Source organism: Centroberyx affinis, unplaced genomic scaffold (genome assembly GCF_046629955.1).
Source record: "Centroberyx affinis isolate AG114_WGS23_722 - 3 ecotype Tasmania unplaced genomic scaffold, CSIRO-AGI_Caff_v1 ptg000299l_1, whole genome shotgun sequence".
Lineage (NCBI taxonomy): Eukaryota > Metazoa > Chordata > Actinopteri > Beryciformes > Berycidae > Centroberyx > Centroberyx affinis.
This window is the reverse complement of record NW_027278977.1, coordinates 72,715-144,803: the sequence shown is the minus strand read 5'-3', so window position 1 is coordinate 144,803 and position 72,089 is coordinate 72,715.

Sequence of the window (72,089 nt, the reverse complement as noted above, 5' to 3'; positions counted from 1 at the left end):
TTTGCTGCCATTCCTTTTTATACAATATGAAAAACAACTCCCACAGACTTGAAAATTGCCTGAGTTGGATAATCCATCACAGCAAGTATGATGCCTTAATTTGGTGTTGTCCAAGTATCGTTATTTCACTGTGCACAAGTTAAGTGTTTTGCATCGTGTTACGCTCTGCTTACTGTCAATCGCCTGACAGCCACAGGAGGAAATGGAAGTCTCCATGAAATAATCCTTCAAAAACATGTCACCTTACAAATCAATCCTTTCAATGCCTTTTTTTTTATTAGCCTTAGTCTTTATTAGCCGGGACAACAGTAAATTTCAAGATAGGTTTGAGTTTATATGTTATAGTTTATATTTTATAAACAACAAAAAATGAGTAAATGTTAAAAAAACATACATACAACATGCATTACAAAATGATTAGAGGGAATGTAAAAAAGTAGACAGGAGTAAATGGGCTATAACTCTGCCCCCTAAATGCCTTCACAGTCCTATTGTTACATAATGTGTTGCCTCAATGCATAAACATGTTGTTTACAGTTGTTGTTGACTGTCCTTGTCATGTTCTATGCAAAATCAAATGAGCGACCAAGATCAGAATGTCATTACCCCTGTCATTATATTCTCGGCCTAATTCCGATTTGTTAATTTTCGACCGAGAGGCTTTTTCCTCGCTGGCGGGAAGCTGTTGAGCGGGTTCGCCGCTGACACACAATGCCCTGACCCAGCAGGCTTCGCTCTCTGTGACATCTCTGACACCGTGAGGGCCTGTTCATTCAACCAGGTAATAAGCACTCGACAAGAGGCGCCACTAGAAACCGGTACGCCCCACTTCACTGCCAGATTGAAAAATACCTCTGCAAATAAACAGATGCCAAAGCCCATGTTGCCATAGTGACAGAAGGCACTCTGCCCCCTCATTTTAATAATGCTATCTCAAGTGGCTGATATTTCTGGCAGTTTTGTAGCCTTTTTATATTTTTATGGGTAAGGTGCGGTGCTAAATGCAAAATCAATTTATGATCTATCTATTGTTACGGAACACAGGTGGGACCCAAACGCACGGACACGGACAGAGTGGTGTTGATAAGAAAAAAGGTTTCATTGTAAAGGAGGATCTGGATGAGGGGCTGATGGCAGGGAACGGGAATCCGGTGGCAGCAGGGGAAAGTGATGGTAAGAAGGAGCGGGGCTTGAGCGTGAGCGTGGGACGAGGGGAAGCGTGGCAGGCAGGGGGAGCTTGGAGGCTAGGAGGTGGCTTGCAGGCAGGCAGGGAGACAAGCAGGGAGACAGGCAGGCGGGTGAGGATCCTGGGACACAGGAGAGGCTGGTTAGTCACAGGAAACACAAACAAAACAAAGTCACTGGGAGTTTAAACTAGATTTGGCCTTGAAGCGTAACCACGACTGAGGTTGAAACAACAATCTGGCGAAGAAGGGGTCTCTCAAAGGGGTAGATATACTGCAGGCAGATGAGCTGATGAGAGGCAGGTGAGCAGACTGGGAGAGGTGATGAGCCGATTGCAGACAGGTGTGCAGGATGAGCAGAGCCGGGAGCCAGGAGAACGAGGAAGGGAGACCACACCCACGCCAATACACACACAAACAAAACATAGACAGAGAGAGAGACAAGGGAGCACTGGGAACACAGGGAAGGGGAAAGACTAGGGAATCTTCTGGGGGTACGGCCACGGCCGTAACATCTATCTATCTATCTGTCTATCTATCTATCTTCCTACCTTTGCATCAATTTGACTTTATTTCGATGATAGCACAAAGCTGATAATCCGTGGTGTTCTTTCCCACATAGGAGGTGGTAAACAACGGCCGAGTGTTTAGTATTCATCAGACACACATGCCACACATCGCTTCATGGCACTGACAGGCTGCATTCCCCGGTGCCTCCAAATGAAGCCAACTAGGGCGGTGGGAAAGTGGTCAAAGGTATCGATGTTTCAGCGGCACTGTTAATTAAAATCCTCATTTCTGCTACGACAATCTTTGAAATGTTCAGTGTTCGAGAATATTCATGTTGATGACATTCCCAGAAAAGATGGCATGTAGCCTACAGTGTGTCTCGGTTATGTAGATGCTAGATAATAACTGCCTGAGGATTTTTCATATTTCGAACGATATCATAGTAAGTTAAGAGGTCAGCAATATAGCAAAGATTCAAATGCATCTATGTTATTGCCAGCACAATTTTAATATAATTATCCCTAGATGCTAAAAGCAGGGTGATGTGATTTTTTTTTTCATTTTTCAACCGTTACAGTAAAAGCTCTGCTATGTTGCACTTTGCAACTAAAATTCAAAAGATAAGAGGAAAAGCTTGGCATGAATGCACGCTGAGAGGGCTTTAATCTACTTGATACCTAGAGCTGCTGGAAATTCCATAATAGCATTAGCTACCTGCTTTTGTTTCCCTCTACTAATTTGATCCTGTGACCCAATCATTTCAGCGCTAATTCACTTTTCATGTTGTTCGCACAATACGCCAATACAATATGATGGGAGGTAATTGCTGGACTTAATTGAAAGTAGGCATCGAGCGTCCGGGGGAAGTAATCAGCTTTGGGCAGGGTCAATAACGTGATCAGATGAGCCCATTGTTAATTCTTGACGGGGATTGCTCAGCACTTACTCCCCTCCCCTCTGGAGTTGGTGGGGAGATAAATTATGAATAAGGCATCCATAAAACATGTACTTATTTATGGAGATTAGGGGATATTAAATACATTTCTAATTAAATTCAGCTGATCCAAGGTATTTTGCCAGAAATCCCTGTAGCTAACCCTTCTTTTCTGTTATTGTAATGAAAAGAGAGGGAGACAGAAAGGTAACGAGAGATATCAGCTTTCATGTACAAAATAATGTTGGCCTCTGGACTTTAAAAAAAACAACCTTTTATGACGCCAGCATCTTATTAGCTTGAGTTTCTTGATCTTCAACAAAACATGAGCATCACTGATTTTTTTTTTACTCTCTCTATCCTAGATTGCTGTCAATTCCTGTGATGTGTCATTCAATGTGTAATTCCAAGTGGAATCACTTCAGTTCAAGGCTGAAATAAATGTGTCAGTTCCATGAAACTTCAAATTCTAAACCCCCTGCACACATTCAAAACTCGAGCACAAAAATACCGTTGCCATTTCTTGGAGAGTTTTTGGAGATGCAGGGGATTTCATCTGATACTTGGCCTTTTCCCAGCGATTATCCAATAAATTGAAATATTGATTTTTGGTCTCCCATGCATGTTTTATGGCACCGCGTATGTTTCTTCGGTAGTGTATGCTGTGCTCATGCATAAATTTGTAAAGCAAAATGAGGTCACAGTGAGGGTTTGCTTCTCTGTCCAAGAAGCGGAATGTAGTTACAAGACACAGCGAGTGGTGCAATGTTACCCCCGGGGCAGGAGCTGGCTGTGGTTATCGATGGTGATGTGGTGCAGGCGCAGAAAGAGCCAGAACAGTCTCCAGGTCAGTGGCTGGTCAATGGGATGTCGTGGTCCTCTGGCCTTCTATATGTCCAGACAGCTGTGGAGCTTGGGGGGGTGGGGTGGGTTTATGGGTAATGCGATTGCCGGTTTGACTTCAATGCCCTGATTGTTGGTAGATAATCTGTGAATTCGGCAATATGTTTTTTTCTTCCTCTAAAAGGAACCTCTTCAGTGTTGACCGGAACGCTGCACCAAAACTAGCTTCCCTACTCTCTCTCTCTCTCTCTCTCTTTCTCTCTCTCTTGTGTAATTACAACCCAAAGCATGTTTCACAGTTGATTTTTAAGTAAGTCTCTAACTTGGGGAATGAGAGTGTAATTGGAAGAATGCAGTTCCACTCCTCTCACACGGCCAAACCCACATCGATAGAGCCAGCCGTTTGATTTCCCCACTGCCTTCGAGCGGTGATTACTTCTCCCCCTTTCTCTGCCGCTCTGACGCCGGGGTCTCCGGATACGAATGTCGATGACGATCGTCTCGGCAGTCGAGTCCGGTCTCGGGAGCAGACGCTTGTTTCTTGCGTCGCGAACATTTTGGGATACCTCCGGACAATAACAAAGTTAGGAACACTTGGAAAAGTCGCACCGATACAAAGGATTCGTTTGATTCGTTCCAAGCGTTGGAATGCATATTTTCTCGGCCCTCTCCGGGTGCATCGTGCCCGAATTTGTGAAGCGTCGTCGCGGCGCCTATGACTGCTATCAGCTGCCGTGAAGTGATGAGTATACAGTGGCTCCATTTAGACAGCTTTCAGAGTGCGGGAGAAAATGAAATCAACTACACTCTCTGTAATGAAAAAGCTCCCAGCCAGCTGCTTTTGAGGGGGCTCGTCAAACACGCGCGCAAACACCAATCCCTGAGGGTGCGGCGCCCGCTGCGTGTGGCGCTTTGTTCGGCTTCTCAGGTATTTGTAAAATCAACCTATCAATCACGCCACTTCAATCATACTCTGTGCCGCCAGACAGCCCCAGAGTGGATGAACCGGCAACACACCCACTCACGTCCCCTCTTACTTAGATGCGCCGAGTGAACACCCCCCCACCCCCCACCCCACTCACACCTCATAAGCAGAGGCGCATTTCATCATTATTTTTGCCACATTGTTGCCTTAGGTCGGCGTAGCGCTAGGAGTAGTGGCGGTGACAGCTACAAAGGCACAGACAGAAAAAACACACACGCGAATACGACATACGCACACACACACACGCTCACCCACAGCAGAGATTTCATCAGATGCCTTGATTCAGTTCCGTGTCTTTTCGACGCCTCACGCGGATCAACACTGGAGCGTCGAGCCGCGCCGTGCTCTCGCTCTCGCGGGCCGCTGCCGACTCTGTGAAACTTTTCCAACAGCGTTGCGGTTCTTGCATTAGCACTGAGCAAAGGCCTTAAGAAGTGTGGGTTTCCACCTCTACAAGCAGGGACTGACCAAAAGAGTCAAACCAACCCCCTGAGAACCTAAAAGGCAGGGAGGTAAGATATCTTTTTCTTTCTGACTCAGTTTCTCTCTCTCTCTCTCTCTCTCTCTCTTTCTTTCTAGACTCACTCACACATAGGCTATATACATATAAACAAGTCTTGGTATGCATAAAATTGTACTTGCCTTACCTAATGTATTGCTTACCTAATACATGTGTGACGATTGTTACTGATTAAATAATTCTTCCTCTCTGGTATAATGCAGTTAACACATTTTCCCCTCATCCATTTACTTTACTACAGGTAGGTAGATGCCATCAATCAAATGCTGCTGTCTAGTAGCTTTGGAACACTGTCACAAAATTTCCTTCCCTGTCACAAAATGTGACTTAAATGTTATGACCGATTCAATCATTTCATGTCACAAACACATTCAGACACAACGCTGAGTGTATAAAACATTAGGAACATCTACTCTTTCCTTCACATAGACTGACCAGGTGAATCCAGGTGAAACCTATGATCCCTAATTGATTTCACCTGTTAAATCCACTTCAATCTGTGTAGATCAGGGTCTGAGAGTCTGCAGGTTTTCATTACAACTAATCACTGCTCCAGCTATTTTCACTGATTAGCACACCTTCAGAGAAGGAACTAATCAGTGAAATCACCTGATGTAGTATTTGGTTGGAATGAAAACCTGCTTTGGCCAGTCTTTGGTTTCTCCCCCACACCCTGGCTGATTATCAAAACCAAGAACGCCAAGTCGATACTCATGTCCTTGTGGAGAACGTTCTTCCCAAGTCTTCTTGGGGAGAACGATCTTCTCATGAAAGTAAGCACAGAGAAGCCTCCTTGCAAGTTGAGATGGACTGTGTGCTTCACGTCGCGCGTGTGATTTAATTAAGGCACACAGCTGTTAATTTTCCCACCAGTTAACTGGCTCTGTACTGTATGCAATGCCGCTGCAATTTGTTCTGGTCGGTCAAGTCATCATCGGATGCATCCGATTGTTTTGGAATCGTGCTTCGGCGGTTAGATATTATGACAAAAACGCATCATGGAGGATACAAGAACGCGTATTGATAATCAGCCCCTGTCAGGCTAGGCTATAGCATGTTGCTATCGCTAGCAAGCCAGCACAATGTCAGGGACAGGGATCCCTCAACAGCCTGGTCTGGTAAACCAGATGGAGCACTAACCTGAACATTATACATCACAATCCTCCTCCAACCTATTCAACAGCAGTGGTGGAGTAAATCCATTGAACTGTAAGAGCTAGCATTAGCTGTTAGCCAGGGGTTTACTTTAGCTTACCACCAACGATTTACTAGCGAGCTTGCAAGCTCCTATTTGCATAATGAGTGAGGTCCACTTTCGCAAACCCTTCTTAATAATATCAATTGTAAGTCAGCAGGGTAATTAAGATGATCTTATTGATGGTTCTTCTGAGAAACCTGTCTTTGCTCAGTGTGCTAGTAGCTAGCTAGCTCGCTAGCTAGTTGCTGATGGTAAGCTAAAGTTAACCTTAGTTACGCTAGCTCTTGCTATCCACCAGAATTATGCAATGGAATTGTATGGTTTAGAAGTTAAGTTAATTCATATATTTGAGTTAATTTACTAAAAATATATTTACAATGTTTACACAGTTAACGATTTACATATTTATGTTTACACAGTTATTATTTACATATTTACATGTTTAAATCTTTACATCAGCATCTTTAAAACAGTTACAATAATCTGCTGAATCTACCTTTGTGGTTTCCTCACATTTACCTCAGTCTAAGTCCTTCTGATTGCTTAGTTCAGTCACATGGGAGTCAGAAGAAGGAAGTGTTGTTGTTGTGAAGCTGATCAAGTGTGGAGAAAAGTAAAGCGCTGCTTAAGTAAGTTATCCGTCTCCATCCGGCTGTTTCTTCTCATTAAGAGTGATCCAACCACCACCTATCGAACCCTCACGTTACACAATTATTGATTAATTTAATTAATTGGCTGATTTATTGAATTGTTTTATGAACAGCTTTCAATTAAATCAAATTAATTAATTAATCACTTTGTATTTTTAATTGATCTAATTAATCAATAACAATTAATCACTTAACTTTATTATAGCCTAATTATTAAGGTGGCACAAAAAAGCTCCACAGTATTTGGAACTGCTCTCATTGCAGCTTTTGACTTTAAAAGAAAGTTACATTTTTGGGAACATTGTCTTACTGTCATAGTAAATTATAGGGTTGGGAAATGTGTTGAGTGGATCACTACTTAAAGCAGACAAAAAGTGGTTTATAAAGTTTTAAGATACACTAAGAGCAAGCATCTCGCTTTACTTAGCACAAACAAAAAAACACAAATAGCTGGTCATAAAGCTCTACAATATAGTTGTAATAATACAGCATAATGCTAGAAGTCAAAGGTGTTTTATAACACAGGTTTTCTAACGGGGTATTATAAAACATTATTAACATTCTGTAGGAGACTGTAAACTAATACTTGTACAACATTATATGGTGGTGGAGGTGAGATGTTTGTCTTTGACAACTCTGCACATCTCCTCTCCTCTTTCCTTTTCCTGTATTTGTATCTGACGTCCATTGTCAGGTCCTCTTGTGTCTCTTTCCTCACTCCAATCTCACCCTATTTTTTTTCGACCCTGTCCCCCGAAGCCAGTGAGCATCTGTCATTTATTTTCTCCCTTCCATTCCACCTTCCATTTTCTCCTTTTCTCTTCCCAGCTCAACCTCTCATCTCAGTTTTCCTATCATTCCTGCCTATGTGTGGCACCATCTTATCATCTTTGTCCTCGAGATTAGATTTCTTACCTATGGGGATGCCATGGATGCCAGAGGGGGAGCATTTAGATGAGTCTTGGATAGCTAGCACACACATAGCTAAAGAACATGTTGCACACACACACAAACACACACATTCACACCACCCTGTCAGTTTTGATATAGACATGCCTCCTGTCTTGCTCGGGATAAATGTGTCAAAATCACTATATTGCCTTAGGCCAAACTGTTAAAGTGCCTTGACATGGCCCATCATCTAGGAACCTGAAAATGCTCGCACTCACTCCCACACGCTCTTTCTTCTTCCTCCATCTCTCTTTCAAATAGTGTGAGAGCATTTCAAACAGATTAGCATCGAACATAATGATGAAACCCAGTTGTAACACCACACCATCAGTGTGTGGCCCTTGTCGTTCAATAACGCAGACATGAGTAAGGTCCTTGTACATCCTTTTATCTGTCTCTGCCCTGACTAGATGTCTCGGCTTTACTTTATCTGCAGTCATGGCACGATGGACAAAGGGCCGGCCCAGCAATTTGACACATGGCCCCAGCAAGTTCTGAAGGGTGAAACTAAAAGTGCAGCAAGGGGAAAAAGCTGAACTTAAAGAGACAGAATATGTAGCCCAAAACGAACCCAGTTAGGTGGGCCCAAGGTTGGTTTACAGTACGAAATGATATTCTGAAGACGTAGCCTGTTGTCAAGTTGGTCGAAGATGAGCTAGCCAGGCTCCATGTGAACAAAATGTTTCATTTCACAGTAAGGATTCATTTTGCAAGAGTAGATCCGCTGTGCATGAGTCCATCCCAGCAGCTCTGCAGAGAGTGTCAGAGGAAAGAAGACACATCGCTCTCTCAGGTGATAGATTGGAAATCAAAGTTTTAATCATACACTCTGGGCCGTTGCCTGGCAACAGGCCTCCCCTTGCTGAACTTGTCTGTTGGCTGAGGAGAAGCAAAGATGTGAAGAAAGGAAGATGATGAGCCAAACTGAGGAGAGAACACGAGGAGATTCAACTGAACTATATGAAATGTCTAACCAAATGTGTTGCAATCAAAAATTATAATAGAGGCAACAGGAACATATTGTACTCAGTTAATTAACAGATGTCCAACCAAGTACACAATATTCTATTCTAGCTATTCGGCTCCTCCTTGTAGCCTATATTGTTGGAGAACCCTCAGTCTGTGTGTCCTCCATGAACCTTTGTTCACAGCGCTGGATTCTCTTTCTCCTTATTTACAGCGGTTGTATTGTTGAGTGCTGAGAGATTCACATGGTTTTAGCTTTCAGAGCTGAGCAGCTAAAAAGTATTTCATCTATTAACAAAAGAGTGCTGTGCTTCAAACAGGTTTTCAATAATTCCGTAGCAGCAGCGCAAGCCATTAACAGCACTTCCCACATGAATTTGCAGTGCTGCCAGGCAAAACACATTTCTCTGCGTATTTTCATCCATCTACATGATAATGTGAACAGCTAACTATGCACATGTCCTTTTGCACACATTGCATATATGCTGTAAAATCACCGATCTGTCACCTGAAAACGCGTTAACCTCTGAATCTGTCAGTAATCAACATAGCAAGAATTCTTTCAAGCCAGCAATATGTTTTACTTGTTGAATTATATCCCATATTGTAATTATCTGCGGTATTATTTGCAGTGCATTATATTTGTTCTATTTTTATCTATGCCCTGTTATTTGCTGCTGCAGTGACCCAATTTCCCCACAGGAATCATTAAACTTTCAACGAGTGAAGAAGAGGTACCCACAGGACACTGTTGCTAATGTGTGCAGCGTAGACTTCTTACCCTGTGCTTTTCTGTATAACTGATAGTTCAACCTGTATGGTTCTTCTCAGCCCTGAATTTGATCTCAGAATCTTATGGTAAATGCTATGATGCGTTTACTAACTGAACTCTCTACAAATAGCGGGGCAGACATTAATTAAAGACACGGAAAGAAAGAAGGCCATAAAGAAAGAGCAAACAGCTGGGGTTGTTGCAGCACCCCATGGTGGTCGCTGGCAAAACAGTCTGAGACCCCTTCCAATCTGTTCAATATCACCTCAATTCTTTTGTTTCAGAGGAAAACATGGAAACATTTGAAGCTGATTCAAACTATTAATCCCGAATTGATTGGAAGAGTGTTGCAGAGTGATGCAGAAACACCATCTCAGGTATGATTTTGAAGGATTAACTGCCATTCATGCATGATCGATGAATGAGGATGTTTCCTGCAGCAGAATAATCCTCTACGGTGAGATAAAGTAGCTTTGGAATCCACTCTTTTGCAGCCTGTTGCATTGGTGAAATGTTGCACTCACTGGTTTATCTTACATTAGTCTCCTGTGGCTTGTGTGCCTTGTATATTTTGTGCTTGAAATTATTCTCTGCCTGCTGCTTAAGTCTGTACCTTGTTTTTGCCACTTTACATTGAGATCCAGCCGGTAGGCAGGTACTTGCTGCAGGATCCTTCACATGCACATTTGCTCTCCAATATCAACTTTGCCATTTAATATGACCCCTGACGTTATTGCTCATTATTCAAACGTAATGATTGTGCAATGTGATTGATCATCATAACAGTGTTTTCCGGTGTTGTTGTTAACAGACATAATCCATTTAAGCTGATCACCAGCCCAGTGTTTGTTTCTATTGAGGTGTATCATTATCTGTGTCTGTGTGTCTATTTTTGTCTTTTGTTTGGATTGAAGATATTCTGGGTCATTTTTAGTGAGAGTTGTACATGAAATTATGTCTAAGCACATCCTAACAAGGCATCAGACAAGATTTAGATTCCTGTATTGGGACGAGCAACGCCCCAATTATCTTCCCAACTCAGCAGCTGAAAACATGGCCCATGGCTATGATGTCTTGTATTTGATAACACAACATTAGTGATGGATTTAGCACCTCTGTGGCTGACTTACTGCAGGTTTGAACTGATAAAACATTTCCCTGCTATAGATTTTTTTGATTAGCTGAGATTATGATGTGACGCACCAGGATAATTCTCTCAGAGCCCGATCCATGATGTAGCCCTGCCACAAAAGGTCAAAACTGCGGTTTGACAACATTGTTTGCATTCTAAAATTGAATGACAGAGCTCTTCATATAATAATTGCCAATACATAACATCCCAATATTTATTTGTCTTTGTTCTGGTATCTCAGTTATGCTTTTAGCCTTGGTCAAATGAGCAGATAATTGCATTTTAAGGAAAAAAATAGTTTCATTTTGAACCTTTACTCTTGAGAAACCTCTCAAGGTTCCTTAGTTAAAAATATGTTCTAATCATAGCACCTAACTCGGAGCCCATTTAGAAAATTATTTCCCGGTCTGCACTCTTCATTCAATCTACCAACGTTTTAATATGTCAGTTTGTTCATACACAGCCATGAGGATGAACATTGAATCCTGTATTAATGGATTTAATAATACTTCTACTCTGGATGTTCCTGTGCCAACTGTACTCCATTTAAATTCCTGAGTCTAATTTTGTTATATTTCGGTTTGGTAATATTTTACTCTCCCCTCGCAGTAAAAGTCAAGCTCGCTGCGATTCGGTATGAGTTGAGGGCCGAGCAGCTCATTGTGTAAGCCCGTAATGTACTCGGTAAATGGGTTTGTACGGCCACAGATGGGTATCAGAATGGCCCGAATGGAGAGTCGGCCCCCGCAGTGCACAGTTAAGCAGTTTTGACTTGCACTGAATCATACGCTATCTCTTTGCATTCCAAAATGCCCAAGTAAATGCCCCCAAAATTGTATTTCAGAATTCATATGGAGTCACCGAGCCTTTCACAAAATGTTTTTGCTGTGTGTCATCTAGGGGATTTCTACAATTGCCACAACAGGCTAAACTTACAATACATCTCTCTCTCTCTTTCCTAGGCTCTTCCTTGTTTTCTTTTGGCCCCCTATATTTTCTAAAAGCACCTTACAGGAATCCAGATGCAACTCTTACCCCTTTATCCACCAACCAAACAACCACAACCAAACATTTCCCTCTCTTTGTCACATTCTCAAGCCGCTCATGCTCCAAATATATCTAAATAAATGGAATATTACTGTGGAATATTATGGAATATTACTGTGACCATAGATTTGACTCTTAACCCTTCGCTACACTTCCTAGAACGAAGGCAGTGAAATAAAGTGGCAAAATATTTCCTGTCAAATGACTCAGGCGTGACCATTTACAACCATAGAACACCCCTTCACACACAGACACACACACACGCTCACGCCTCTCCTCGGGGAAAATGACAGGGCGGCAAGAGGGCAGCAGATGAAAGTGCAGATGCAGCAGCCGGAGTTGACGTCCTCATTTCATCTCCCCCCGGTCTGTTTGATTACAGTTGTATCAGGGCCGCGGCTCCTTAATGGTATTCAAGCGTGCCCTGTCTCCCTTTGATGATGCGTGCGATGGGAAACAGAGGGGGATTCAATCACGGGGCGCCCCTGCTCTCGCTCTGCCATGCAAAGGCAAACGCGCACGTGCAGAAACACGCAAGCACACACACACACACACACACACGCGCGTACCATTCTCTTTCTCATCTCCAGTATTCTGTATATCGTGTTCTGTCTTTTCTCACACTCGTATACGTAACCGCAGACGCACACACACGCATCCCGACTTTTCCCCGTCTCAGCCCCTACATGATGTGAGCAAAAAGCTTGAATTTGTCCCACGTGAAAACGCCCCGCTTTCGATCCCTTCCCCAATTTCCTAACATGCACACAAAGACACGCACATACACAATAAAAAAAAAGCAGAGCCTATTCTTCTCTCCAATAAACATGCATGGTGCGGGCCTTTAGTCAGGCTGAGCCGCTGTGGAAATGAAGCTTCCTTGCATGTCGAGAAATGTGTTTATCTTCTATGTGCGTGTGTGTGTGTGTGTGTGTGTGAGTCATGTGTCAGATGTGAAGTGTTCTGTTACAAAAGCTGTAATGAAGGTGGCCCTGCCAGCAGTAAAGAGGATTCAGTGCAGAGTTGTGCTACAGATTCAATTAGCCTTGTAGGCGCCATGAAATGGTGATAATACAGGCGGGTAATGTCGACAAGCATCAAATCTTTTTTATATTACAGGCAAAGAAAGGGGGAGAACGGTGCTGAAAACATTGCTTCTCTCTCTCTCTCTGTCTCTCTCTCTCTCTCTCTCTGCATGTTTTGTCCTTCACGTGTGGTGGCGGCGGTTCGGGTCAGCGGGGCCATAAATCGCTGGCAGCGGGACGCCCAGCCGACGTCATTCATCAATGTAATTAGCGCTCGCCGTGCGACCCCGCCGCCACGGCTGCTGCAGCGACATGGGTGCCCGCTTTCTGACAGGCCGTCGAGGGGTCTCTCACTCTCCCTCTGCCTTTCCTTTCTTTCTCTTTTCTCAGTTTGTCTCCACAAAAGGGGGCGTGTGCACCTGTCACAGCCGTCACCTGGTCTGTTAGATTGCTTTTCTGCGGTAAAACCTTCATTTATGTGTGTGTGTGTGTGTGTGTGTGTGTGTGTGTGGACAAGAGAGAGAGAGGATTTCTGCATCCGTGAGGGGCTGCGTGCACTTGGGCACATCTACTGTAAAGGGGTTAAGGCTGTTGGAGCGGGAGGGAGAGAGCAGGCTGGGATATTGTGACATTTGTTCATTTGTCATTGTGGTTGAGTGGTGCAGTAATTACTGCCATTGGGGCTCGCTCCTGTGTTTGGGGCTCGGCCAGAGAGTAGCGAGAGCTGTCAGCGGGAAAACACAGCGGAATAGTTTGGGGAAATGGAGGGTCCCTGGTTACTTTACAGGAGAGGGAGTGTGTTTCTCTGTCCCTGCACTGATAACACCCCCATGGTGGGAACGTCTTGGGCTGGAGCCAGAATAACATCAGTTTTGTTGGAAATAAGTTCAGATGAAATAGAATCCGCATGCAAGTATTCCACAAATTGAAAAGCGTTTCGCAGGCATGTTCTCAAATGCACGCACACTCCCACTCCCACTCCCACACACACACACACACACACACAGGCACTGTAAACACACAAATTCGCACAGCTTTATGCAAAGATGGAAGTAAAGACAGACAAAAAAGCAAGGAGAAAGCTACGCAGGATTAGAGCACAGACGCAAGGGAACAAAGTGTGAAATCTTCTCGCGCTCGCTTTCCACGAAGCCTCTCTTACAAGGTTGCATAATGAGACAATGTTCATTTTCTCATTCATCCTTTTCCTCCCACGTTCTCATCCATTACGTATCCCTTCTTCTAAGTATGCGCTTGGTTAATTGCTGTGTCTCGGCTGAAGAGGTTATGGGTGTTACGCAGCTCTGCAGTGAATGAATGTGGCTTGTTGACTCTGAGTCACACTGGAGCGTGCATTCACAATAGCAGAATGCCAAGTCCATTAAAGTGAGAAGGGTTCATTTGTCACAGTTTCCATTGGTGTTGCTGTAACGACCAGGTATTCGGGTGATGAATGACCTGACCTTTTCCACCTCCTTATGCTAAAGTGTGCTGGAAGACTCCCATGCCCAATTTGCGGCTGTCCTGAGTGCCTCCACAGTCCGGTCTTCAGCACCGATGTTTTTGGAAACTGATTTGGATTGAAGTTGCTCCTTTTAAGATATTAATATCATTAATCTATATCAGACTATATCAGTCATATGTCTTCAACGTGTCATTGTGAAATGTGTGTGGTGGAGTTCATTACATTGGTACATTTCACCTTAAATTTGGCAAAAAGACACTCGCAGGATATAGAACCCAGTGCTAAATTTTCTTTGTTTGCTTGTCCCATAATTCCCATAATTTCTTTCATAATTACATATTTAGAGAAAATTCCACATGGTTTACCTTTTCACACTGTACTGATGTTTACTGCAGGACAAAGTGCAAACATTTTTTTTTTTTAAAGAATGTCATGTTGCGCCTGTGAGATGATGAAAAAGAACTGTGTTTAAACAAGTTGTGTGCCTTTCACAATGGCTTCTGCAGTTCAAATGGTCTGTGCAGTTGGGATAGTTATTCTTTTTTTTTTTTTTTTTTTTTTTTTTTTTGCTGGTTTTCCTAGGCCTAACAAATAAAGTCTGGCACACAGAATGCCCCTTTTCTGAAACATAACTCCAGTCTTTCATGATCATCTATCTAAAAGGAACAGAAATATAAGACATTTTACAAAAAGCACACTTCTCATTTCATCATATAAGGGACAGTAGAACATTAAATGGATTTCACTTTCAATTTCTCCCAAATCACACAACAGATAAAGTCTGTCCTCCTCTCAGGTATTCATTGAATCTACCTGTTTCTATGGCTAAAGGTGAAGTACCAGACCTTCATTGAGCACAAAGAGATCTTTGGCTTTTGGGTAGGTTTTACGTAACATTCTACAGCATAATTCGTGTTCTGATATATAACTATTCTTAATAAGACAATTATGTCCTTAGTTTAGGATTATACCATATCTTCTCTGTGCATTTGGAATAACATTTCTAATATACAGTATATGTATATATTGCACCGTTACCTAATTAGGAAAAAATAAATGAATAATCAGTCATATAAAGTAAAGGCATTTTTTCACTAGCCCATGGATACGAGTTAGAAGTTTCCAAATAAATAATATTTCCAGTGAGTCTATGCTCAGGCGTGTTTACAAGTCTATTCCCTAATGGAAGCATCTCACATTTGTGTCTGATATCAGCTGGTTCTCACCCCATATCACCACAGATAGCTAGATTTGGAGTGAGCTTGTGAAACGAGCAAATAGCTCTATATTGAATTGTGTTACAATTTGTACGTTCTGGAAATTCCCATACACCAGCAGCATAGTCTAAAATATGATTTGTTAAGTCATTTTATTTGTAATAGGAATGTATTCTTGGGATCCTGTTTTTACATCAATGGTTTCTGACAGCAAGATTGGGAAATCTTGATGTGAGGCTGTTTGACTTTGTCATGTCTATCTGCTGTGACCCCCCCCCCCCTCCTCACACAAATCACACTTCATCTCCTCATCACTCCAAAGCTCCACAGCTATTGATCTATTGACTATCCATCATCCGCCCATGTCATGTATGCATTTGCGATGCACACGTCTGCTGCGGATGACTTACGGCGGCGGTTCAGGCAATCAGCGCACATTATGGCATGAGGTTTCGCCGCCGTTACGGGGCGGCCGCACGGAAGAGGGTCAACTTCATGATAATAACCGGGAGGTGATGGAAACGTCGTCTCGGAGGACGAGAGGTTAGCGCTCGCATGCAAATACTGTACAAGTACAATGGTTCTGAAATCCCCCTGCAGGCTCCGCGCGACGTCGTGCTCCTCTGTAATTCTGTCATTCCGCATGATTGAGCCGGCAGCGGCGCTCCGAGGATTATGCCCCGCGTTCGATCGTGAACAGGCAGAAAACCAGGGAATCAGCATATGTAGAGGCTGGCTGGCGAATTCACCGTCAGCCCGGGAAAAGAAGTACCTGGCAACGGCACGTAATTGAATGACATTAAGTAAGCGATATTAGAGCGGAGCGGGGGCTGCGAGGATCAGGCGAGTGCCTATCCGTGTGATAAAGCTACGGTGGAGACAGTGGAAATCAATAGGAAAGAGATGTTCCTCCACTATGCATTTATTTATGTAGGTGACGCCGAGGTTCATGTCTGCACAACCCATATTTGTGTATTGTATTGGTCTGGCGTCTGTTTCATTTTAAACATGCACACACACTCACACATTCATGCATATACAAAGACATAAACAGTGGGAGGGTGGGGTATGGAAAGTGGCATCAAAACATGCTGATAGACAAGGAGAGAGTGATAGGGAGAGAGGGGAGGGAGAGAGAATTGGAGAGACAAAAATAGGACAATGGGAGATGTACACAAAGCTTAGATTCTCTTCCCATCACAGAGACAAAAGCTGACTGAAAACCTATTTTCCAGGCCTTCCATACACAGAGAGAAAAAATCATTTGCATTTCATTTCAATAATATCTTGGAAGCTTTTGCCATACTAACTTATGCCTAGGCACTCATAAATAATTAAATCATTACACTAATGACTTCAAATACTTCAAAATAGCATTCATCTTTTTTTTTCTTTTTTTGTATTCGCTTTACGAATAATTGGGATGGAGAGCAAATGGTCCATATTTGTTTTTGTTTTTTTTCTCTTCCAATATTTGGGGCAACTGAAAGGAGCTTTGAGAGGAGTGTTAGTAAATCTCCACCAACGTCAAAATGGACCTGTTTAAACTACAAAAAGACGCTCATTATCATGGGCAGAGAGCCAAGAAACAATATGGCTTTGCAGCGTGCTTTTCAAATGTCATTTATTCCAGCTCTGCAAAGTGCTGTGATGTGAATGGCTAACTAGGATCCATCCAATTTCAGACATCACACCACTCCTTCCCACATCAACTCTCTCCCATCCCCTGTCAAACACAGACACACACACACACACACACACCCGCAGATATTATACAGCATACCAAGCGACCTGCTGATTTGCTCCCCAGTGCCTGCAGAGAGAAGGAAATGGGGGTAGGAAGGGGGTTAGGGGGGGTGGAGAGACATGCATACTAATATTCAGGCGAGTGTTTCTTTCCTGTGAACCGCTGGCCAGCCGCTGTGGCCCTGAGGGATTTCACCACAACACTATTTCTCCAGCAGTAATGGTACATCCAAGACTCTGCCAGGTCAGGCACCGATCATGGGGGGGAGAGAGAGAGAGAGAGAGAGAGAGAGAGAGAGAGAGAGAGAGAGAGAGAGAGAGAGAGAGAGAGAGAGAGAGAGAGAGAGAGAGAGAGAGAGAGAGAGAGAGAGAGAGAGAGAGAGAGAGAGAAGAGAGAGAGAGAGAGAGAGAGATGACCTCCGATGTATTCATGAAATATATTGATTACTTATATAATACAAATCACAGCTAATGTCATCCCAGCTGGCCACTTTTGCCACTTCTGCAGTAGGTGCAGATTGTAGATGTTTTGTTAAACATTTCTACAGCTCACCTGTTTTTCCTCTTATTTTTGATTGGGAAGAAATCCATCCTCTCCCTCTCTCTCTCTAGTAGTCTCCTCCACCCCCGTCCCATCCCCCTCCTCCTCCTGTTCCTTTTCTCACACTCCTATTTCTTCGGCCAAAGCAGGCAGAGGTTCGGAGATAGTGTTGATTTGCTGTAGGGCAGTAACCGCACGCACTGACCTCTACTTGCAATGCTCCACAGATTCCAGTGCCAAGCCCTCGCCGCCCCACACAGAGACACCCCTCAAGGGGGAGAGGGGGGCTGGATCTCTGGCACTCTTGGCCTGCAAGGCAACAGTGGCACAGAAGGAGAGGAAGGGTTGGAGGCCTGGACAGACCCTGGTCCACCATTTTGCCCATCTGCTGTTTCAAAGCCCATAATAACAGACCAGCATACAAATGTGTGTTCCCCGTAGTTCGCAATCACCTGCTCGTGGTTTACAAATTATGATGCCAAAATGAGTTGCGATGTGTACCAAACTCCCTGAGCGTCACAGCTCAAATGTTTGCAGGCAGCTTCAGATAATGGAATGAGGAATTATGCTGTAGACACTCAGAAGACACACACAAACTGGTGTTGGACCGAATATGTTGGTTCGATATATATGAGGCCAATAGTGGCCATTTATTACATTTTGGATATTGGCTAGTAAATGTCCATGCAAGAAAGCATCATTTTCTTTCCACATATTCATTTAGTTGTTCAATAATGGGTTTTTTTGTAAATTAATTCTTCATTTAAAGGTTTAACGTATCACATTTTCCACATTTTCCACATTTTCCCTTACCACTGAATAGGGGTCAGTCAGTTTCAGACCAGATTGGAACCCAGGATGTTGCTGTTCCACGTTATGTGCTGTAGCCAACTGAGACACCATCCCACAGAACTGGAAAAGATAGAACAGTCCTTCCACTTCCATTCCATAATAGCATGTTAGCAATCCAAAAGCAGCAAGGTGACAGAGAATCTCCTTTGGTCCTTATTACAAAACCTCTCTCCTCTCGCCGTCTTGCTGTAAGTTGGTTTATACGGAAGTTAGCCCAATGTACACATTGAAATGACATCCAGGAACGTTGATTTGAATCAGGACAACCATTCTATCCATTCAAGTTCTGTGCACTATCCCAATGGAGTTGAGCATTGCTGCTGTTTAAATTATAACAAATTACCACAAACATGTAGATACAGTTTCAGATAATCATTTTTAAACTGTTAATTATAATGTTTTAATTTTTGCTTATATGATTCCACGTGTCATTTTCATGGTATCACATATCAAAACATGTACATGCAATCATGATACCCACACGTTACCATATATCAGATATCACATTATTAGGAAACACGTTATCACAGGTGGACTTCATGTACAATTTACAATTTACAATTTCACATTTGGCAGACGCTTTTATCCAAAGCGACTTACACATGAGATTTGCATACAACACAAGCAAGTTTCTAGATAGGAGAGAACAACGAGAGTAAGTGCTATAGAGCTAAGTTCTTCATGTATTTTCTTTCTCTGTCTCCCTCTCTCTCCATGGCATCCGATCTTTAAACCAAAGCACGTTGTTTCTACCTGTCTCCACCAGCTTCCTAACACTATCTCTGGGCACGACAAGGGTACACCCGGTGCCATGGTGTTGGAGCTAGTTGACACGGGGATCCAGAGGGAGCTGTAACACTCGGATTGGCAGCAAGCTAGCAGAACCTGTAGAGTCAATATGAGAGCCAAACAGTAGTGAAGGAAAAATCCAGCCTGAAAAACGCTTTCACATGCTGATAGAACAGCTATTGGTCAATTTTGTTGTTTGGTGGTATATATCTCTTATTCCTCTGGATAACTGGCCAAACATAGACAACGTCACGTCAAGAGTTTTCAAGCGCAGCTACAATGGAGTTTGATAGCTGAAAACTATCTAAACTATCTAAAACATCAGCTGTAAATGTCAGGTAGACATTTACAGTTGATGTCAGAAATCCACCATAGAAGAGGCAGAGAAACCACTCACTCACAGTAGCCTCAATAGACCAGAATACAATGCAGCCACAAGATGTGTTGTGTTTTGAGGTTAAGGGTGACTCTTGCTCTTCTCGACTTGAAAAACTCTCGCTCTCTTGCTTTTACTGTGCCATCACCTATTGCTCTCTCCTCCTACACATATAACCCACAGTTGAATGCAACAAGTTCATGCCTGGAAATGTAGGAAATCATTAACTGAGATAGAAGTAACCAGCAAGGCAGGTTGACGGAAAGTGGGCGCAACAAAACTGTAAATTACAACACTACATCACAAAATAACTCCTGGAATACATTGAACATCATACTGTACTGTACTTGATAGCATGTCAGTATAGATAGATAGTCAGTAAATCCATCAGTTATTAATCAATTAATCAGTAAATCTGCCAATAACACAGCTTTACTTTCTGTGAAATAGAGACAATGTGAAACTTCCATCCCTGACCAGACCTACCACAGATGGTAAACATTCCTAGGCACTATGGTGGCTAGTATGATAAGAAGAGTCTTTATCTCATTTCCCACATCCCAAAATGGATTTACATGATAATAAACACTAGTGGTCTGCCGGGGCTATGCTGCATTTGCAGTATTTAACATTTTCCAATACAAACAATGTTAACTCATGCATAAAAACTGTATCTGAGCTCCCCTGTATATTCTGCACTGGGACATGTAAAGGCCTCCGTGGTAATGGCAGTGTGTGTAAACCTTTGCACACTCACCAGCGAGTCACAGTTCCCGCCGACAACCGTCGCACCGCCTGGCAAAATAATGGACTGAGCAGAGGGAAAAATAAAACAAAATAGAATTTGCATTACATGAGTGGTACATTAAATATTCATTTGGAGCAGTTTTATGGAGCCGGGCCATGACTGCTGGAAAGGGATTTGCTGAAGGGTAAGGCGAGGGGAGGGGAAGGAGGTTTAGATGCACTAGCTTCCCTCCCATGTAATGCACTTTCATAAAAATCTATTATGGTGCCCTATTATCTTCCAAAGGTACATTTGATGCTTAAATGAAACATGAAGCGCTAGGGTTCAATTGCCCTTGTCCCATTCATGATGGTGGGGAATTACTCTGCAATACTGTATAAGCCCCCTGTAGTCACTATTACATGCATACACACACAGACACACACACACACTGACATGCTGGTCACTGAGGAAAAGGCTGACACAGGGATAAAACACTTGCTTCATGTTTAAGAACATTCAAGTGTAACAGTGACTCAATGGGCTTTCAAATAGCTGTTAACCTGCTGGCATACTGTAAAACGCCTTTCCAGAGATGGCTAGAGAGGCTTTTAAATGCAGCCGGTGGGAACAGCACAGGACACCATAAACGCATGTGATCTTTGCTGAATCATTAACCATCTATTAGTTTAATTAATGTATTGTAAAATTAGCATTGTTAGAGTTGGTGTCTACAGTTCATTGTGCTATCTAAGTATGGTCAAGAACAAGGATAATAATCAATAGACGGCTCACTGAGGGAAAATTATATTCCATTTATTTATTTAATTCACATTTCTTATGTTACCGCTGAGGACAGGCCTTTTTTAATATATTGCTATTGTCATGTGAAAACCTAGTAACTCCAATGTTGCTGATTTTCATGTTTTACCCTCATTTGAGGGATGGCATGCTCCTCTACAGGGCTGAGAAAACTACCACCCTTGCACGTATAAAACACTTTCAAATCCCATTGGGTAAACTCAAAATTGCAATTCACAGCACCTGAAAAGTTGACATTTTGAAGAAACAAGGTTTTCACCCAACAATGGCAAACCGTAAATATAAATAACCGTCTCCAAAACCTACAAACCAAAGATTCAATAGTCTAATTTGTCATGCTGTCCTCGAGTTGCTGCACTGACAATGGCGAGCGATTTTATGGATGTAAACAGCGACTCAACTTTTACATTAACGGGAGCTTTATATCATATTGCAAAACAGGAAATGTGCCTTGATCCGTCGAAACTCAGCCTTCACACTGTCAGAGTAACTCGTTTTATCTCTTCCCATTAATTCTCAATGGAGCTATACGGGTGTGACAGCACATATTGAGGGAGCGGGGCAAACTTCTCTCTTGTTTATAGCCATCGGTGACAGTAACAAAAGCAATACAGGCTGAACTTTCATAGGGCATATGTGCAACGGATTTAAAAGCTGAAGCTCACAGTTGTTTAAAATGAGCACCAATAATTTCTCTGCGCAGTACTGAAGGAAGGACTTTCTGGTATCAGCAGTGTCCACTGTACATTGTTACCCATTTTCCTCTCATAATCCTCACCCAATGGCATTAGAAAGCTTGGTATGGCATTTTTTGACTACATGAAGTCTTTAATGCCACTAATATTTCCTCCCATAACAATTATCTGTCCTCCACAGGCACCAATAAGGTTTTTTGTGCCTATGTGAGGTTGTGTACTGTGTGTGTATGTGTGTGTGTGTGTGTGTGTGTGTGAGTGTGTGTGTGAGTGTGTGTGTGTGTGCGCATGTGATACCTCGCCCTTCAGCAGCAGGTGTGTTTTAACAAGCTAATCAAACTGTGTCCACCTGTTTTTAATTCGGGTGAGACGTTTTTGAAAGACCCGTGGGCAGCTGGTAAAGGCCGAGGATTTCACTCAGCGACTGTAGAACACATGGCTCCGCCACACAGGACACACTCTGCCTCACACGCGCAGAGGCGCACGAGTACACACACACACACACACTGGATTTGTTTCACGTTCCGTTGCACTGCGGGAAGGACGGCTACTAGAAGTTCATGGGGACTGTAATGAGTAGAGCTGCTGCTTTGGTATGCTTATTAAGGCTCTGTCAATAGCTGGGATCCCATCCAAGTATTTTGATGCAAAATATGATTAATCGAATTAGAATGGCTGAATGGAAATGGCAATTTTGATGAAGTTTCCTCGTTATCACAAAGAAAGTTTTTATGCGTGCTGGAAGTGGATAATGATGGGAACACATTTGTTGAACAATTAATGCTGTATCAATGTTTGAAAAACATCTGCCCACCATGACCTTCCACAAATGTCATATGTGCGGTCCCTGCCATGTGTAAGGCCGCCGTCATCATGCTGTATGACCATGAGTCGGTGCATTAGAATATTGCCAAGTGCTTTTGTTTGTTGTCGTCTGCAGACAGCATAGCAATTTGCCCAATAACCACCAATTTTTGAAAACACTTTCCATTTCCTTCTGGAAGTGTTTTGCATTTTATTCTTTGCTTCATTTCAAAAGTTCACTCAAAATTTGCTTAATATTTGGATGAAAACGTAGCTCACACCACAGTATGAAACTGCTTCAATCAATTTAATGCTACAAATATATTACTATATGTTGCATTTGTCATGTTCAGTCGTGTGTGTGTGTGTGTGTGTGTGTTTGTGTGCACTTGATTGCGTTTGCTTTTGATTGTGTTTTTGCCTGCGTGGAATAAACCACAGGACCTGCCCAGCACATAATTCTGTCCCTTAGCTGTGCCAGGCCATCTCTTCCCCTTGTCTTGCAGTATTGATTCATTCATTTCTTTCGCATTTGTTCCTCCATTCTTCCTGCCCTCCTTCTCGCCCAACCCATTCTTATTATTTTAATGATGACAGACTTATGCATTGGCCGGGCGCATGTAGAGTAATTATGGGGAAATGAACCTGCGGGATGCACGGGCCATTGACCAGCATATTGACTTTGACTGCCACCACAAGCAATTAAACTTAAGCTGCTCAGCGTCTATAGCAGCCCCCACCTTTCTTTATTACACCCCCCCATACACACACATACACACACACACACACACACACATGTACTTACACACACTGGATGTAAGGTCTACCAGTCACCTGGGTCCAGTTAGTCAGCATCTCGTTCTGGGCCTCCAAACAAACTAACAACACCACCTTGCTTTCTAAGGATCAAAATGAAACTTTCTATGCTTGTGTGTGTATGTGTGTGACTTTTCCTCGAACACCTCCAAGTCTTCACGGTGTATGAGGCAGCAAAGAGACTGACTCTTGGCCCTCCCCCAAAGTGGACTTCTTAGTCCAAGTACTGTACAAGTGTTTTGACATGCCTTTATCAAACACTTCCGCCCCACGGCCGGCAGCAAGGCACCGACAACAGGGATGTAATCCATCTGTCGGGGCGCCTCTGAGTCACTGAGCGCCCGGTTAACACTCATCCGCTGGGACAGGTGGAGAGAGCTGTGAGCGTGCAGCCATGGTTGTTCTCTCGAATCAGTTTTAGGAGCGGTGTTAGTGAGAAGTTAGTCGACCCAAAGCCAGGGGGATAGAGGGAGAGCGAGGAAGAGGAGGGTTACAGGAGGGACGTGACACTTTTTCACATCAGTGTAGAAGATAAAAATCATCGCATCAGAATCATATTCATGCACCGCATACAGTTTAATTTCATTTTTCTGAAAATGGTTCTTCGGAGTGATGCCGTAGAATAACTATTTCTGGTTCCCTAAAGAACCTTTCAATGTATCCCAAAGAACCTTATATGGTTCCATATATGGTTCTTTGGGATATTAAAAGGTTCTTAATTCTTAGTTATTGAATGTTTGGTGATGGCATAAATGTGGAAAATAACCAAAGCTTTCCATAGTATATATTATGCAATTGCAAATGAGGCTATACAAGGGCAGATAAACAAAAACACAATGCAGGCGTCCACTCCAAAGAACCTTTTTCGGCACCTTTATTTTTCTGTGCAGATCAGTAAATTACAGTGCTGCTCGGTGTTTACTGACAATATTGGCACACAGATTACACCATTTCTCATGTATTGTACAGTGAAAATAGCGCAAAACACTGTGTGACATGTTGAGAAAGAATACTAAACATAAAAGCTTGGCATGCATTTTGATGGCAGTATGATGGTAGCTGCCAAGAGGATTATTGCAAGTTATATACAATATGTGTAAGATTAGTAAATACATGTTTGGATGGCTGTTTCAGAAGGACCCTCTTAACAGCATTAGCATATCAATATGACAGGATAAATAAAGCTATATTCCCTATACTTGCATCTGTTTTCCCATTTCTCAGCTTCCCAATGGACACCCAGGGAAATGCCTATGTGCCATTGAGATCCCCCGCGCTGTCATTGCATGGCAGTGAAATTGTAGACTTAGCCATTCATGTCCTCTGTGACAAAGTGGTGCTTAAGTACTGCGGTGCCTCCATATAAGATGTACAATATGGAAGATCTGTCCCATACAGCATTCGTGGTTGCTCTTGTTTATATTCATCACATGTGACAGATGACAGGATAGCTGAAAGCTCAAAGTGAAAGTGCTTGTTTTCATCTTTTTTCATCTATCCCAACATGGTGTTTTTCTTGTCCCTACAAATGTTATGTTACCATGTTCCTTTGTGCATGAGTTTGCGTGTTTGCCACATATGTGTTTCTGTGCACTCTCACATTACATATGCGTTTCGATGTGACAATATTTATGTGGGTGCAAAATGGCATATTTTCTGGAGCACACCCTCCACCCGTTTCTATCCCACTCCCCTTTTGGGAGTGATTTAGAGCAGTGGATTAGTGTTCGGTTGACTGTCAAACAAACAGACCTGGTACTGCACTGGCATGTGGCTCTGACAGTCCTCCTGAATGTCCTGGGGACTGTGAGCACATATTGACTGAACACCTGTAGGACAAGGCTTTAGCTGGCTGCTGACACAGTATCTGAGGGGGAGGATTTTAAATCTGCCACAGTGCCCAAAGGTCATTTTGCACAAGTCAAGTCACTCAAGCAGTATTTAAAACTGCTGAGTTTTTTTGTTACATTTTTATATTTCTACATTTTTATACCATTTCTGTCCCATTACTGCACAAAGGAAAGATGACAAAGAGGACTTGGACATGACATGGCGTGTGCTCCAAACTATCAAGTCCAGAACACCATTACAGTCTTCACAGAGAATGTATAAGAATGTGAAATGTCAGTCTACAAATTTAGATAAAAACATCTTGACAGTGCATTTGTGTAATAAACAATGATCACATACTGCAAGGCAAAGAATGAATAACTTTAAGTAATAATACTAAAGTAATAATCCATGACATTTTCATATGAATAAATGTCAGTCCTGCTACTCGCTTTTGTGGATTGATTTAACACATTAGCGATTCAACCTATTCCCAGTTCATGAAAGCTTTTCCATTTGCTGTTCTAAACACCCACTGTCAGGTCTTTCTCTGGAAAAATCCTGTTGCACACAGGAAGTGATGCATTTTACATTTCCTTTAGCAGCAAGAACGGTTTGCTTGGAATAAAAAGAAGAAGAACCGGGCTCTGTTCCTCGTACGTGGATAACTGAGTTAGCTGGACAAGTTTGTTGGAAATTTTACATAAGCCCAGGATTTTCTGCTTCTTGAAGCAAGCTTAAAATTTAGTCTAACTTGTTACCAGAGCAACAGCTCCTTAAGATCAAACCTGCAATAACACAGGTTTAGTCAGTCTGCTGGATTATGACCAGGCCTTTTTAAACTTATCTTATCCATGAACTAATTCCCAGACATGGCTGTGCCTTTCCTTAGAGAGGTGCCAATAGATCAAGGTGCTATTATAATTAGTAGGGCTGGACCCGAATATTCGACTATTCGGATATTCATTCGTTGGGTAGGTATTCGGTTTTCAATTTTGGGATTCAGATATTAGTTTTTTTAAATGTAATTTTATATGTAATCCGTAAACCGGTTGCCATTGACGCTGCGAAGCAGTTTCTTTTTTTTTTTTACCTGCATTCAAATGTCAGTCACATTTGCTGATCGCCATGGTGGCACAGAGAAAAAAGTACGACCTGAAATTCAAGCAGTCAGTTGTCAAATTTGCTGAACAAAACTCAGGAGAAGCAGCAGCAAGACATTTCTCCGTTGATCTTTTTTTTTTTAAATCTTTTTTCTAAGGTAGGCTACTGGTATTTTGATACGGGGCTCTCCCTCTCTCTCTCTCTCTCTCTCTCTCTCTCTGCTCTCTGCGCTTTAGAACGCAACCGCTGTGAAACAATCAGAAAATAACGTTTTATTTCTCTGATTCACCGGCATTCTCGCTACTACCGCTCCCTCTCTACATTCACTTTCTAGGTCGCTCGACCATCTCTCTCTCTCTCTAGCTCGCTGGACCATCTCTCTCGCTCTCTCTCTCTCTCGGGCTATTAATTGAAGTTATATGTATGTTAAGTATGTTTTCAGTGCTGTGTTTTTGTGAGGAGGAACTGTGACAATGTGTGAACTTTGTCGGGTGAACTGTTGCCCGCGTATGGAAAGCCAAGCAGTTTGAAGGTGCGAGATTTTTTTCTAATTGTTGAAAAAGTTTTAACATCACAGTCGCTGACAGACACTATAGCCAAAGTGAAATGTCTCTAGACCTACTTTGATAAATGTTAGCTTGCTGCGGCTACTGGCAGTATTCAAGACCAAAATATTTTGAGTTTCGGTATAGCTACATGCAATGTGAGCTATACATGCAATTGTAAATAGCCTACTAACACATTTAATTTATCTGCATTTTTCTGATTCGATTGCTTTCTCATTTTCGAGACATGTTCCTCATAGCCTTCAGTTAATAACTCTTACTCAGCTGCAGTATAAAGGTGCTGCCTTTTCAACTCGCGGTGCCATACAGCCTGCATACTGGACACACTGTTTGATTAACAGGTGATATCTGGGAAGTGCAGTGCAGAAACACGACAGCAATGACCGCTTGGCAACAAAGATCTCACCAAAATTAAGAAAAAAAAACCCCAAAAAACAAGGACCTTGTGGATTACCACTTTAAGAATGCATGCAGCTGCACTGCACTAATGGCACATGAATACTCAAGTTGTATGAAGTCCTATGCAATATGAACTGCAGATACATGCATAAATACATCCATAAACCCAAGGTCTAATAAGTATTCCCAGCATTCTTTGTTAGCCATTTATCTGGGCCTAGCTCTATGAGTCCACATTTTAATGTAACTAATATTATATCTATTTCCAGTACTAAGGTAGCGAGTCAGAGAATAATCGCATTTGGAGAGTAATTGAAGTTGAGGCCTGGGCTAAAAGCCCTTTTTAATTGATTACCCTGGATTCTCTGTGAAATAGGTTAAATACTTGCCTAAAATTAGCTCCATTAGTCTCTCGCTCACTATTTATATTCTCTCGCTCCTCTCTTATTACCCAGCTGAGATGGTTGTGATTAAATTGCCCTATACCTCCCTCGCTCCTCCATCTCTCTCTTTTCCTCATCCCCTCTCTCTATCTCTTGCTTGATATCCCCCATTGATCAGAAACCCCAGTGTAGTCTGCAACACCACCCCTCTCTCTCTCTCTCTCTCTCTCTCTCTCTCTCTCGCTCTCATGCACGCACTCTCTCTTTTATCTACCTCTCTAATGATAATAAGGTAGCTGTAATGTATTAGATGACTGGACCCATGTCTGCTGTGCAAGGCCTAGCAACCTGTACTGATGGCTAAGTGACCATGGTCCCTCACTAATCTGCCCTCACCATGGTAACGGCTGGTCTGTTTATTGACTCTCTTCTCCCAACAGGCCTTTGAGGTATTGGATTCCTTTTCTAACTTTTTTTGGAAACGGATCAAATTTTGTCAAAGCACCTCCCCAACACCCTGGCCCAACTTCAAGCACGTCCAACAATCCAATAGCAGCCAATACTGTGAATGTCAACTGACCCTGTAGGCATCAGTTTGCAATTTGCCATTGGCAGCACTTTTGGGAGGAATTTCTTTCTTTCTTTTTTTTCCACTCGTACCTGGCACTGTTTCCAATGTGAAATTCCCATTCATCATAATAACCAGTGTTGAGTGTCCATTTATCAAGCCCTGAAGGCCAGTGCTTTACTGTGGCAAGTTGAGCCAAGGGGATTTACCTTCTAATGGCTGTTATAAAACCCTGTAGTTATGAGACAAATTAGACAACAACAGAGGGGAAAACAAGATGGCCAACAGCCCCCACCTCCTTAAGGAGTACTTCCCCTGTGAGACTTTCATAAGCCTTGTAAACAGCACGCCTGACAAGTAAGGTGCTGTGTGTGTTTTTCTGCAATTGATTACAATTCACTTTTGCCAGCCAATCTCCTTAGCAAAGAGGATGTAGCTGCAAGAGAAAAAAAAAGTTCACAAATCAGCAGGTTTCATATCTCTGACTCCATTTATTGTATCTCAAATTGGTTTTGCTTCTCAAAAAGGCGCTCGTAGATCTTTGGGTTGATTCTCTGCGTTCATCATCTGCATTCAATGTATAACTCATCGTCTCCACCAACAGACACATAGTCAGTCTCTCGCTCTCTTAGCTCAGACTTTGTGACTGGGGTAATATATTAGTGTGATGAGCCTCTGGTGAGGCACGGACTTAGCCTCCACCAGAAGACTAATCTGTAATGCATGTCTGTTTGAGCTTTATGCGAGCCAACACGAATTTGCCCGAAATGTGATTAATACAACCTCTGTATCCCAGAATGTACCGCTTTGATGAATTAACAAATCAGGTGTGAGCGTCTCCCATTTAATCACACTGAGAGATGAAATGCTGGACTGGCAGGGCAGGCTGTGTGAGTGTATCTGCAGTAATCTTTTCCCATCCATATCCCCACCAAGATGGAAAACAAGCGATGTCTCAATAACCACTCTGGCTTGATAGGAACCCAGATGGTGAGGGTCAGGGAGAGATCTGAAGCGGTGTTCAGAACTGGAAATGATTGAAGTGTTTGCTTCAACAGTTGTAAAGTGTGTTTCCTGCCGAATTGAGCGTCTGTGTGCTGTGTGTGCCAACTGATTGTATGATTGGTGCTCAATCTGCACCTTTACAAGCGCATTTGGGAAAGCAGCAGTGTATCCCATTCTCTCAGGAAAGCAGAAGTTCACAGCAGTGTGTGATTTGGAAAGATGCACTGAAAACCATGTTTAATGTTAATTTTGTACTAGGATTCTTGTTATGTGCACATGTACTTTTGAAAAGGGAATATGGGGGGGGAAGCGCAAATTCATAAAAAAAAAAAGATCATGGTTAATTCTATATCCCTGTACTGAAAGTGACCAAAGTGAGTTCATGTGTCCTTACCAGGCTTTTACATCATGCGATCTAGCAATTAGATAGAAATGTTCCTTCTTTTTGCTGAGACCATGAAACCCTTTTTTTTTTTATTTGAATGAATATTATTTAGCTCGGTCAGCACCCGGTTTTTTGATGCCATTGAATAATTGATCGCTACGGATCATTCTGAGGGTCACACCACTTTCAAGAACCTTGATGTGTTTTTAATGTACGGTTTTAATATGCCTTATATATGTTTAATATACACAAGGGCTAGGGAGGTGAGAAACTTGAGGCCAAGTCCCTTGATTAACTTGGTACAAAGACTCCTCATCATTTTGAATTCTCCTCATAGTCCGCAAAGTAAAGGCAACTTGTTCTTTTTCTGTAGCTGCCTCCCTTATTCCCTTGTCTTATTCCATCTGTCTGCCTGAGCATGTAAAAAAAAAAAGAAAGGTAATCTCTGCAGAAAGCAGACTGAGCGCTAGTGTGAGGGGAGATAGATGGGTAGATAGACAGACACTTGCTCAAAGCCATAACATTCCTGATCCTACCCCCCCACCCCTCCCACCCAGACTTTCTCTCTAACAAGCTACGTATAACTTGAGGTGATGCGTGTAACGATAGCTGCTGCCCCAAGAGTTAGCGTGATAACATACATCCCAATTAGTCTGGATGTGTCTGCTCACAGCTGTATTCCTGGTACTCCGTGTGCACGGATAAAAACAGCAGTACAAACACACTCACCAAGGCGTGCCCCAGCCTTGTGCGGATGGAAGGGCACCGACCCCCCTCGGAGCATCAACTTCTGTTTAACAACGGGATCTAAGATGCGTTGAAGCTTGTTGACAACAGTTCTCCTCCTTTGGCAGTAAGATATGATCCTACACCGAGCCATACCAGACGCCAGCACTGCACTAGATAATATGTAACACTACCTGGATAGACTTACAGAAGCGCTGGCTGTACGCGTAATGAGAGGTGATGCTCAGTTTGACGGCTAAAGTAGTTAAGGATCAATCTTCAACAAGGATCAATCTACAGCAAGGATAAAGCCTAGATCTCTGTGGTGAGAACGCCAAGATCAAAGATCAAACCTCCACTACTGGAAATTCCCTGGCGTTCCTTGGAGACAGATGTGCTTATATATCCACTTTCCTGTACAGGTTGGATATTTTATACACTCTTTCTGGGTGTGTGCTGTTACCTGATACTTGGTGGGGGCAGCAGTCTCTGGAAATATTCTTTGTTGCTGCCGGTCTTTTAGAACAGATTAATCATAATGTCTCCACACAAAGCCGTTACGACTGTGAATATTTCCAATCCATTTCTGTTTAAAATTTTATCTGTGGCTAGGTCGGCGGGAACCCGGCTTCTTTCTCTTAGATCTCTGTGGTCGGAATTAAAGAAGACTGCAGTTTGCTGGCTGCTCGCTGTAGATACCTCTCCTAATGCTTGGCTATCTCTCCACACACGATGGTTATTTTTAGTGGCCCTTATCTCTTTATGAAACATGAGGCACGCTGCAGAGGCTTACGGTATACACCTCGGATGCTTTGGCTTAGGATAATGCAGGCATGTGGATGGGGGGGTGGGGTGGGGGGCTAGAATTATTGACTCCCTCGGCCGGATAGCTTTTGGCTGAGTCTATCAGGCATTTTCCCACAAACGCTTTCCACTGGTTGTTAAAAATGGGTGGATGGGGAATGCGGAAGGGGTGGGGTAGAGTAGGGTGGGGGTTGAGCAGAAGAAAGGGAGGGAAAGATGGATGGATAGATCAGTGCTAAAGGAAGGATGGAAGGAGGACTCAACTGTTACCTGCAGTCTGCCAAGTTGGAGATCCTAGTTACTGTTCATTAATTCAAAGTTTGCAGCTTTAATGGAAAGTGTATCTTCAAAGCAAACTTTGATTCACAGTGCACACTGTTGATATATACTGTATATACATATGGATAAATGATAACACTGTCTTCACTGAGACAATGTAAGAGACAAGAGACAATATAGAAAAGCTGAACTTTAATTGAGTGCAGATAAACAGCAAGAGTCCTACAGTATTATGATCAATAAAAGAAAATTATTCAAATTATAATCAGATAAGTCAGGAACACTGTAATCATTAAGATAAAACCATAAATAGGAAACCTGAGCAGGAGAAGGCTGTGGTGGTGGAGGGAGAAAGCAGCACAACCAGTCAACAGCAGTGTTTGTCAGGTAGTAACCGCAGGGAAGAATGAGGAGCTGGCAGCTTAAATAGACTGTTTTGTTTGAAGTGTCAAACATGATTGGTGTTTGTTTGAATCAGCTGACGGTCAGCTGATGTGGCACGCATGACTTGTGTGTCCTGCCTGAACTAACACAAGCTTCATAGGATTTAATGCTGAAATATTATAAGTGCAGCTTATTTTTCTAAAAACCACCAACTATAGGGTGCTTTTCAGTATCACTGATTCAGTTGTTAACCCCTCTCCTAATCACTGCACTGAAGCCTCATCTGAAAAGTGTGAAGAATTTTGTGTCTTTTTTTTACCAAAAAAGTAGAGGATATAAGACTCCAGATCTTACCATCTGACAGAGACCTACCTGTCTCTAGTAACTCTACTGTGATATGGGCTGTTTTGAAGTCATTTCTCCTGGTCCAGGAGGAAACAGTGTCTAACATCAAGTCCTTGTCCTCTACCTGTCCCCTATATGTTGTCCTTAGCAAGTCAGTGACAACATTTTATCTATAGCTCTCTGGCCAGTGGCATTTTCCCTTCTAGTCTTGAACATGCAGTGGTTAAATCCCTTCTCAAGAAATATTGACCCCTTGTCTCCTGCAAAATAACAGTCCATCTCAAATTGCCCTTTTTATCCAAGGTTTTAGAAAAAATTGTCTCAGCCCAATTAATATATTTTATTAGTCAAAATAGAAAAGAGAAATTATATTCCAGTCTTGTTTTAGAGTACTTCATCGCAAAGAGACTGTTCTCTTCAGAGTGACTAACAACCCTCTTAGATGCTGGGAATGTTTCATTTTAATTATTTTATCTCAGTGCAGGCTTTGTTTCTGTAGACCATACCATTTTATTAAATCTCTGGAGAAACTGGCTTGGTCTCAGGGATAAAGCTCTGGGTCAACTCCTACAGTATATCTCCAATAGAACATTTTCTGTCAAGATACTCAACTCATCTTCATCCTGACGTCATTACATATGGGGTCCCACAGGGTTCAATTTTGGGCCCCATCTTGTTCTCCATTGACATGCTTCCACTCAGACATACAGTATTATCTGCAGACATAACATAACTTTTCTATGCTAACCATGCACAGTTGCATCTGCCCGTAAAACATAATGACTGTAACAGTATAGCTACTCTCAAAAACTGCTGAATGTCACAGAATTAATTTACAACTTAATGATTCCAAGTCAGACATAGTCCTTTTTTGCCCACCTAACTCCATTAAATTGATTCACTATAAGATAGTACTCTCTCTGCTAATGCAAAGCAAGTAGCAAGAAACTGGGTGTAGTTTTTGATGCTAATTTGAGCTTTGTGTTCAAGCTTGTTTCCTTCAGCTGAAGAATATTTCCAAAATCAAGTGGTTTTTTTTATCCCTTAGTGATCCTGAGAAAGTTGACTACTAAGTCAAAAGTCTCTTTCTCCTCTCCAGCTTGTACAAAACCCAGCATCTTGGATTCTTACTGGAACAAAAAGACAAGATCACATCACCCAATCATCTATACATTGGCTACCTACCTTTCAGAAATGATTTTAAGATTTTACTGATCGCATTTAAGGCACAGATGGGTCTGGCACCAAGCTATATCACAGACCTTTTAACAATGGTATTAAATTGGGATTTGGAAGGTGGGGGAACTCTACGCTTGCAGCTCAAACACCTACAGCAGTAGTTTCAGCATTGAGTCTATTTTCTCCATGTGCAGATTTCACAGAAATATATTGTAGAAATACATAGTAGATGGTCATATTCGCATCATATCACCACAGAACCACATATTTATTTGATGATCAACCTGCTAATGTCTTTAATGTTGTTGATTAACACATGTGGTGATGTCAATTTTAAAAGCAGCAGAGTCACTGTTGGATGACGAACATCTTATCTGCCTCTGAAATATCACATGCCAGATTGACTTCAGGTCTGCCACTGAATTATGACTAAAATAAATAAGATTAGATACATTTAGTAAATAATATAGATCACTACAGCGATCACAAGTCCAAAATAATCCTAAAAATATCCATGTGACTGCTTTGATGTGTGCAGAAAGTGAAGATGTTCGATAGAAAGTTCATCACAGAAGTCGGAAAAATACACAGAGCTATATGACTGTCAGCATTGTTTATGAGACAACATTAAAAAAGATAAGCCTTGGGATGTTGTTACTTCAACTACAATGTAAGTACAGTCTATTTTAACGGGACATTTCCCCTCTGTGTAATACACTTCTGGTCTGAACAGCACTGCTTGCGAGTAATCCCGCTACGCATCCACGTTCCACTTCTGGTCAAATGATATTTGTGGCAATATTGCTGTCGCTGCGTCCCAGAAAAACTTTATTGATATGAGTCAAACTTTTGTTTTTCAACCAAGGGTGCTGGGGTGCTGTTCCGGATCATTCTGGCTCAAACCCTGCTTTTAACCCCATTTGAGCCAAATTGCAGCCTGTGGTCCTCAGTCAGGTCCTTACTGGTATTCATTATACCAATATTTAGATTGAAAACAAGATGCGATCAGGCCTTTACCATCAGGGTTCCTCTACACTGGAATGACTTGCCTGTGGAGCTCAAGCTGGCTAAATCTGTATCATTTTTTAAATCACTTCTTAGAACTCATTTTTATAGACTTGCTTTTATGTAATAGCCTTTTATTTGTTTTGAACTCCCTTTTTATGACTGCCTTGTTTCCATTTCTTGTTGTATTGATTTTTCTGTTGGTATTGCGCTTATCCTTTTTACAGCACTTTGTAACTGTGTTTTGATAACTGCTATATAAATTAAAATTATTCTTATTCTTATTAAGATTATTAGTATTATGCTGAATGAAATAATCTTTATACACATCGTGGACCCAGGAAACTACAGTATGCATTTTATGGCCTTCTTTGAGAACCTGATTTTGGTTTTGGACTAGTGATGTGAGCTCATACCCACAAAGTCTGCCAGAAACTTGGGTGTCATGATTGATGACCAGCTAACCTTCAAGGAGCATGTGACTTCTGTTACTCGGTCATGCCGATTTGCTCTATACAATATCAGGAAGATCAGACCCTACCTGTCTGAGCATGCAGCACAACTCCTGGTACAGGCTCTTGTAATATCACGCCTTGACTACTGCAACTCCTTACTGGCAGGGCTCCCGGCCTGTACTTTCAAACCTCTGCAGATGATCCAGAACGCGGCGGCGCGTCTGGTCTTCAACCAGCCCAAAAGAGCACATGTCACTCCGCTATTCATATCCCTCCACTGGCTCCCAGTTGCTGCCCGCATCAAGTTCAAGTCCTTGATGCTCGCCTACAAAACAATAACCAAAACGGCTCCGACCTACCTGAACTCCCTCATTCAGGTCTACGCTCCCTCCCGCTCACTACGCTCTGCCATGGAGCGGCGCCTGGTGCTGCCACCTCAGCAAGGCCCTAAGTCTCTAGCCAGACTCTTCTCTTCTGTGGTTCCCCGGTGGTGGAACGAGTTGCCAAACTCCATTCGATCCGCAGAATCCCTCTCTATCCTTAAGAAAAGGCTAAAGACCCAGCTCTTTAGCGAATACCTCCTTTCATAAAAAAAAAAAAAAAAAAAAAAAAATTTTGATGCACTCTACGCATTACCTCATAGCACTACCTTGTAGCACTCCCTCGTAGCACCTATGTCCTGTTGGACCAGAACTTAGCTTGTTGCACTGTCTCGTAGCACCTTTGTCCTGTTGGACCAGAACTTAGTTCTATAGCACTTACTCTCGTTGTTCTCTCCTATCTAGAAACTTGCTTGTGTTGTATGCAAATCTCATGTGTAAGTCGCTTTGGATAAAAGCGTCTGCCAAATGTGAAATTGTAAATTGTAAATTGATGTGCAGCTCATGAACGGTTGGTTAATTTGCAATTAATCTTTGAACTGAAGTAACAACGGTGAGTAACACTCTACTCCAATGACCGACGTGAGCTGAGGCCAAAATGTTTGGAAAAAGTACACTGAGTCACCGTCAGTGAAATACAACTTTGTTAAAAGAATTGTTCTTTAAATTCTGGTTCAGCAGACGTCAGCCCTGTCCCAGATGCACATTAGAACACTTCAAAGATTGAGATGAATCAAAAGCTTTGTTTTCTTCTACTGCACAAATTCAAAAGAGTTGTGCAGCCAAACACAGTTGAACTTGTGATTAGTGGGGTCTGTTTTCTGTTCCAATAAACAAATTCAAACAATAAATTACACAAGCACATGTACAACTCCCTAGACAATGTTTCTAAATTAATACAATCAAATTTATCATATCACACTTGTCAAAGAAACAAATGAAAATTTGATTTATCTTTAAGAGATATTTTGCCACGATATACCGTATTGACCCGAATACAAGACAGGGTTTTTTTCCTGGAAATACGTCTGAAAAAGTGGGGTCGTCTTATATTCGGGGTCTAGACTTTTAAATGTCATTATACATTCACAACAACAGATGGCGCCAGATCTTTAAAACGAGTCAAGCGAGCCACCGTCTCTCACAACTAGCCTACAGCGCCAGGCGCCTGAAAGATGGAGAGACACAGTGACCATCTCGAACAAAGTGGCTCAACAGTAGGCCAAGTTAACCAACAACAGCGGAGGAGTTATGATGCCAATTTTAAGATCATGGTGATCAATGCAGCAGAGTCATCAAACAACTCTCGAGCAGCTAAGAAATATGATGTCACAGAATGTAATGTTCGAAGATGGCGAGCCCAAAAAGACCGTCTTAAAAATGCTAACAGTCAGAGAAAATCTTACCGTGGTCCTCAAAGCGGCCGCTTCCAAGAGATTGACAGGAGAGTGTGTGAATACGTGACTGAAAAACGGAACGATGGTATGCCCATTACCAGAGCCATCATTCAGCTGAAAGCCTTGGAAATCGCCAAAGAGCTGAACATACCCACCACCGACCGAAGTCTTGCCCAGCGCTTGCCCTCAGACTTCAGAGAGAAGCTACTGTCTTATCAGCGCTATGTGATTAACTTAAGGAAACAGCACTCATACCCCCTGGATCAGATGGGCAATGCTTATCAAACGCCTGTGTTTTTTGACATGCCAACATCTGTCACTGTACACAAGAAAGGTGAGAAATCAGTCATTGTGAAGTCTACTGGAAACGAGAAGAGCCGAATCACTGTCATGTTGGCGTGCCTCGCAGATGGAACCAAACTCCCCTCGTACGTTATTTTGAAACGCAAGACAGTACCTAAAGAGGCAATGCCAGCTGGCATTATCGTACGTGCCCAGGAAAAGGGCTGGATGGAGACTGGGCTTGTAGTGGACTGGCTCAAGGTTGTGTGGGGCAGACGGCGTGGGGGACTCAGAAAGAAGAGGAACATGCTGGTTTTGGATGCGTTCCGTGGACACTTGACTGAGCCAGTCAAAACTCAAGTGCGGGCGATGAACGGCGACCTGGTGATCATACCGGGGGGCATGACAAGCCAGCTACAGGTGTTAGATGTAGTCGTTAACAAGCCATTCAAGGATAATCTGCGCAAGAGATACACAGAGTGGCTCCTGTCTGGTAATCACGCATTCACACCGTCTGGAAAAATTCCGAAGCCTGCAGTACGTCGGCTCTGTGAATGGATCCTCCAGGCATGGGATGCAGTTTCCCCAGAGAGCATCATCAACGGATTCAAGAGATGCTGCATATCAAATGCCTTGGACGGCAGCGAGGATGACGTTATGTGGGAGGAGCCGGGTGAACCAGAGCATGGAAGTGACGATAGTGAGAGTGAACACAGCGAGGCAGAGGACCTCTGTGAGGAATAGTCTAATGTCTAATGTCCTGACATGACATATGAGGAGCCGAGTTAGGCCAATTTGCACTACTGTTTTATTGCAATCTAGCCTGTTTTTTTTCTCTGTCAGTCAGATTTGTTTCAAGACTGTTCTACAATTAGACTTCACTTTGATGGTTAATGCAGTTATTGAAATTTTGATAGGCTACATGGTTGTTTTTTCACTATGAGATGGATAGCCTAATTGGTATTAGAAATACCAATAGACTACAGTTTATTTTCATTTTTGTGGTATTTAAATACCATGAGTCATTAATTTACAAATGTGATTACATTTTATTTAATTTAAATGTGACAGTTTCATCTAAAATATATTGAAAACATGATTTTATTTAAAACATGTTAAAAACAACAGCCTACCTTGTTTTATTCAATGTGTTTTTATTATCATTATTTTCAAATAAAATGATTTTCTTTATAAAAACAATTTTGGTTTTCCAAAAATGAGTCTTGAAAAAGGGGGGGTCGTCTTATAATCAGGGTCGTCTTATATTCGGGTCAATACGGTACTAAACTAATAATGGCAAGATGTTGATGCAATAACAATGATGCTTGCAGTGAGTTGGGCATATTCACTGTAGGCACAACCTGCCTCATTAATATTGTGAACTGGAGCTTTTATATGTGTTGATTATTGGGTCACTCTCCTCGCATGCTGCTCTCACAGTGACTCACTAATCCCTTTTCTGTTAAATAATATACTGGTGTTTTTTGTTTTTTTCATAGTTTGTAGCAATCATCTAGATGATCCCGTTCCCTTACTCAATTCCTGCTGGTGTCAGCACACAGTCAGTGTAGATGCAGATATCAAAGCTTGTTTCTTATCTTCAGAAGAAGCTATTTTCTGCCATTCATTTTTCTACAGTATGATAAACAACTTCCACAGATTTGAAAATTGAGCAAGATAATATATCACAGTAAACATGAAGCCTTAATTTGGTTTTGTTGAAGTTTGTTTTTATCATTATTTCATTTTGTCTGAGTTGAGTGTTTTCATATCAGTGTGTGCATTAGGTTACGCTCTGCTTAGTGTCAATCACTTGACACCCACAGGAACAAATGGAAGTCTCCAGGAAATAATCCCTCAAAACATTTTACTTTACAAACTTAATTGTCACATCCATGTCTTCTGATTTGGGCCATCTTTGTTGGGCGGAACAGCAATTAATCTCAAGCTAGGTTTGTAGGTTTGTATCTGTAACGTGTGTATTTTAAAAACCCACAAAAAAAGAGTAAATGTTAAAAAAATCCAATTACATACGGCATGCATTGCACCTGAAAGTACCGCCTTCAGAGAATGACTGACAGGTCGGTAGACCGTGAAAATGTTAATGCCTTGCCATTGTTAGGGAAACGGCTTAAGAGCAAGGAAATTAACTGTAAAAGGGGGTGCTGTTTCTCTCTTTCCATATTTAAATTAACATTTCAATATTGTTAACCACAAAGTGGGGAAAATTAAATGTCAAATGGCTTCATTTGCATTTTCAAATTGTTTTTTCTTTCTGAAATTTTATTTTAATTATTACTGAAATGTTGCACATGTGAAAAAATAGGTTGCAACTATTTTATTGTATTTGAATTTTCAAATTTGCATTAGCATTTGAATAATGGAAAATGAAAATGCTATTGTGGGATTGCATTTTCCATTGCCCAATATCCCATTAACATTTGAATATATAACTTCACGCCTCCACAGTAAATGGGTTATAACTCTGAATGACATTGGTATTCTCCTTTAAGGTTGTTGATTGTTCCTATTCTTTGTACCAAGTACCTCACCTTTTCTTCTTTTTTTTCTAACCTGGTCTGCAGTTCAGGGGGATCTGGAGATCGATATGGCGCTCACAACAAGAGGGCAGAAAGTCCAGTAGTGGAGCAGCTTAACAGCTCCACAAAGACCTGGATGTTTGGGCTGGGAGGCAGGAGATCAATGGTGTAAAATGGGAGAGAATTAACAATGGTTCCAGAGCAAGGGGAGGACAGTCCGCTTTGACCCGGTGTGTGTAGAGACGACAGGCTTCACCCTGTCGCCCTGATAATCGCTCCGCTGGAGGGGGATAAGGCCAACCAAGAATGACTGTGACAAAGTAAAAGCACTCCTATCTCTTGGTAAAGGGATAATTGCCATCCCAAACTATGTGTTATTTTATCTCACATTTAACACATTTAAGTGTACTGATTATTTCGTTTTGCAGTACTTTGCAACAGCGCATAGTTAAATTATCACACAATATCAGTGTTGTTTGCTCTGATAATTTCTCCTGTCTCGAGAGGTGTTGATCTCCTTTCCCATAGCTTTGACAAGAACTCTTAATCCCTAAAAATATGTTTCCTACACATTCTGCTGTGCCAAGACAAACAGAAGCTAACTAATTGTTGTGTCTTCTAAAGATCACAGGTGATGGCTGGGGTTTAGATTTCGCATCAACAAAAATTCTACCATTAAATGCTACTAAACTTCAATCCACACTTGTGCAGTGGCCACATAGTTTTAGCTCAGCAAAACACACACTGTTAAGTTATCTTTCTGAGTTTCACTACTCACGCAGTTATTGCTCTTTGGCTTTGTAAGCATAATCATGATATTGGAGTTATGATTTTAAATGACATATTTTAGGGCCCCGAGTACTTTTAAAAAGCTCATCTCTCTCCTCCAGTCTGCTCATCTCTGCTCCTAGCCTCCTGTTCTTCCCTCTTTTTTTTCATTCCTCCATTAGATTAAAATTGATGTTCATTAACACCTGATCTACCCCGTGTGCCTGTGCATCGGGCCTGGCACTGTGCCTCCATAGGAAATCAATGGTGTTTTCATTCATCCACAGTCGGGGGGTCCGGGTCACTTTCCGTCCTCACTCAGTAGCTGCACTAGTGATTAACAGGCTAGTAAAGGCAGGGACACAGTGATTCTTAAGTAACAGCAGCGACGATGGGAAGACTCCGGTCATATCGGTGCAATGCCGAGTGACGTGGACACATGATGGACAGATCTAAGCAAAAGGCAGGACATTTGAGAAGAGAAAAGACAGGAATGAGAGAGTATAGGAGGAAGAGAGAGAGAGAGTGAGAGAGAGATAGATAATGCATTGGATATGTTAAATCATGCCTATCATCTCCCCTCTCTTCCATTACCGATCATTGAGTGAAGGATGATGACGAGTTGGCCAATTTCCCCCAAATCCCCAGTGGGTGTCCTTGCGAGTGACGAATTGCCGGGTTAATTGCGTCGGGGTCATGGCCATTTGGTGGGAATGAGCCACTTTATTTGGAGGGAAAATCCATAAGGGGAGTTCATTCCCAATCTGCGCTGTCTCTAGTTGGATCCAGTGAGGGATGGCCACGGTCCCCGGGGAAGCATCCTCGACCATCCCAAGCGGACATGTACAGTACATACAGTATATGACAGTGATTAAAAGCGGGCCAACCTAGAAATCATGTGGGTTTTCCTCAATTCAGGGCCACCACAACAATATTCCCAAGCCAGTTCCCATGACAGGGAAGATGTATTTTATTCTCTCAAACTATCCTACCCCTGGGATCAATTCCACTTCATTTCCTGTCTGATAGATGAGGCGGGGGACAACTCCATCGGAGACCTATTGAATTCCTGGAACAGCATCCATCCCTAAATCTGGCCACCTGCGCACTCCCTATCTCCTCTTCAATCCACCTCTTACTGCCCCGATGCATTTCCAAACACCTCTTTCGCAAACGCCGAAGGCACGGCCAGACAAATAATATCAATTTACATCTCAATAAGTGCAAGCGGCATCGAGCGGGGGGTCAGCGCTGAGCCATAAAGGAGGCAAGTGTTTGGGGCTCGTCAGGCTGGTGTGGAGCGTGCGTTGGCGGGGTTTCAGCGGCAACCATGAGCAGAGATTTTTCTGGGCAGAAGCGAACGAGCGGTGGTCTGTGTATCTGAACGGAAGCCAGTTCCACCCTATCTGCCACGCCGAGATTAGGGGAGAGGAGGACGCCTTTATACAGCCGATTCTCCCTGTGGCATGACTGTGGAGAGGCAGGGAGCGAGCGCAGGCGGGCAGGCAGGCAGGCTGGTTGGCTGGAGGAGCGAGGTAAGGGAGTTAAGGAGGTAACATGGGAGATGGTACAGAGGAAGAAAGGCAGAGTGAGCTCTCTTTTTTTGTCTCTAACTGTACAAGGAGAGGGATGGGAGGGTAGGGTCGTACTCCAGGACTCTGATAATAGGTTGTGGAGAGCTGACACAACTCCCTCACTGCCTCCTTCCCACCCTCTCTGCTCTCTCTTCTGCCTTTTCCTTCTCTCTCTCTCTCTCTGGCTCGGTTTCTACGGGAGCAGCCAGCCAGAGGAGCCTTGAAGTCGGAGGGAAGGTGGAAGCAAAGCCAGCTGTGCGGGGGGAACATGATGGGCCCCGAGGTTGGGCTGAGAGGTGAGGGACAGACACTGGAGTGTGTGACAAAAGGATGAGCTTCACTGCTAATGACTCCCACAGGGGAGGCCAGCTGCTCGGCTTGCCGGGGCTTCACGCGCACGCACCGCTACCGTGTAGGATAGACTCAGTGGTGTGATGGTGCGTGCACACACACACACACACACGTGCACGCAAACTTTATAAGACTTGGACATCAAGAAGCACAGTCTTGCACACACACACTCACATATTCTCTCTCCTGACTCACAAATGCCTCTCTTTCCAAAAACCCTCCCCGTCTCTTTCCTTCCTTCTCTCTCTCTCTCTCTCTCTCTCTCTCTCTCTCTCTCTCTCTCTCGTAAATGCCTCTCCAAATTTCTGGAAATCCTCCATCTGAATTTGCACTGTCCTCAGTTTGCACCCGGGTGCCATGAGGGATGATGCAGTGTGGCTTATGAATTCAGATGTGATATTCCATCTCGTCAGTCACTGGATTTGTGCCCTCGGTCATGAAAGAGATGTTTCGGCACAATAAAGCGTAATCAATAATACATTGGACACTCATCTATGTGATAGCTACAGATCTCTAACCAATCCCCATGTGCAGGAAACAACAGAGGCGCTCTACAGCAATGCATGTGAGCCCTCTAGTGTTTCACCATGTACTTTCATGTGCTCGGAGGGGGGGAAATAGACAGTAACCGTTGGGTCTAGGGGCTGCATGCCATGTTTCTGTGCTCCACTCTGTTTCTTTGGATGTTGCTTAGCTTGTCCCATACCCTTTTAGCTTTCCTAATTGAGTTAATTTCCCAATGAATGGCTGATCTTCAATGCATCAGTTTACTGTATGGCAAACCCAGTTTGCATGGTGAAATTTACATTATCTAAGTTGAAATGTAATTTAGCCTGAATAGAAACCTCTAGTCAGCAACATGTTTACTAGGGCATATTTCCTTCCATTCAAATAGCACTTGAAAAGGACATTTAAAATGGCATGGCAAGTCTATGATACTCAATATACAAATTACCATTCAGGTGACATTTGCCCAGAGATTTGTGAGGTAGAGAGAATTTCCATCGCTTTAGGAGAAATAAAAAACCTTGAAGGCCCGGACTCTATCCGGTGAATAATGTGATATTTAGTAGATGTGACATTTTAAAAGAGGCTTTAAAATCCAAGCATTGATCAAATGTAGGGTGACAAGCATCATAGCACAGCTAATGGCTTTCTAGCCGAGACTCTTCAAAGGTTCACTATACACTGTGGGTGCGTCACTGCAAGTGCAAAAGATTTCTCTATATCTGCATTTTATATATATTTAACTATTCATTATCATGCATAAGCAATATCTTAACACACTGTACAGATCATGCTTCAGTGGAGCTGAACCTCACTGTGGAAGGCACAGGGAGCCAGGAATGGGCAAGCTAATTCCATACGTGAATGTCCATTATAACAGTTTACTGTAAGGGGGACTGAGATGTCATTTTCCAGGTTACACAACTGACCTTGTTCCATTGTAATTTTGATTCTATGCACCTTCATTTTGAATTTCCATCGGTCTCTCTTTGTCTGTGAGAGAAAGTTAGAACAAAATGATCTAGTGTATGGTAGAGCTGCCGCGAGTCAAGCTGATCACCGCTTCACCGCTGGGTTTTTAAAAAATTTATTTTAGGCCTATTGTTTATGTTCCAATTTTTGTTTGTAAAAGTTGTGATCTGAAATAAATGCAATAATATTTTTTAAATAATAATAATTTTTATAATTGTGTAGCCTATTTTCTTCACACCAATGCGGCACACTGCCTGCGAGGAAACACGACAAATCTAACATCACATCTTAGGGCAACTCATCACCCGTTATACCATGCAATGAAAGGCACCCCATCTACCTTGGGAGGTACCGGCTCGGCACTACGTCAGGTAGGAGTCTCTGAGGCATTTGCCAGAGTGACTAAATACAACTGGGACAGCAACAAGTGGCAACTGTAACACTGTTCTGAGGTTTAAATTATTTTTTTTTATGGCGGTTACCGCAACGGTTTGAATGGCTTTGCTAATTTGTGCGGTAAGGAAAAAATCAATACCGCAGCAGCTCTAGTACTGTTTTTTCCTTTATTAATCTGTCAACCATATTTCATAGAGTTTCCAAACCTGTACTGTGCATTTGACATGCAGACAATGTGTTAATTTTCTCAAAGTTGATCCAGAGCAGTGCTTGTGCTTTGGAGGCCATGTAGGTGTAAGACTGAGGGACAATGACACTGCCGGTTTATCTCAAAGGACATCTCCACAAACGATTTTGTGCCAGACACCCCTTGTCTAAGAAAGCTTTTGTTACCAGTAGACCTTGTTATACAGGGAACAGTAAACCCTTGCCGGGTAGAGAAAGAAACAGAAGAAAAGCACAGGGCTAAACAGAAGAAAAAAAAACTAAAATGTCTCTTCATATCACCCTGACATCTAGGGTCCTAGATCCTTTTCCTCTAAAATTAATTTAAAGGCCCAGTCTGTGAAATTTGACAGCCACCATTTAAACATTTAAACACTGTTGTCCCACTACTTGTTTTGACATTGTAAAAGATTTGTCTACATTTTGAATCTTTGCAAACCTTGGAGGAAGGCAGACATGTATTTTGGATTATGATGCATCAAAAATGCAGAATTTTTAATCTACTACTAGTCATGTAAGTCAAACTTACATGACTATTATATCCAACATTTAATCAAATTGTATCTTTAAAGGCCATTTATTCCCTTTGCGTTGTCTTTGCTGCCTGATGTTCATTGATGTCAAATAATGTTAAAATCATAGTTGAAGTTATTCTACCGTGTTTAATGTTGGAATTAGTAGAGGATTTTGAGTAATGGTGTGGGTGTGTTTGCCAGCTTGCAGTTGCACAAATATGCATGTGTATGTATACTGCTCTCTGTGTGCGTGGGTGTGTGAGTACACAACTCAGCAGCAAGCCAAACTCAAATGAATATAGGACTCAGAATATAGCGTCCAAGCTCCTGGTGCCTTATTGAGCGGCACCGTCATAAACAATACGAATAGGAATGAAACTGGTGCAGCCAAACAAAGGGAATACAATAATGAAAAGAAATGTAATTTAATGCTATACAGTATGGCAACTGTGAGGCCAGGCTACAAGGTACATAAACACCAGCCAATGGGATATGGCTAAACTACCAATTGGCAAACACATGGAAATTAACTTATTTGTCTATAAAGCCATCAAGCTTCATATAACATAATTGTGGGCATATAATAATAATGTGCTGAACTAATACTTATTAGACGATGCTTTTGAAGGTGGAAAGGGAAAGGATTGCAACAGCCTCATCTCTGCGCCCTGCATAAACACAACTGCATTGCAAAAGTAAAATGGCTCCCTTATACTCTTCCGGTCAAAGTGTATTACAACTAATTGCTACTTTAAAGGTCCCAGGAGGGGGCGCTAAAGCACCAAACCCATGGCAGAACTGTGTGTATTTGTACACGTGTGCATAAAAGATAAAATAAGTATTCCCTGAGTTGAATAGTTGCCTCTATAGATGAGTGAACGCCTGATCATTAATCACTGTGTGTAGGACTGTGTGTGTGTGTGTGTGTGGGCACAACTGTGTGTGAGCATTTGTGCAACTCGTGTGCAGCATTGCATGTGTTTGCATGTGCATAAAAGTGTGACACATTATGTTCTGTCCAGTCTTTCAACAGTCTGTATAGATGTGTTAATAAAAAAACAGGAAATAATTGATGGATTGGACAAAAGGTCGAGGGCATGGTGGGACTGCACTGGAAAAAGGCCGTTTCACCTTAAAATGTCTGAGCTGCTGACATGCAAATCAATCACCCTGAGTGAATACTAAAGTGAGCATGCATGATGGATTTTGGTCTCCTGTCTTGCAAGAACATGGAAAGTTTTTTTTTTAATGAAACAGATTCTGCTTTTGCGGCAGTAAATTGAAATTTGACTCAAAGATACGATAAAAGGTCCTTACCATCATCGAATGCATCATCATATGTAAAATTTAATGCATTTAGAGGATCAAAGGAAAGTTCAGAATGTGGTTAATACCCTTGGAAAAAAATCAGGATGTAAGAAAGGGGTAATGTGAAAGCTGTATAAATAAATGATGTATTATTCCTCCCACCAGAAATCCAAGCTACCCCACCAATCTATGCACCATATAACTGTGCTAATCATTTGCATGTGGAGCTCAGAAGAACAGTTAACATTCGATATATAGCCCACATTTTAGGTTTTTTAGGTTTCATGTAGAAGGCACCTTCTATCGGGCCAAAATGGAAGTCAATAACCTCGACATGAAAAATCTGGACATCAAGGTGAATAATCACATCAGTGATGGATCACTATCCAGCTGTAGCTATCGCACTACTGTTCAATTAATTGAGGGGATTCAAATTGATGGGACTCAACAACATCTACAACCTTGACACCTGACTGATCAACTGCTAGCAGAACGTATTATCATTCATCTTCCATATACAACCATAGAGGTCTATCAAGCATGTTAAGATGCATCGGACAGCCTAGCTGATCCCATGAATTTGATGATTTTGATGCTACCTTGCCTTCTTTGTAAGTCCTCGTTGGAGGTGGCTCTTGTTGCACTGAGCATTTAACCATTCTGATGTGGTTGCTATGGGCGACCAGCTGAGGAGCTGGCAAACTGACCGCAGCTAGTGGCACTGCCAGACCCCCTGCTCCGAATGGCTGCAAATAAAAAGACGGTTTATTTGCATCCTTAGTGAAAGCCTAATAAGAGACAAAGGGGGAAACAGATGAAGGCAGCGTGGGGGAGGGAGGGAGGGATGAAGGGCTGCAAGGAGGGATCATAGTGGTGCAATCAACAGGCGCACAGATCTTAGAGTTGTCTTTTGATACTCTGAATTTTCAAAGGAGCACTCCCCCCCACCCCACCCAAACGTCCAGTCTTTCATGTAGACTTCTAAAATCAGCAAGCTCCACCAGAGCGAGCGGAGTGAGCTGGACTCTCTCGGCACAGTTTGTCTGACCGACCGGCGCGCTGTGCGAGCGGTGTCCCGGGGCTGCTGTGGGCTCACACTGCCCCGCATCCCTCTCCATCGAGACCGGCTCCTCTCCTCGCTTCTTGGGACTAATGCTGGCAGCAGGACTGAGCGCTCTGTAGATGTGGAGAGAGACATAACAGGCTACAATTCCCCAACTCCCACCGCAAAAGTCACTCTTAAGATTAATGAGTGTTGCAATGTCTGCTGGCTGCTTGCTGGGCCATCTAAAACTTGGACCAGTGGACATGAGATAACTTCAAGGAATGAGAGGGGGGTGGTTCAGTTTTAAGTTTTTTGGAATGGATTTGTTTTCTTCTTTTTTTAGCTGTGTCTCAGAAAAAAAGTATCATGTTTTGTTACTCCTATATGAAAATGTCATAGAAAAGGATCCATATTCTGCTAATTTGTATAAACCACAAAACCTATGCTTGGTCTGTTCTATGACAGACTATTTCAAAACACCTCCAGCTTCTACCTTTCAACAGAACCCTAACATGGGGTAGCTAGTGTAAAGGAAATAATGAGGAGATGGAGATTGTTGGAAAATGAGACTGTAACAGATGAAGGTTGCTGACATATTTCTTTTTCACAAGACAGTCTTGTTGCCAAGAATTACTTTCTTTTTTTTTTCCATTCCCAGGCTTCTTATGAGAGCTGCCTCATTAGGCATCTAAGCATAAGAAACACATTTAATTTTGTCAGGAAGTCACCCGGACAGACAATAAGGAAGTAAGTGGCAGAAGCGATGGGCTGAGGTGACATTTACTGTGATTACTGTTTGTGTAAGTGGTGAATGCATTTCTCTCACCCTCCTGCTCGCTGTCTTCTTCTATCTCTCTTCCTCCTCTGTCTTCCCTCGCATTTACCGTTCCCTGCTGCATGCAGATGGAGGTGACCTTTCGCTTCCTTATATAAAATATAATAATAGAATAAAGTGAAGTGAATACAATGAAGGACACAGGTGCAGAGTAAAATAAGACAACTGAAGGGGGAACTGCAGTGGTGTTAAGGCGCCGGCGTTTGTGAGTTACACAAACATTGTTCTGTTAGTATGTCAAAATTTCTATGGATTTGAGCTTTGACATTGTAGATCCTGATGCATGACTGCCAACATGGATGCATGAATATGAATCTAGAGCCATACCTCCATAATCTGAATGTGTGCACACTTCCATGCCTGCTTGACATGTATGTAGATTTGCAGCACGCCGCCGCCGTCTTCTCTCTGGAATATTTCCAGAGTTCCCCTCCATCGAGAGCATAATGGTGCGATCCGTCGGCCGATAATGGTGCGATCCACAGGTCGTCCGGCCTGGCGCCAGAGCAGAACAGCCTCTCTCATGGCCCATTACAGTCTGCTTAATGGCCACACTGATGACCCAAACTCTGCGGCAGGCTCTCCTCACACTGCCTGTTTAAAACAACGTTTTACTCCCATCGCCGAGGTTCACTCCCCTCGCCAGCTGAATACAAAATGGTGGATTTGGATTATATGACTTTGCGGGGTTGAAGCAACCTTTCTGGAATAATTATGTTGTCAAACCTGATGATTATGGTTTACAAGCACATTTGCCATTCATTGTCGCCCTGTCATAATTGAAACATTTTTGAGCGACATAGCAAACACATTTTTGTGTTTGAGGAATTACTTTTGTGCATTTTTCTTACCAGAGGGTCTTTATTATTTTTGTTCTTTTCTGCAACATGCCAAGCAAAGGATTTAAGGTTTCACAGTTTTCGACCTCGCCAATCCTGCGAGTCAGAACAAATGTCCACTAACAGAACATCTTGATTTTTACATCCCCCTAGATGCTGCAATTGGCTAGGAAGTGGTTGAGAGGCAATAGGCAGCATCTGGCAAAGCTAGCCACACACACACACGCACACACACGCACACACACACACGCATCTGGTCACCTATCACTGTTAGGTTTTGCTGCTATACCGTGGCAGGTAGGCAAGGCTGTGATTCCCTGGAAGATCAATGCCATCCTGCCCGGCTTGTGTGTTCGTGTGTGTGTAGGCGGGGGAAGGGGGGGGGGGAGTGGGGGGCAGTCTCAGGCAGCTGCTACGGGAGCCTGTGTGAGCCTGATGGAGGACGGGTCTGGACCAGAACGGACAGTCAGGAGCCAGTGAACAGATTGCAGCGACTCTGATCTCTCTTCTGACAGAGCCGGTCACACACAGTCAACACAGCAAACACATATTTGCACAAACGCACATGCAGACATGGAAACACTCAATAACACTAGTCATTAGGGGGATTTTCTTGTTGCATCGGCTGTGTTTCTCTACAGGCAATTGTAAGTCAGACTTGTTGAGAACAGTGTGATGTGCAGTAATTATGCTCAGCCTGTGGGTCTGACTGAAGCACAAAGGACTTTGACGTCTTTTTTTCCGCACACCACGTCCACCATGGAATATTCCCTGCTCCTGCTTGCTGCATTTCAACTCTAAAGTCTTCATTATCTTCCTCGTCATAAAACGTGATGCCGCAAATGAGCCGTGCACGCACACGTGCCCACAGTTTAATTTGAATTACTTTAACAAATGCCCCAATGCAAATGATCCTTTTGGGAACTTGTATATGTGAATTAGTGAGTTGAGAGATCAAAAGCCACAGCAGAAGTGTTGCTTCAGCAGCAACCTCATAATTATTTTGCTGGTCCGAGAGGACTCGCCTTATCTGGCTGCGAAATTATTGGAGGATGTGGTGGTTGGAGAGGGGGGGGGGGGGGGGGGGTCCTTCAAATACACATTTCATTTTTCCTCTTTCTTTGCCATTTCCCATTTCCCCCGCTCCGTAGCTGCCTCTCTCTCTCTCGCTCTCTCCTGGGCTGTTATGACATGCGGCCATGTTGCACGGTGGCTGGAATTGACTGATGATCTCTCTGATTGAGTAATACAATCAGAGCCGCGGGGCATTGGAGATGGGGGAGAGAGAGAGAGAGAGAGAGAGAGAGAGAGAGAGAAATAGATCAGCCAGAGGTATGGGACTGAATCTGGGTATCTTAATTTAGTGGGCCATAATTAAAAATCTGTTTGCCAGTTTTTCCTCTCCCTGCTCCTCAGTCCCGCCTCCCCTTGACAATTAAAGATTTAATCACCATCTGCAAAAAGGGACTGGCAGGGAAAAGTGTGTCTGACCCAAAAAATGCAAGATGATGCCATTGAGGGACAACATTCAGAATACTTGGACACTGTTTATTTGATGTCCATTTTCAGCAAAATATGAATTTGTTTACTGACATAATTAGTAGCAATAATAATGAGCCATTGGATACAGACACTTGTGACTGTATATTTGCTGTTTGTATTTATTACAGTTACTTGCCAAAAACAGGAAACAGATCAGAGCTTTTAGTGATCTTTCCTTTCTGGCATAAATATCATGTGTAAATTAGGAAATCACAGCATAACTCGGGCTCATTAACTTATGTGTTTCAGAGTGAATAATAAACCGACGGCTCTATGCTCCATGCAGTGACTTAAGTTATAGCAGCCGAGTGTAATTCTAAATATAATTCTGCCCGAGCACATTTTGTTATCCATCAGAACAATCTGTACATAGGCTCAAACAACTTGAATATCAAATACACTCCTGTATTGTACGCCGGGAACATCATGTTCCACATCCAGCTCCAACTTTTTTCTTTCTTAATACATCTAGATAGACCGACAACAAACTTTGAAAAAGAATGTTACACTAACACAGCATTCCACTTTTACACTGGCATGTACATTTTCAATTGACTGTGTTTGCATGCAGACAATAATCTTACCCTTGGACTGCAGCATTCCTGTGAAAGAAAGAAAAAAGATTGTTTTTTATATGTGAAATGGAAAAGAATGCCATTGTCATACTCTTGCAATCTTGTGTACTGCCTTCAACAGTGTTATTCACACATTTATTTTGATCTTCTCTACCAATAATGGTAAACAGACTTTTTTTTAGATGAACTTGGCCCAGAACACAGAGTAAAGTGCTTTAGTTGGTATATGTGGTAGAAATATTACAATATCAGGATAAAAAGTTATCTGATGTTATTCATAATTATTACTTGGCAATCATTGCTGGTGGTTCACTGCTTAGAAACTCTTGTGAGGATAAAAGACCTGAAAATCTGATATAACCTAGTGAATTGCTTTACATTCATAGGGAGATTATTGATATTCTAGATAGGAAGCACGCTGATATTAGTAAGAATTGGAGAGTATTTGGGACACATATACAACATCAATTTTGTTTTGTGTGGCAGTGCTTAGAGAACTATCTTGTGTTGATTGAGTCAGTCTAGCCTGATCACAATTTATGTATTTCTGTTTTTTTAAATCTATATTCATCAAGGCTCAGTTAAGAAAAAAATATCCACAAGGACAGCCATTGGATTTGCTCTTTGTCCCGGTTTTACTGCTGTTTGTATTGAAGTGTAATGCTGTCTTTTTGTTTTTCTTGAGTGCAAAATTTTCACACAAAGGCAGAAATTCATTCAAAAAAAAAGAAAAAAAACATGCAGTGTGATCACTAACAAAAATGTGAACAAATAAATAAGAAGTGTGTGTGTCTCTCTGTGTGTCTGTGTGTGTGTGTGTGTATGTGTGTGTGTGCAGGTGCGAAGGATTCTGGGCATCACATGGGAGCACCGCATCCCCTATGCTGAGATATATGAACGAACCAACTTATTCAGCATAGAGGTGATTCGCATGCCTGAAGCTCGTCTGCCATGGCAGACCCTCTACAGCCAACTACAATCTGGCCAGAGGTGGTCAGCAAAAGCGCTACAAGGACCACATGAAGGAGCTCCTGAAGAATTGCAACATACCATCTTCAGACCTGGAAAGGACAGCAGCAGACCGACCCACCTGGCGCTCCTCCTGCCTTTCAGGTATCTCTCACCTGGAGGAGAATACATCCCTGAGACGTGCAGAGAAACACAGACAATGACATGAACACACCACAAGGACTGTCCAGCCAGATACAACACACACCTGCCCCACATGTGGAAAAGTGTGTGGAGTCATCATCTATAACGATGGACTGCCATAAGCAAGTAAGCAAGATAGGCAAAGGATGGGTGAATGCTCAAGTGTTGAAACGACCTAAAAAATTGTGAAATTGCCTGTTTTTGACGGGCGTGATTGGACCATTGCAGTCATGAATGTCAGAATCGCTGGGAACTGACCAACTCACACTGTGAGCATGAATGACAAGATACCCACCGGCCGCTGCCATCTAGCTGCAATTCTGAAAGATTTGTCAGGTCCTGTTGTGAAATTGCGCACTTTACGATGCATATGCCTTCGTCTGTCAATGACATGAGGCATTCCATATTCACTGCAAAGTAAAGCATCTTTTGAATTCACAGGGAAATAAGGCCATATGTGATTATACACCAGTTACCACTGAATTGGCAAAGAGACCCTTTAGCAGGTTTGAATGTGTTGGATGTGCTCTTCTATACAATAATAGACACTAATTAAGACAGAGACTTGGCTCAGCATGGCATTATGGAAAACTGAACACAACCCGTATTCCTTATCAGGCAATTAGACGGGAAATACAGACTAATAAATGAAGGAATTAACTAATTGCAGGTGTTTGTAATGTGGAAATAGATGAAATCAGTGAGCACATTCAGTATTTGCTCCGACCTTATATTTTGGTACCTTAAGTCCAGAACAAAATGAATCCCCCTGTAAAAGACGCCTTTATCTCACTCTTACCACAGGCTGTAATTAAGTCACAAAGTAGAACTGTCTGGAGTTATCTATGGGGAGAAGGTGGGCAGGGAAACTTTGAGACGGTGACAGATCATGAATTACAACTCAGTCTATTTCCTCTCCAAGTCTTATCGGGTTCAGAGACCTGCTCTAAAGGGGAGCTTTAGCTTCGTGTATCAGGCCAGTGCTTAATGGAATTGATGGCTCTGTATCAACTTTGGCCCAACGGAGGGGGCGGATTGGAGCAGGTTGGACTCGGAGGACGTGTGCCAAAAACCTGAAAGTCTCCACTGCCACTTGACTTGAGGTTGCTACAGATATTGGTTTTGGAGTCGAGTATCTAAATTATATAGTTTATGACTGTTGGACTGCAGAACTTACTGGAACATTACATGTTGTGGTATTTTATAAGGTAAACACAGCCATAAATGCAGCTCATTTTTTGGGTAGCAGTCGTGAGAGCCTTAGAGGAAAGAGGGAAGGGGGGAGCTGAGGTGATGAAGAATGGAGAGCGATATGGAAATGGAGAAATAGAGAAAGAGTGGTGTACAAGTTCAAAGCTGTGTTCTCAGCCGTGGTGACTCGCTGACTTGTTTTCTCTTGGCGCGAACTAACAAGGCAGCGTTGCTTTTAGCCCGGTGCCCAGAGCAGGGGGGGCGCTGGACTGGGCAAGGAAAGGCAAATTACATTCCCCGTCCAGGCACAGATAGGGGTCCTTCTGATGCCGAGCATATAACTCTCATAAATCTTTGATTTTGTTTACTGTGCAACATGGTATGAAAAAAAGCCTCATCACACTCAGCCTTGCTTTTCTTACGGTGTTGAGAGCCTCAGGATAGGTTTTTCAGTAGCATACTGTAGATATGAGGAATGAGGAGCACAAAAGAAACACTATGAAGAATGGTGTGAAAGATTTTGCTGGAGGAAAATGCGTTTTCTGAGTGTGTCAAGGACAGCGTGAGTCTATCACTTTCTTCTTAATAAATTTCTTTATACAATTACACGAAGGGATAATTGATTGATTCTCTTCTCAAAGTAAACCTTATGGACAAATGGTGAATTCTGCTTGACTAAGATAAAATACTTGCTGAGAGGCATCAAGCTCTTGCCATCTGACTGAAAAGAAGTGTCACCAAGTGTGAGTCACCAACTTTGCATTGAGTCCAAGGATACCAAATAGTGAGACCAGAGAGAGTACAGAACTAGGGCATGGAATTGGCCTTGCAAAAATCAAGAAGTGCTATGCAGTTATGTGATTTTGCAAGGCAAAAAATGTATTTAACTGAGAGATGGATAAATTATACATCACAGCTGAAATATTTCATTAAATGCTACGCCTGAAGGAGAAGGTTGTTCATGTTGTAGTTGAAGCCAACCTGTGGAAAAATTCACCCTATTTTCTCTCATTCAGTATGACTGTCTTGTATTGTCTGTGCCACCGAATTGTAATGCGCAAGGCACTCAAACAACAAACTAATCTTTACTTAATTTGTTGGTCTGAAGCTGTCTGGCATTTAGTTATATCAATGCTGAATGCCAACATGATTTCCTCAGAGATCTCTATCGCTTTCCAGTCCCCACCACTTGTGTTCTTGACCTAATCGGACGCATGAACCTACACACACACACACACACACACACACACACAAGCACTTTCCCACAAATACCCTCTGTCTCTGTCTTCCCTTCTATCTCCCTCACATACACAAAACACGCTCTATTCATCATTTGTGACAAAGGGGCAGAGATGTGTCCTATGGCTGTGCTGATAATCCTGAACCCATGTCGCAGTTAGCTCCGAGTCAGGACCATTTGGAGCCTCAGCCACATGGATCAATTAGCTGGGCAGCAAAGGGCACTTTGGCTATCCCTCACTGCTATAGGACCATTGACAGAAGGGGAAATAGGATGGATAACGGTATGTCGGTTAGTTGTTTGGAGATGGCAAGCTATTACCTTTCGGTCAAATGTTACATTCAAAGTTAGAAGTTGGATGATTTGTATGTATATATGCATAGGGGGGAATGCACATAAATACGTTGTTTTACTCCAATACTCATTGATTTCTGTACAGCAGAGAACATCTAGCCCCTGACATCTCTGCTCCAACATCATTGGAATTGGAATACTATATTACTGTTTTTGTTTTCCTGCGAATAGCATATTTGCACACATTTATTTACTTTAATCAAAAATTGTAATGAAGCATTAAATAACTATTTTAGCATATTATTGAACCAAATAAAAAAATCTGGTACCTTGCACACACACACAAGTAGCATCTAGTTTTTAAGATACAGTAAATTAATTTTCCCGCTTCCACAGTATCTTATGAACAGAAACATAATTTTAGCAAATAGTTTCATTGATTTGATGTGACTGATTTGTTTGTTTGTTTTGTAAAATGTTAACTTTTTGCCAGTGATATCTATCTTTGCCTGAGGGTCTGAGTAATACTTGCAACACTGGATGGGATGAATGAATGAGTCACTCCATCCCATAATTAATATGAAATTCCTATGCAGTGGAAATGAATAGGACAGGGTATGTCAGTATACCTCCAAAAAAGCCAGTAAGTGAAAACGATATGGTGAACAACCAACGTATTTAATTTCACAGCCTGGAAAGCAGCAGCATCTTACTCAGTGGACGGTATCTTCCCCCAAACTCTCCCAAACCTTTTTCCAAATTGACCTGACCTTCTGCAAAACTAGATCACGCTGCCAGTGGAGCGCTTTCACCCCACAGCAGTCTGTGCTGCAGCAGAGAAAAATAGATTTCCTGATTAGTGAAAGTGTGCGTAATGGTGGAACTGTCATGAAATTAGAGCTAATTATAATTTAAGTACTTTGTGACTTTTCTGGGGGGGTTTTTTCTTTTCTGTTTACTCTCAACTCCCCTGTGGAGCCAACAAATGGCTTTTTTGGAGATATTTTGACAAACCCCGTTTGGACTCATTGTTAGCAGCAACAGGCCTAGCAGCAGAAGTTCGCTGTTAGAACCGACAGCTGGAGTCAATATTCTCTGTGGGTCCAAGTACTACAGGTATGTAAAAGACAAATTATATGTAGGTCCAAAATTGCAAAACGTATCCTTTAAAGCCAATTGTGGCTTGTCCCATTTTGTCAAGTAAGTTTTATTTTTTTATTGGAGAGGTAATACATTTTACACACTGTCTATCTCTATAGTGAATAGACTGAATTAAAAAAAATTGAAAAACTTTTTTCAACAGAAGTATAGGTGAAGCAGCACCCCAGGGACCTCTGTTGACCAGATGCCACTGATAAAAACTATAATGTATGACCAAACCTAGTTAAATGTTCTATGGACCAGGGAAGGATTTTGCTGTTTTCACATTTATGGAAAAGCAAGATCAGATCTACAAAATTATTCATAATGCACCACAGAGAAACGAGGGAGCTGTGCCTCTTCAAATGATGCATAACTTAAACAGTAAAATGTTAGGAAACATTCTCCAACTTTTTAAAAGAGATTCACATGCTTTCTTGTACATTCGCCACATCAATTCTCTCTCTAAATTCCTACCTCTCTGAAACAATAAAACATGCATTTTCCAACATATAAATGAAAATGAAAATTGGATTATTTAATTTTTATTGTGTCGCACATTATGCGCACATATGTGGGAAATTAAATTGCAATTCGATTTCATGATTTAAATTGAATAACGTCACATCTGGACTTCCATAATTTTTCTTATGCTTTACTGCACCAATTACATGTCAGTGACTTGGCCCACACCACTTCCTGCCATAAGGCTAAGGAAAAACAAATGTATCAACTTACTTGACAGTATATTATATGACTTTAAGGTTACATTGAATTTCAGAAGGTGAATAAATGTTTAAATAACAACAACTTCATTTCTAGATTAAAGTGGATTCTTACCAAAATGTGACTTTTCATGTGCCGTGTGAGTAAGTATGGCACATTGTCTAGACCAGTACTGTAGCATTGTGAGTGGGCCTAAAAGAATATATGTTGGTGATCATCGCAATTGGCCCATTCGTACCAGCAATATGTAAATGACCATACTCTTAAGTGGTGAGTACTCTGAGGCCAAACCACTCTGCAACAGTGCGTAGCCCTCCATCTGCTGTTTGTCTGTGTTTAGTTATCGCTGTGCTGCATACAGGACTCAGCCAGACTGCAACATAGCCAACATTATCCAACAGAGTTCCCCTGCCATATTACCTCTAGATACAGCAACAACAGCTGATGATATACAGAATTTATATGTGTACATACAGCCAAAGGGAAAAACACAGCGTGCCTCATTACATTCACTTAAATGGAATGCAAAATACAGTAGAATCCAATTATCCTGTGTTATAATACATTGTATAGACAACATTCCCTGCTGTGTGCTGCAAACAATGAGTCACTTAACGTTTCACTTAACGTAATCACTTAAGGTTTATTAACATTACTCACACAAGTTCATATTTTTATTGTCCTTTGTGTATCTGTGTTATATACTGTATATACTGTGTATTTTTTATTTTTTATTTTTTTTTTGCTTTAACAATGCAACACAGCCATACTCATGGTTTATCAAATAATTAAAAGAAACACGTACAGATTATGTACAGTCTCACATTGTGTGTGTGATGTATGGACCTAATTAATAAGCAGTTTTAATTAATGAGCAGTTTACTTCAGAGCTGATTTGGCTACTAAGCTGATCAGCTGCTTTAATGTATCCTATTGAGAATAAAGTAATTTTAGGCTACTTTGCTTTCTAGTTAATATTAGCAGCTGAACCAAACAATGGTTATATCATATTACATGCATACGTTGAAGCACTGCATATGGTTTGTGTTGTTTTTTATTGTTTGTTTTTTCCCAAAACTCATTTTCACATCATTGCCATATAGGCTGATGCAAGATGCCATAGATAGAGTTTGACTCCGTTTTATTCAGTTTTACTCAATTTAAATAGACAATGGATTTCTTATTTAACCATGACCAAAACCTTTCCCTAACCTGAACCAAATTTTAAGTTACCTTAACCTAAACCTATTACTTTAACCCTACACTTACCCAAAGTTGTTTTACTTGCCTAATTTTAGTTGTTAGCTAACTTTTGACATGACAAAAAAGTGAAAATGTCATGTGTAATTCATGCTAGTGTCACATAATCCAATTAGTGGTAGAGGAATATAATGGTTATATAATGTGTGTCCACAACATGTAATCAGCATTTCAGAGATCCTACTCACTTCATGGTGAGGGACGTCCCGTAGCCTCCTCTTTGTGGACGTTCTGGCATTCTGATTGGATTAGCCAATTTGTGGGTAGGTCCTTGTCAATGGCGTAATCAAATAGTGCAAAGAAAGAAATGCCAGATGAAGAAATTCAATGATGGATGTAAGCGTAATCTTGTAATAGAAACCACTAAGGCTGAATACACCTACTCTAAAAGCTGAGCAGTATATCCTAGCTTTTCCTCCATGGTCTAGCCCCACCTCCTCTAAAGGAGTTTATAAAGAGAAACTCAAACAGGACAACTAGAGCGGGCTCCAGAGGTGACTGTCTAGTTCCATTTAGAAAAAGTGTTTGGTCAGTCAGTTTATTCATATCGCGCAGACCTGGAACATGATACCAAGTGTCATAAGGGATTTGCCAATCCTTAGTTCATTTACCAAACATTTAAAAAAAAAAAAAAAAAAAGGTTACTGGATAATCAAAACTGCTCCCATAATCTATCATAAAAAACCTCTGGATGTGTTGTCTGTATGTTATGTGTTTAGGGCTTGTTTACTGTGTAGAGTGAGTTTTAGGGACTGTGCTGTTTCTTGTACTGTGAATTAATTAATTTGAGTGGTTATGATGATTTTTTTTTTTTTTTTTTTTTTTTTTACCGTGACATCAACTTGCTGTTATGTTTTTAGGGCTTGTTATTGTGTAGAGTGAGTTTTAGGTAGTATGTGTTGTTTTTGTACTGTGAATTAATTTGAATGGTTATGATGATTTTATTATTTTTTACTGTGACATCAACCTGTCAATGGACAACAGATGCAAATTAGCCTGGTGGCTAAATCTGGCATATTTACATTTGATTTTAAATGTTCATTAATATACAGTCTCTATTTAAAATAAATAAATCTTAAATCTTAAATAAATCTTTTATTGAGGGGAGACACGTGTTCAGTGTCTTTCCAACAGGCTTTGGTAAAAGCTTGATATATCAACTAGCCCCACTTGTGTATGAAGAGATGGATATTGTTATGGTTAGGTCTCCCCTCATAGCACTCATGGAGGATCAAGTGCAGGAGTTGATTAGGAGTTTATAGTGGCACTGCAACTCGGGTCAGTCAAGAGGATGAATGGACAAGGATTGCCTTTGTTCAGGGGCCGTGAAGCCTGGCTGCTAAACGGTAAGTGGAGGCACATGTTACATTCCAATACAGGACCAGACTGTGTGGTATATCGTTGTGGATGAGGTCCAAGATATATAAATGGTAAATACTTATTGCTAGTGTAAAAATTAGAGAACTTTATTAAGAAAGTAACAAGGAGGTTAGCTAACAAAGCTAACATAAAGTGTTAGCTAGCCCTGTCATGCTGTCCTGTGTTTACGCTTTACTTACGGTGACCAGACGTTCCGGTTTGTCCGGGATTGTCCCGGTTTCAAGATGGGTGTCCCGAGTCCTGACAGATATCTGTAAAACACTAAAATGTCCCGGTTTTCAACATTCACTACCAAATTGTCCTGGTTTTCACCACAATTAAAATAATAATAATAGTATTATACTTATTTTCAGCGCTTACATAGACGTTTATCATGTTCTGTCCCGCTCATTATTACCTAACCCAATCAAAAAACATAAACAATGCACCAAATAAACTATGTTTTGGTGGATTTTTTGAGACAAAACATAATTTTTCGTTTGAAATACTCACCCTAGCTTTACTTGAACTCATGTCTGTCAAGCTGCGTTTTTTTTTTTGTTTCAACCTACTGCAGGAAACATCATAGAAATTCAACTTAATAGTTGCTGCTATGCTAGTCTTTCAGTGTAGGCTACCACAGTTTGTTGTATTACATTTTAAACAGTGGTGTCAGTGGCCAGAATTCGCTGTTGGAACCCACCTATCTATCCCTGGTGGAAATTCTTTGCATAATATTTTATTTTAATGCATTTTAGAGAGACTTTTAACTTAGTTTTAAGTTTATTAAAAATTGCTGTAATATTTTGCAGGATAAAATCACTGATGGTTGTCATTACAAACACTCCTCATGGTCCAAAATATCTGCAGCAACATCACTCAGATAGCTACAACACTTGTATCCTAACTGCTGCTCATGTCCCCCCCTGCCTCTCTGTTTCGTAGAGTGATGAACGCAATACTGGAGATGCTCACTGTGTTGACTTCACAGAAGGGAGACGGCAGGAGCTGAGGAGGTTAAGCTGTAATTTTATTGGCAGAGTGAGTTGGTGTGTGTTCAAAGCAGCAAGAGTAACAGCTTGGGACTTCTTTAAGCGCACAAAACGTTGCACAACCACCGGTACTGCTCTGTATTTTTATATTTTTTTTAATGTTTGAAGAAAAAAAGTTGAACAGGAATGTGCGTTGCCTCGTCAAATTCACTCCCGGAAAGCTGTTGCGTTGCGTTCCGGCCCAATGACAACCCTGATTTTAAATTGGCACCGACCATGGGATCAGAATGCTGATTGAGAGGGTGGCGGAATCTGGAGCCAAGACAAGGAAAGACAGGGATGTGAAGTGGAAAAGATTGATGTACAAGGAGAGGGAGAGAAAATTAACATTGAGAAGGCCATTGATAACAAACAAAAAAAAGCTTTTGCCATGTTTCCATGGTGAAGGAGGTATTTAAGCACATTAGGCTTTTAAGTTGTTTTCGTACACGTCTTTGAAAACTTAGACAGCTTAATGGTGACGTAACCACCAAACTTTTCAAAAGTGTCAGTAGTTACAGTGATAATGTAGATAAAGCTACAGTATGTCAGATTAGTGATAATGTTAACACACATGTTGTCATTTGAATGACACAGCCTTCTCCAAATGAAAGACAACTATGAATATCATAGCTGAAATGGAGAATAAATTCACCTGCTCATTTGATTTTAGCCCAGACCTTGCTATTATATGTCATGTTTTATCGCCTCTTTGTCACCTTTCTGTGGTATTCAAATGCATGTGACCTGCGGTGGCTGCAGATATTGACACTTTTTCATGTTAGTAGAATAAGAGTTTGGTTTGAAATAAATAAGAACCCCCACATCATCTCATCCCAGCAACAGTCATAGATCTGTGTTTACTTGGCAAACAAGCAGTTAATGTAATACTTCTCACAACAGGTTGACTCCAAACAATACAGCCACCTACCGTATCAGAGCAAGACAACAGACAGAGACAGAGAGGCATAGTAGGCAAAGGGTAAAAGGTAAACAACAAACAAATCAATGTGTGATTTTGAATTATTTCCTGCCAGGCCGACACCTCTCTCTCTCTCTCACACACTCTCTCTCTCTCTCTCTCTCTCTCTCTCCCTCCCTCTCTCTCTTTCTCCCCGACTGGCCCGACCTGATTTTAGCGGCGGGGTCCTGTCACGCAGCACAACATGGGCGGAGGGTTTGATCAGCTTTTCCACGCGGGGGACTCAGGCGTGCCACCAGGCTGGCGCTGTCATCTTGAAGCAGAGGTGCATGACAAAGGCCCGGGCTGGCAGGTGCAGCGCTACCCTTGGCATACAGCGGTTGTTGCTCTGGCTGTTTTTGTTGTTGACCCCCCCCCTCTCATTTGTTGTTTCAGGCAAAGACGGGAACTTGACAGACAGTGCGGGCGCATGAACCTGCAAATGATATCCACAGGGGTTTGGACTGGTGTATTGTCAGTCAGAGTGAGAGAGGAAGCGTAGGATATTGCGGTTTCATGTGCTTGTGTGTGTCTGCACGTCTCAGTTTGTGTATCCTCATATTACATAGGGTGTATGCCTCTGTCTATCACATTTATAATGCGTGTGGATACTGTCCTTTTTTGACTCGCCTTCGCTGTTCAGGATTTACTTGGCCGGGTAAAACATTTATACAAGGAGCCAGAGAGCAGGAGAGAGAGCGAGAGAGAGGAGGAGAGCGTGGGCATCCTGAACTGCGATGAACTGTTGCCTCCGATTGAGCTCTCATTTCATGGTTAAATGTGGAGTTAATGGCTGGTCTTACATGGTGGTGACTCCAATGTCTCTGACTCAAGCCTCCATTAGTCCCTGTGGCTTAAAAATGGGTGACTGACTTCTTCAAGTAGCAGAGCAAACAGCAGCTTTCTTGTATAGAGGATAGGTTTTAGTCTGAAAATCACAGCTGCATCCCTAAAAAACGAAAGGTTGACTTCCTTGAAGCTCAGAGTGAGTTTTGTATTCATTTGATCAATATGGCAACAAAGGACTATGAGGTACAATACGTCAACAAGTGTCAAAATGTATGGCACGATGATCAATATGCCCTTTCCTTGTACAAGCTCAGTGACTCTTTGTAACGCTGTGTAAACATCAGCGATCTTTAATCTTGCTGAAAATTCAAGAAGTGATAGATTACTATTAATTACAAAAGTGGAGGAAAATATGCCAAGGTGAGTTATTCTGCTATGAAAGAGGAGAAATGCTTGAGTTAAAGAAGTTTATATAAAAGAACTGTTGAGAGTGATGGAAGCCTTTGGGAAGTTTTGAAAAAACACACATAGCTTAACTTTGAGGAGAACTCTCAAAACTATGCTTCGAGAAACATGGTCTTTGAAGTACAATGAATAATGTATCCATGTTCTACATTTGAACAGAACGAGCCGTCAGGTTGCAGACTTGCCGCCATTATGTCCTACCATTTGCACTAATCCAATCAAAGCACTTGGTCCACTTTCATCACGTCGTCCTCATTTTATATGTCCACCAATGGTAACAGGAATACTCCGTCACCACTTTAAACTCCCCGCTGTAACTCTTCTAATCACTATGTCTCACTACATAGTTATCCTTAGGCAGAGAGGATGTGGCTGCTTTTTAAAAGCCAACTTAAAAGATTTATTATGATGATTTTCATCAGTGAGAAGCGCAGAGGTTTGGCATGAAAATGAGGGGGAAGATCTCAGCGAGAGTGCGGTTATGAGCGGGGATATGCATTATGGATATATCTGATTTTGGGAAAGGGGGTGTGTGAGGTTATATGTGTGGTGCGCACACATATAAACCAGGCAATGCCAGTGAAAAATAAAAAGGGGTAGAAGACAATGGGATAAGTAGAGGGACGGAGACAGGGAGGGGGCGAGAGAAAGGTTAATGTGACAAATAATTGGAGAAAAGTACAGCCACAGGGATTGCTTATTAAATTGAATCAGTGGTGGATGTGAAGACTGCTGGTTAGATTAAAGGCACCGTGAGGTGTTTTAAATTGGGTGCCAAAAATGCAGTGCTAAATCTGAGAGGACAGTAGGTATCTGGACCAGCTCACTTCAACAAGGACCTATTGTGCCCACAGTTCCATTTCTTTCCCAACATGGAGAGAGCACTCTCCAGAGTGTGAGAGGACAGGATCCTGAATTAGATATGGAGAATTAATAATGTATGGTACCAAAGTCACACAAACACACACACATGCGCACGCACACACGCGCACGCACACACGCACGTATCAGGGCAGGTATTAAGGATCTGCACCCCAAAGGTCAAGAGGGAGTTAAGGTCTCCTCCTTGTCAATTACTTATGGTCAAATTAAATATTGAGTTCCTCACAGGGGCAAGACTCGATATTCAGTTTGCTGCAGTGGGGACTGAATTTGCCTCTCTCACCACTGGCAACTATCCCTACCCCTCCTGCAGGATGACTAAAGAAAGAAAGAAAGAAAGACCCATATATGAGATCAATTTGAACATATAAAATCCCTGAAGTTTAAGCCAATAAGCTACATTAGACGGCAGAAAATAAAATCGGCATGTGACGTCTGAAAAGGTCAAAGACAGTTTGAAACGTGGAGCCTCAGCACAGACCGCTCCTGCATATGACGAATGCCACTCCAAGGCCTCCGGGTCATTCGTCATAGAGATCATAAATCCCTCCCCCTGGTCAGCGTGCGTTTGGAGCGGGTGTGATTTAGGTGGCCATGGTTTACCCAACTCTGCATATAATAACTTGCCTTAAAGAGCTTTAAGGAGACCAAAGAAATCCAGAGAGAGAAGCCCCTCTCTCTCCCCCCTGTCATCTCATCCGGGACGAGGTGTGACTGATTGCGCGGACTTGATCGACTACTTTGCATGACGTACAATCAGATAAAATGGCCATCACTCGGGCTCTATCGCGTCATAAATCACCACTGAGATATGGAGGAATATGTATTCACTTTCTCCATAAATCATGGTTATCCCTCATCTAAGAGTCAATTATCTAACGCGCAACAAATGGCTTGGCAATAACCTTGAAGATAGGGGATACATGCAGCGGGGCCAGCTTGTGAATTGTTAAATCTGGTCCTTTTTTGTATCCCCTGGCCACAACGCTGCATTATTTAAAGGCTGATTGAAGATGGATTTATGGAGATTTAAAAACTTATAAAGTTTTATTTGATGTGAGTCCGATGACTCATTGCCCACACTGTCATCTGGGTGAGGAATTTGTGTCAGTTTTGATGAGTAAATGGATGGTATTTCATATTGTGCCCCTTGTTCGATGGCACAGTATTTTATTTGTTCGGCAGGCAGTGGCACTTAGTAGAGGAGCAAATTACATTAGAATGAAGGCATTCGGTGATCAGTAGACATTCTTGGACACTGTACGGCTGATCTGCACTTCAAAGACAAACACATCTTTTGTAATTCAAGCATGTCTCTTGTTAGTGCAGTACAGAAAGGAAACAAGGCAAATCACAGTATATTTTCTTCTGTGCCATGGTGATCCTTATAATTGCTAGCAAATGAAAGGGGTCACAGGAACAGAGATAGTCTTTGTTCTGTTTCTACACCACATTGGTTCCATTTGAACTTCACAGCGTTTGTATGTTACAAGTCCGCTGACAGTCCCTGGGCAATAATTGGGTGCTTTAGGCCGAGGAACTTCAGACAGACACAGACCCAGTGTAACAAGCTCTGATGCAAAAAAAAAAAAAAAAAACCAAAGTCAACAGAGATACCGAGGCTTGTCCCCAAGCAATTATTGTATTCCAACCATAAATATTTAGTTGCCTGGAGAGTATACAGAGCAATGAAAAGCTTGCCGATCTATGTTTATTCACAGTACTTTATTTGATTTTATATATAAATAGATCCTGATCTGGTTAGCATGAGTGTTTGCTTGCAGATGATATCTTGGGGAGCTGCAGTTTTAGCCTTCAGGAAGCAACGAATAAAGAAAGCAAAGCCTAAAATTAACAATATTTTCAGTCAGTCAGCATTTGGGGCTACATTGTAAAACAGATCTGTAAGAATGTACAGCATTTAAGGGAACTATGAGAGCAGATGTCATCAGCATGTTGTCTTTCCTCACATAGTTCTTAAAAAAAAAATAGGTTGTACAATTATAGTTTACCGTGTGTCACACAGAAAAGGTGGAGGTGGAGTTGACATTAGCTGCGAACAAAGGCTTCAGAGATTCACAGTGCCCCTGCTGTTTGTTCACACTCTCCTAGGAGACGGTGTCAGAGGAGTGGTGAGGTGTACCATAAAGTCTAGCAGAGGTCAGAGTCAGTAAAAGGCCCCGGAGAATGTCACCTCAGCACGCTTGTATTCATCTCACTGAGAACCAATGGCTTAGAAGACCAGCTCTATTCCTCCATACAGGCAGGGGGTCTGAAATCTCTCTGTCTCTTTCATTCCGTTTCACTTTTTTTCTCTTCTCTCTCTCTCTGTCTCTCCCTCTGTCTCTCTCCGCCCTCCTCCCATTCCCTCATTTCTCTCTCTGTTCCAGTGCTTCTGGTAAATGGATCTGCGCATCACGGGAAATTCTCATCTCTTCCAAGACAGGTTTACTCTCCAGATAAAATCTCACTTCCCGTCCCCGGGTGCAGACCTCTTCTTCGCCTTAAGGGATGTTTATCAGTGATTGTGGGGCACCGATTCAGCGCCGGGGTCACTCTCTTCCCGTCTCCACCTCGCTTCCAAACTCTCTCTCCATCTACTGTAAATTGAAAAGGGATTTCCGCAGCCAGGTTATTACAGTGAGCTGTCAATTGATGTCAGTGACCCTCCAATCAATGAAGAAACCCAACAATTACCGACGTTCTTCCTGATGTTTCACTCGAGGTTGACTGACTGGGAATACGCACACTTGCGGGGAAGTAGGAAAATAAGACGCATGCAGTGATGTAGATGAACAGAGACTGAGAAGTCGATTGGTATGGGGGAGAAGGGGTGCTGCGGATGGATGGTGGCCAGCTTGAGAGTAGATCGGGGAGGGAGGGTGGGAAGTAGAGGGGAGGAAGAGAGAAAGAGTAGGGTAGATGTGTTGTGCATCAGTGAGGTGAGAAATTGTGTGAGCTGTGCAGATGGCATGCTCTCACCTTCATCAAGCTCCCCCTCCATCCGTCTTCTTTGCCCTAGCGCCCATGCCACATAACATGGCCTAGTTAATGCGTCCTTCATAGGATGCATCTACAAGGGTCTCAAACCATGTGCCATGAAGGCCCAAGAGTGTGCAGGTTTTAATTCCAGCCAAAGACTACAGCAGGTGATTTAACTGATTAGCACACTGTCAACCAGAGAGAAGGAACTAGTAAAAACAGCTGGTATAGTGTTTAGTTAGAATGAAAACCTGCAGACTCTTGGCCCTTCATGACACATGGTTTGAGACCCCTGATCCACAACTGACGGAGATAGGGGGGTTAAACTTGGGTTGGCTGCTGAAGCAGTGATTTCCTTGAAGTATAATCCTTTATATAATTAAATGTCTGTTCTGCTACTCTATATAGATGATTGACATAATACATTCAACCTATACCCCGTTCATGACAGCTTTTACATTTGCAGTTCTGGACACCCGGTGTCAGTAGGTCTTTCCTGGTAGGTCTTTCCTCTGGTGCTGGTACTGGACATATTGTTTGATTGACAGGTGATCTCTGGGAAGTGCAGTACAAAAATACCACAGCACCAAAAAAAAATGTGACATAAAACAAAAATTAAACCACCACCACTTTAAATCACTTGCATGATGAGTGATAAAACTGGCATGTTCATGATAGTGTACTGCATTGTTCTACTGCATTGTGTACTGCATTGTTCTATTGTTTTCCCATGTAGCACTTAATGTTTTGTTGGTTTCTATGAAATTACAATAATCCACTAACCTCATGAGCCATCTGGATCTGTTGGGGTTTCTTTTCAATTCAAGGAACCCTTAAGATCTAGATGCCAGTCAGGATTAATAGTCCTGTGCATCCTCAGTTTGCTAAAAGTTTATAGCATTGCTAAAATCCAGGGAGGGTTTGTCAACATAGAAAACACGCTAGTCATGCCCGCAAGTCCTCACAAACACTCAGCTACTCATTAGAGACACTGTGGTCTATCTACAATGCAGAGCAGGCCATAGATTGACACCTCCCTCCCTGCTCCCCCCCTTATCTCACTCTCTCTTTCTTCCCCTCTTCGTCCCCAGGAGCCAAACAGATGCGTAGGCTGCACTAAAGCAGCAGCTGATTGTGTTTGTGATGTTTATCGCTCCCCCAGCTGCTGAAGATTTACAGTAAATATCTCTTTTATGGCTCACACCGGGCTCTGCATTTACACCGGCGCGCCTAGTTCCTCTCCCGCCTACCCCCCAGCCGCCCCCAGTCAACTAGAGGCCTGTAACCACGACTTGTTTCCTCTGCCATATGCGGCGTGGACTTTAAACGAGGTTTCCTGCATGTGTATCATATCATTAATTGCAGGATCTCACAATGGTTCATAAAACACTGTTCATTTTAGATTTGTGCGACGGTAAATATAGATGGCATTTATTAGTTTTGTTTTTTTGCCCACAGTCAAACATGCAAACAAACTTTGAGATGAAAGTCAGGGTGAAAGCGTTGTATTAATAATATTGTTATTGTTCTTCATATTGATTGTGAAGGTAGATCTGTGGGATTTAGTGGAACCAATGCCTCGGTTCATTGTTTCATTCCCATCAATAATTGCATTTGAAATCTTGTTATTTGTATTCATGGGAGGAGTGAACTTTAACCACAATTTGCACATATATAAATGAAATCCTGCTTTCAGCCTTGGCTTTTGTAATGTGACATGTACAGTAGGAGTGGAGAATGAACGGAAGCAGATTGAAAAGTTATTAAGACTCCTGTGTGTGTGTGTGTGTGATTCTGTGTGATTGTGTGTGTGAGGGCAAGTGATCTCATGAAGAACAGGTGTACATAATTTTCAGTTCCTTGATATAATGTGGGTGTGTGTGTACACTCCTTGCTCTTGCTCATTACTCTCCTATCGACATAAAGCCTGTCAGCAAATAATAAGTCTTGAACTATCGTATAGTTCACCAAATACATTATTAGTAATATATTACAGTATTAAAGTTCAAATTTGATCATATTGCTCCACTTTTTAATTTGAGAATGTGGTTGAAGTATGAATAAAGTTCATGCTTTGTATCGCACTGGAGTGTTTTTCCTGATTTTTAATGCATATGCTCTTTCTCCCCCAAAATCTATACCGGTACCGGTAATGTGCCATTATGAAGTGCGGTGCAGAATCAATGATACACTTGGATGACACTTTGAATTGTCTGCCAACCATTGAAATATTTTAACACGCTGTTTAAGGCAAGTGGAGCGGACGAGGAGAGGATAATATGGTGAAATCAATGTGCCCATCTCCCTCTTGGCATCTGTACAAGAATAGATTTCTTTTCCGGGATCACCCATGTTTTCATTTCATGGTTCTGGCCACGCTTCCCTCTCACCATTACCCTCTCAGCCAGACGGTTATCATGCCTTGCGGAGCATACAGGGGATGAAGGGGTTGGAAGGGGGGGTGGGTGGCAGAAGGAGAGGCTTGCATGGGCGCACGCATAAAGGTGAATGATACGGAAACTATCCGTCACGAGCGGAAGAGAAATGGTGGGATGTGTTGATGGCGAAAAGGATGTAGGGTGATGGAGGGTCGATCAAGGGATGGAGTGATGAAAGAATGCAAGTTGGACGAGGGGTTAGGTGATGGAATGGGGGCCTCCTGGAGTCCAGGTCAAAGCCTGAACTCTGAAAGCACCCATTTGATCATGACATGTCAAGGATGTGAGTAGAGAGAGAGAGAGAGAGAGAGAGGAGACGAGAGCGAGGGAGAAAGATGGCACAACACCCGGAAAAAAATGCTCATCATTTGGCGGCAGATTGAGTGATCCGTTTCAGGAACTGGAAGTGGTGAGCACCTGTGTGTGTGTGTGTGTGTGTGTGTGTGTGTGTGTGTGTTTGCGTTTATGTGCACGTGTGCTTACCTCCATTTCATGCACTGTCTCGCACCCGTCACTCCATATGGGTAGGTGGTGTATTGCTTAGCCCATAGATTTGACGGACGGCACATCAGAGCACCGTATCGATCTGGGAGGTGTTGGGTGTGTGTGTGTGTGTGTGTGTGTGTGTGAGGGGGTGGCAGTTGTGGGTGGTGGTGGTGGTGGTGGGGGGGGGGGGGGGGGGGGGGGGGGTTGTCGGACGTCACAGACAGAGAGATGGAGGATGGTATCAGGCATGCAATCTACCAGCCAGGGACCCCGGCGTGGAGGGATAGGTCGGGGCCATCCATCTCTCTGCATTACCCTCAGCCGCAAGGACATTAAGCCAAAGGGATAAGGGCCTGTCTGGGGGTGTTTAGAGCTGCGCCTGGTTATCTCTCTGCGGGGACCGAGAGGCTAGAAGCCAGCGAAACACCCAGGCAGATGGACACTTCCTCTGCTTTGATGTCTGTCAAAATATAGGCGGAGGAGAGGGAGAGTGCATGGTGTAGGGCTTCTCACTCTGTTACCCCCGCTTTTACGCTCAAATAATTCAGATGATAATGTGAGTGCATTTCGCGATGATGTTAATTGTCCAGGTGTATCCCGAAACTACAAAATGTCACCAGGCCCTGCGTAAAGGAAAGAGAGGATGAACATAACAAGGCATGGAACTGTGGAAATATGGCCATTTGAATGGCAACATGTATTTTATTTGTTGTTTTTTTCCTCTCTGATATTCTTCCTGGGATCTTAGAGAGGCAAATGAGAGGGGATTGGTGGGTAAGCCCTTTTAAATCCAGGGAAGTGTCGCCTTATCCCACGTTCTCCGCAGATCGATTGCTGCTGGATTAGAGACACTCAGGAGAATCTGGTCAAAATGAAAACTTGGAGATAGAGACGGAGGACTGGGAGAGAGGTAGGGAGAGAGGTAGGGATGGAGAGATCGAACTATTAAGTATAGAGACACAGACTTCAATGTCAATTTAATCAAGCAAGACTCTGTCAGCACTTCTACTGAAGGCATTCAATAGATTAAAGTATTTTTTTCACCACTAGAAAACCAGTCAAGTCTGGTTATATAATGTCATTCTACACTGATAATAAAAAGCCACTATAGTTTCAACCCATTCAACCTAATTTTTGGTTAAAACAAAGATGCTTGTTTGATTCTCAGCTCTTCTCTAAAGGTGCAGCTGCTACTTTGGCTCACTCAAACCTATTCTACAGCTCAACCTATTCTAAATCTTATTCTAAATCATATGAAAGCAAGATCTCAAGAGCAGGTTGTTATTTTCTGTGGGTAATAGCCTTGTACCTAATGAGTTCTTCAAACGCTTTGACTTACAATAGACAACAATGATGAATGGAATTCAGGTTCATGGATTTTCCTGTACAGATAATCACAGATTCATCTAAATGGCAGCTGCAATAAGCAACATTTTCTGACCACAAGAGGGCGACGGAAATTGCAAAGCACCACACAAAAAAGGCTAACAGCTAAGCTAAACGTACCTATGGAGAAGTGTCACTGGTTACCAGTCTCACTTTACCAGAACTTTCTCCTACTGAAGGTTACATGTCTCACAATGACAAGTGAAGAGGGAGGTAGCAAGTTTACTAGTTTAACAAGTTTACTCGCTTGCTTCATCGATTCCACCATTATGAGAATTTTTTTTTTTCAGAAATAGGAGGGGGAGTACGCCGCTTTTAACTAGCGAGGGAGGAGCCAAGCTAGTTTAAAAAAATGAAAAGCCACTGAATGGACTGGGAGGAGCCTCGTTTCGGAGCGGAATTTGACAAAAAGCGGATATTGGTTTATATCACTATGTCTCAATTAAATCTCTACATAGCACACATTAGTTTCAGGATTAGTTATGTGGTCTGATATTGCTTATTGAAGTTTAAAAATGTAGTTATTTTTTTGTCCAACGTGCATCTTAATCCTGCTGAAAAGTAAGATGACCACTACCTTATAACTCCCATTTGCAATATCAAAGTAAAAAACAGCTGCAGACACGCAGCGTTGCTCAGCAGACATAAAGGCTGTGTAGACAAACGAGTGCGGGAGCGAGACTGTGTGGTGTCCCTGTCACAAATGAGTCTGGGGCCAGCCTGGCGTGATAAGGGCGAGATAAAAAGGAGTGCTGATGGGGCCCTGAGGACTCTCTAAATGAGACAGGGATACTAAGGCGATATGCAGGGTGTTTTTCACTCTGAAAGGCCTTTCACTGGCCCTGGCCGCCTGGCTGGACCCTCCCCTGGTGCCATGGTGTGGAGCTCTACCAATCAATAAGTCACACTATCAGGTTTGGTCATTAGTGATTAGTAGCACACACACACACACACACACACACACACACACACACACACACACATACTGCCAAACACACGCATATGCAGGAACTTGTGAAAACAAAAAAAACCCAGCAACAAACAGATAACTATAAGAGCTTTTAAGCACTGTGAAAAAAAGAAGCAACACTCATTGTTAGTCCAGCCATGCAACTTTCAGAGTTGTTTGTTGTGCTCAGTCATTAATAAAACTTTAGTGTTTAGATATTGACATAAGGTACAACATTGGCCTACGGGACAATCATTCTTATCTGCATTCTCGTTTGCTACTTTAAGTTTTGTTATATTCCATTCACATCCAGTATGAACTTA